Consider the following 72,089-nt stretch of genomic DNA (forward strand, 5'->3'; position numbering starts at 1 on the left):
TCTGTGCTAATGATACCGCTCCATACGCTTCTGAACAGTAACCCATGTTTTCTTTCCACTTCACTTCAGTGACGCTCGCTATATCTAGGGTGAGTCCTACAGTTTCCATTTCACATTACTAGCTTCTGTACCATGTTCTGACATTCCACGCCCCGACTCGTAGAACGTTATCCTTTCATTGTCTATTTAGTCTTTTTCTAATGGTTACTTCCCCCTTGGCAGACCCCACCCGGAGATATAGATGGGGGACTGGTCACGAATTTTTATAGAGAGGACATTACGAAACTTCTTCAGTCATAGGTCACTTGTCTTTGATGCAGTGGTTTCCATTACCGTCTGCATCCTCATGCCGTTGATTATTGTTGATTCTTCCGCCTTTTAGGAGCAGTTTCCCGCTCCAAGAGAAGGCGAGTGCCCTTAAGACCAGTCCATCTCTGCACCATCTTTCATATGGCAGTATCAGAATGAGGTGAATTATTATCCTGGAAGTTTTCGGCCGTCAATGCTATAAATTTTTATTCAGAATTTAAGTAGTAGCAGGAGTCGAACCAAGGACCGATGACGTTTTGGTTACTAAGAGAAGATACTAAACATAGACCAAGGGTGCAATCGCTTGCCGCGCGGCACTAGCCGAGCGGTCTGGGACGCGGCAGTCATGGACTGTGCGGCTGGTCCCTGCGGAGGTTCGAGTCCTCCCTCGGGCATGGGTGTGTGTGTTTGTCCTTGGGATAATTAAGGTTAAGTAGTGTGTAAGCTTAGGGACTGATGACCTTAGCAGTTAAGTCCCACAAGAATTCACACACATTTGAACAATTCTTTGCAATCGCTCTCTGTGTTCAACTGCATACATTCCTGTTCTCCAGTTCAGGTGTCTTTAAATAATTTATTGGAGCCAGTTAATATTTCCTAAAAGGTAATGAAGTTTATCGACATGGTGTTCGTTGTGCCACAGTAAATGATCCACTTCCATCGTGCCATTCGGGTTGTTAGATTACTAGCGAGTTGCTGATACTGTAAGACTTGAAAATGATGTTATTAGTACTTAACGAAGAAGTTAAATGATTAAAAAGTTTCTGCGTTTTCGATTAATACTGAACGCATGTTTGTAAGGCGAATAAAGAAGTAGGGAGGTACTTTCTTGTTGAACGTCGTGTTCACGATATTCGTTGCAGGAAGCGGAATATTGGACAATAATAGTTATTGGAAGCACCTGCAGCCTTCCAAGTATGTCTTGATCGAATGAATCATTTTGCCAGTTCTGTTAAGCTATACAGTCACACTGTGTAACACAAACAAGATAGGCTGCACAGAAATTTGAAACTTATTCATTGGTATTCCACTTATTTAGGGCCCATAACTAGGATTTCTAGGTCTGATCGTATGTTTTAACAGTATTTTTCGCAGACAGCATGTAACAGTAACGTGATTTCATTGCCACTAATGGACTCTTAATGTGGCGTTGCACAGTGAATTTCAGCCGATTATGTTAAAGTACTTCCTCGTTTTTGGAAACACCACTTAGTATTACGAAATTTTATTTGGCAACACCGATTTCTAGAAGACTACATGGTTAGATTTGTAGGTGTTTTAGTGGGGATATCGGGGGGACTGGATAATTAATCAATTTGCGAAATGTGTATCTTATCTGGCTCCCATAATGGCTCTACCCCACTTAACATTGACTTGCACATAGCTTGGATGACAGACACGACTGTGTCGTTCAATGCTACTTCCAGGCTGCGCCAGAGCTCATCGAATGTGTCTCTGACGAGTTGTGTGCAAGCCACTCGAAAACGCATTGACAGTTGTTTTGCTGAATGCCTGCTGAAACAGACATTTATCAAATGTTTCAGTGTAAACCACTTCCCAGTCAGATGATTTACGTTAAAAGGTATCCGATGTGATTATAACTCCACGACAGGAATTAACGGACATTGAACGTACAGTGGTAGCTGGAGCTATACGCATGGAACATTCTATTTTGGAAATAGTTACGGATTTCAGTATTCTGGGATCTACCAGCGTCAGTCAAATATGCTATCTCATCACGGACAACCGAAGTGACCGGCCGCTTGTCATAACGGCCGAGAACAGCAGCGTTTGCTTGGAGTCGTCAATGCTCACAAACAAGCAACACTGTTTGAAACTATGGGAGAAATCAGTGTGGGATGTACAACGAACGTATCGGTTAGGACAGTACGGCGAAATTTGATTTAATGGGCTACGGGAAGAAACGACCGACGCGAGGGCCTTTGCTAGAAGAACATCGCCTGCAGCGCCTCTCCTGGGTTCTTGACCGAGTCAGCTGGACCCTAGATGACAAGAAAACCGTGAATTGGTCAGATGAGTCCCGATTCCACTCGATAAGCGCTGATGGTAGATTTAGAGTGCGATGCAGAACGTACGAAGCGGTCGGTCAAGCTGTTAACAAGGCACTGTGCTAGCAAGTGGGGGCTCTACAACGGAATATACCAAGTCCTAAAGTCCAACTTGAACGGTAATTGAGTGGATATGGTTATGTTCTGCTACTCGGAAACCATCTTCCGCCATCATGGACGTTATGTTCGCTAAAGACGATGAAATTTTTACTGCGTCATGACAATGGGCCATGTCGCCGAGCCACAAACGTTCGTGATTGCCCTGAGGCACGTTCTGTAGAAATCGAGCGAATTATATGGCCACCTATATAGGCTGAAATGGGACATAATCGAGACTTCAGTCTTCCTGCATTGTGCTTCCGTCTTGTGGAGTCGATGCTGCATCGAGTTCTTCCACTTCGCTCGGCAAAAGAAGTAGACACGATATTGCGAGATATCGCATGGCTTTAGTCACTCAAGCGTATGGTTATTGGTGGTATCACACGGAATAGTGACCCGCCCTTCTGAAGCACCTGGTGTACACCATTGTGGTTTACGTGGCAGGTAGCTAAGTGACTTTCTATGGGAAGGAGGACCAGGAGCGACGCTTGCTAACAGGGACTACGCCCGGTCCACCGCTCTCGCCGCTGTACCAGCGCCCTCCCTACGCCACTAGCGTCTCGCCGTCCAGCGCAATGACGCCAGCAGATGCTGCCATCGCCGACGCCGTCTCCGACGCCGCCTCCGACGCCTGGCTGCCGGCAATAATTTAGCGACCGGCGGCGTGCGGCGCGGCGCCTGGACCCGAATTATTGATTTCCCAGGGGCAGCGCTGCCCGTCGTTATTGTTGTGAACTGTCCCTCAGGAGCATCCACTTCCGCGCCGTTCACCGCTCCGGGTGGGCGTGATCGAAGCGCTTATACTTACTTACACGCACTAGCGGAGCGTCTGGACAGGCGGCAATTTCGACCTCAATGAGAACATACGAAATGTATATCAGTTTGCTGTTGAACCTCTGCTTGATCCGCACGTAAAACCTGAAACTTGTAGCAGTTGAAATTCCCAATCTCAGCATCCAGTTACTTCCATTACTACAATTATTACTTTTGTATTATTTCATCAGGTCAAGTGTGAACTCAATGAAAATCCAGTTATTCCTCATTTACCCTCATTTAATTGCATAGTCACAATCTATCTTTCGTTATCAGAACCTGTGCAGTACAAGTCGGTTTTATGGTATACCGAGTGTTCCATATTGCCTGAAACGCCATTGTATCTTCAGTCAAAAATCTAGCCATACATAACGTTCTGCTACTCTCTTACTTCGTAAGTTGCTTAGTCTACATTTTCAGTTATTATTGCATATTTTTGGAAACTTATATGCAAAAATTTTGTCAAATTCAGGGAAGCAGCTACCCGGCACCGTGACTTACCCAATGTCTTGAGACGATGTGCTACCAAATCTTCGAATGAAGCAATTCTGCCGGCCGGAGTGGCCGTGCGGTTCTAGGCGCTACAGTCTGGAGCCGAGCGACCGCTACGGTTGCAGATTCGAATCCTGCCTCGGGCATGGATGTGTGTGATGTCCTTAGGTTAGTTAGGTTTAATTAGCTGTAAGTTCTAGGCGACTGATGACCTTAGAAGTTAAGTCGCATAGTGCTCAGAGCCATTTTGAAGCAATTCTGAAACGGTTTAAGTTCATAAAACCCTGAGATACACGGCACTGTATGGAATTATCGTTTACTTTGAGGAATGCATATGGAGCCCGATGATGGCATAGTGGAATGCCGAGACTGGTTGTCGTCAAAATAAAATAAAATAACATCTTAGTTACACGGATGTTCGACAATTTAACTGATTTTGTCCGTAACACACAAATGTATTCAAACAAGATACTGTGTGAAATTAAAAATGAATTTACGACTCTGTGCACTAATTCACAGCTCATTTAAGTCAACAACCATTCTCCAACTATCCGTACAGCCCCAAGTGTGCAATATAACCCTGTCAATGAAAACATGGCTGAAACGATAGATGCTTGAACCTGTTCTGGTATGCCATCAAAGAATGTCAGATTGGCGCACTTTCCTTCGTTCTTTTTTACATTACCCAAACACCTGGTGTGCTCTGATGTTAACAAGGGGACCGTGCCTACTCATCACCTATTTCGTTCAAATGTAGGGCAAAAACAGGCCTTCGACAGAAGTAAAAGTGACAGAAGTCTGAGCTCCAGACGGCCATTCGTTTAGGGGAAAAAAAGCATTTCCTGTGGCGGACGAGCAAGACATGACCCAATTAAAATAGTGTAGTACGTAGAAGGTGGTTGGCGCAGCGTAATCGGCATCGGTAATCACAGGGCCGTCGGAACGAGTTCCTATGTGAACACTTTTTCCTTTTCTCTTGTCGTTACTTATATTGCAGATAAACCGGAGAAATGCTAAGTACAGACTGTATTTAGTAATTTGTTCTTAAAAAGAGATTAAAAGGGAAGGTCAAGGAAAATTTTGGCCTGCGAATTAATTTCCAGTAAGGAATTGTAAGACGTACACGAGAGCTTCGTATGTAAAATTAGATACCTTTGTTGCTTTACTTTTGATGATTTACTCGTAATGGTGTGACATTTATCGTAAAGACATAGGAAGTAGTAATTCTCTCGGCATTTTCTAAGTACCACACTTTTACAATTGCATGGTTCTTGTGTTCCATGGAAAAGAAAACTTTTCTCACATTAACAAAATGTTCTCTCTTATCGAACAGTTTGGCAGCAAAGAACGCGTAACGAATCGTTTAGACTAATATAGGCTAGGATGGCTGGTGATATACTGTGGAATGTATTTTGATGCAGCCTTCTAGAGGTGATTTCTTTGTCCACCACTATGAGATCAGAGTAGTTTTGAAACTTTTTTGGTCAAATTCTTCACTTGGTGTTAAAAGCAGAAATTGCAGCGTTGCAGTAATGGAATTCATTTGGGCGGTGGAGGGGGGGGGGGGGGGGTCATAAGGTGTCACGATCTGTTTCATGCCGCACGATGACAATGAAAAATCTCGTCTTATAATTGTGGAGGATTGTTTTTTGAGTTATCAGTCTTGTGACTGGCCTGATGCGACCCGCCACGAATTCCTCTCCTGTGCCATCTCAGCCTAGCAATTGCAGCCGACATTCTCAATTATTTGTTGGATATATTACAATTTCTGTCCTTTTCTACAGTCTTGTCACTCTACAGCTTCCTCAAGTATGATGGAAGTCATACCCTCACGTCTTAACAGATGTCCTATCATCCCGTCCCTTCTCCTTATCAGTGTTTTCCTAATATCCCTTTCTTCTCCGATCCTGTGCACAACCTTCTCATTCCTTACCTTATCACTCTACCTTATTTTCAAGATTAGTCTGTAGCATCACTTATCAAATTCCTCGATTCTCTTCTTTTACGGTTTACCCACAGTCCGTGTTCCACTACCATACAATGCTGTGCTCCAAACGTACATTGTCAGGAATTTACCGAACGAGGTGGCGCAGTGGTTAGCACACTGGACTCGCATTCGGGAGGACGACGGTTCAAACCAACATTCGATCATCCTGATTTAGGTTTTCCATGATTTATCTAAACCGTTTCAGGCAGATGCCGCGAAGGTTCCTTTCAAAGGGCGCCGCAGGTTTCCTTCCCCAACCTTTCCTCATCCGAGCTTGTGCTCCGTCTCTAATGACCTCGATGTAGATGGAACGTTAAACACAAATCTCCTCTTCCTCCTCAGAAATTTGTTCCTCAAACTATGGCCTATGATTGAAAGTAGTAAACTTCTCTTCTCTAGGAATGCCCTTTCCGCCAGTGCTAGTCTGTTTTTGCTGTCCTCCTTGCTCTTTCCGTCTCTAGTTATTCTATTGCCTAGGTAGCTGAATTGCTTAGCTTCATCCACTTCAAATTCATCAATCCTTGTTGGGGCGTTGTTCTCCTTTTTGATGCTTCTCATTACTTTCGTCTTTCTTCGATTTTTTCTCAGCCTATATTACGTACTCATTAGGCTGTTCATTCCATAAAGGAGATCTTGTAATTCTTCTTCACTTTCACTCGGGATGGCAATGTCACCGGCGAATCGTATCATTCATATTCTTTCAATATGAACTTCAATTCCACTTCCGAAACTTTTTCTTATTTTCATCATCGCATCTTCGATGTACAGGTTGAAATCTATAGGCGAAAAACGGCATGTCCGTCTTACACTGTTTTAATCCGTGCCATTGGTTCTTGGTCGTCATTTCTTATTATTCCCTCTTGGCTCTAGTACATGTTATGTATTAACCCGTCTCTCCCTATAGCCTAAGCCTGTTTTTCTCAGAATTTCGAACATCTTCCACCATTTTACATTGTCGAACGCTTTTTCCAATCTTCGGTATATTATGAGCAACTGGGATGCATCAGCTGGTAAGCTGATTTTGCCGTAATTCTCGCACTCTCCGGCCCTTTCTGCTTTCGGAGTTGTGTGGTCAATATTTATCGGAAAGTCAGATGGTATGTTCCCAGGGTCAAACATTCTACACACCAACTTGAACAGTCGTTTTGTTGCCATTTGTCTAATGATTCGTGAAATTCTGTGTTACTTGATCTGACGTGCTCCGAAGTTCCCTTGAATTCTGATTCTAATAGTGGATCCCCTGTCTCTTCTAAATCGTGTACTGTTTCTTCTTCAGTCACATCAGACGAATCTTCCCCCACATACAGGCCTTCAATGTACTGTTTCCACCTAGCCGATCTGTCCTCCGCACTTCTTAGTGGAGTTTCCTTTGCACTCTTAATGTTACCACCTTTGCTTTTAATGTCACCGAAGGGTTTTTTTACTTTCCTGTCTACTTAGTCAGTCCATCCGACAATCTTTCTTTCGATTTTTTCACATTTTTCAAGCACCCATATCGTCTTAGCTTCCCTGCGCTTCACACTTATCCCATTACTCAGTGACTTGTATTTCTTTATTTCTGAATTTCCCTGAACATATTTGAGCTTCTTTCGTCGATCAACTGAAGTATATCATCCGTAACCCATGCTTTCTTCGCTGTTAGCCCCTTTTTACTTAAGTCTTTCTTTCGAACTTCGGTGACTGCCCTTTTTAGAGATTTCTTTTAATCTTCAACTCTACTGCCTACTGAGCTTTTCCTCATTGCAGTATGTATGCCTCAGAAAACCCCAAGCCTGTCTCGTCATGGCCATTCCTTAGTACTTCGGCACCCCACATCATTCCCCATTAATTCTTTCTGACTAGCATCTTAAACTTCAGCCTATTCTGCATCACTACTGCATTGTGATATGAGTCTGTGTCTTCTCCTGGGTACGCATTACTATCCAATATATGATTTCGGAATCTATGCCAGACCGTGATGTATTCTCACAACTTACTGTACCACCCGGCCTTATAAAAGTACACCTTCTCCTATTGTGATTCTTGTACAGAGTACTACCAGCTGAAATTTATTACAGAACTCAGTTATTCCTTCTCCTCTATCATTTCTTGTCTCAAGCCCACATTCTCCTGCAGCCTTTTCTCGCACTCCTTCACCTAAAACTGCATTTCAGTCACCCATGACTATTATATTATCACTTCCTTTTACGTATTGCATTACCCTTTCAATATCCTCATATACTTCCTCTATCTATTCATCTTCGGCTTGCGACGTCGACTTGTGTACCTATACTATCGTTGTCGTTTGCTGTCGTCTCTGATAAAAAGAAGCCTGTCGCTGAAATATTCACAGTAACGCACTCTCTGCCCTACCCTGCTATTCATGACCTGTCTTACTCATTTTATACCATTTTCTGCTGCTATTGATATTACCCCATACTCATCTGATTAGAAATCCTTGCTTTCTTTCCATTTCACTTCACTAACCCCTACTATATCTAGGTTGAGCCTTTGCATTTCCTGTTCAGGTTTTTCTAGCTTCCCTACAGCGTTCAAGCTTCTGGCATACCATGCCCCAATTTGTAGAACGTTATGCTTTCGTTGATTATTCAAATTTTTCTGATGGTCACCTCCCATTGGCAATCCCCTCCTGGAGATCCGGATGGCGAACTGTTCCGGAATTTTTTGCCGATGGAGAGATCATCATGACACTTTTTCAAATACAGGCCACATGTCCTATGGATACACGTTATGTGACTTTAATGTAGTGGTTTCTGCATCGTCATTCCGTTGCACACCGCTGATTCTGCCGCTTTTAGGGGCAGTATCCCACCACTAGGACAAGAGACGGCCCTGAACCTCTGTCCGCTCCTCCGCCTTCTTAAAGCTTGACAGAATGAGGGTGACTTCTTATGCCGGAATTCTCAGACCGCCATTGCTGTTTTAGTCAACATTTAAGCGGTGGCAGGTTTCGAACCAGGGACAGAGGATCTGTTGATATAGTGATCAAAGACGCTATCCCCTTTCGATCAACTGACATTTTATTTTTGTTTTTTCTTACACCTCTTGCACTTCAGGCATTGGCCCCTATCACACACACTACCCCCCAAAACCTAACTAACCTAGAAGCAAAAACAAATCTAACCTAGAAGCAAAAACAAAGCTAGTGCCGCAGCCAATGTCACACTAAAAGCTAAAAAGGTAATTAACACGCTTGTTTGCACCATTTCACGCTCCGCCTACGAACAAAAATTAAATTCGCCTCCTAACGTTTTGTTAAAAAAGAAAATGAATAAGGAGAGCGTACAATACTTGTATTACATTTAATTTTTTATTGTTGCCTTTCTACCTGTAATTTATTTATCTTTACATTTTCTTAACTTTATCCAGAGGTGTCCACAGCAGTCAGAAGACGTGATGTAGAGGCCGTCTTCTCATTCGATGAGGGTGAAACGGCTATCATCATTAGATCATATGCAGCATCTCAATCTCTTCTCACAACCGGTATACCCTAATGGTCTGGAGGGCGCGTGAACAACAACCCCAAGTAATTCGCAAAGAGCGAACCATACGATGCCTTGCGCCGTAAAACCGTGTGCATAGTGCCAAAAATCTGACAATCCTCCAACGCTCCCCATTAAAAAGTATGACGATGCCTTACCCTTAACCCACACCGTGGCGTTACGACGAGTAACAGGGTAGTAAGTGACGTCGGGATGGATCAGTTCGGTGTGCTCTACGGACTGAGGCGTCCATGGCAGCAACAATGTCAACATGCGCCCTGTGAGGTTCCAGCAGTCGGCAGCCGTATCACAAACGAAACGTTGCATCTCGGTGTGTACAACGTCGCATCTGGGACAGAGACGATCTTCGGCAAGATGTATAACGTATAAACGTTTTCGGGTGGGGAATTTTTCAGTCGTTACCACATACCATAGCGCCCTCACCGCGGTGGGAGGGAAAGACGAGTGTATGTTACTCCACACCCGCCTCCAGCCAACCGCCGGATTCGGTGTCCAGTCGCATTAGCAGGCAGTGTACGTAGAAGGTAGCAGTAGAAGTCCGTGATACTAGGAGCCTACGTGGTCGGTAGGACAACCAACAGATAACTCATGTCGACCTATAAGGCGCAATTGTGACACAGTGGTATGCCCAGTCGGCTGACGTAGGGCGCAATTGTGACACAGTGGTATGCCCAGTCGGCTGACGTAGGGACTGAGACGCCACCTCCTCAAAATGTGTACCACGGAGTTCTAGCCCGAAGTACATGGGCTATGCATCGTCCGCAGAAAGAGAGCGCGCGCCCTACTGTGCATGCCGCCTGCATGCGTGGATAACATTAGTTTATCGTAATGGTTATTGAACACCCTACCGTTACTGACGAAATGACCTAAGGCAATTGGGAACTTGGTAGCTACCGTAGCAGCCATTGGGAGAATGTGTGTGTAATGATTAAGTTTTGGAACGAGGTAGACTTTAACAAAATGTATCAACACGATCAAGTCAAGTGTTCGAAAGGTATGGAGACCAACTTGTGTGCGATACGTATCTGCTGCTGTATACTGCACGTACCCACGGAACCGTGGTAATGGGCACTGGCATACTCAGATTCAATCCTTTGCCCACATCCATGTAGTGCGCCTTCGCAGGTTGATACGGCTACCGGTCACCTCGCCGTATTGCTGATGCCACGCGATCGCCGTACATATTTCTTTTGCCGACCGCGCAACGAAAACTGCATAGTCCACGTAGCAACAACATTTCAGATCGACACAGCGTAGGCCTGTCTTACACCACAAAGGGCAGGCTCGAGGACGACGGCAAAGAGGAAGGTAGACAATGGGCTGTCCTGTCGCACTGGCCACTCAATTGTGAACAATGGAGAACAGTAGCCGTTGACCAGGACTGTGGAAGGCACCTCATGGAAGAGACGGCGAATCACACCTGTCGATAGTTGGGACAGTCCCATCTTCTCTAATGGTGCTCAACTCGGTCAGCTACCAAGAGGGCGCATTCTAAGCATCATGACGACATGAGCGCCACCACATCTGAATAAGAACATAACACGGTGTTAACATTACTGCCACCTGCCACGCGTGTTGGGTCTTTATACATGGCATCTTTGAGAATAGCGAGGACGCGAGAACGGAGTATGTGGGCGAAGAGCTTGTAATCCTAATTCACTGAAGTCAACGGCCGGAATTCTTGCGCTCTGCACAACGCGTTTGGTTTTGGAACAGGGATCATCATGCCCTCCAAATTTCGGTGGACAAGCGAAAGTCTGGATGCGGGAGTTCGCACTACATCTGCCGCCATATTTCCCCCTCAGGTTATAAAATTCAAACGGAAGAGCGTCAGGTCCAGGAGATTGGTTTTGCGCCCTGGCCATGCGCATTTCTTCCCACATGACGGCCTCCAAGAATGTGGCGTCGCCTTGTGACCTAGCCGAAAGGCGCAGGTCGTGAGGACGTCCTCAACGTTATTGTAAGGTCTTTGACCCGCAGGATAGAGAGTTGGGTTATAATCTGTGAGGACACGGGAGATGGCATTGTGTGTCTCTACACGTTGCCCGGCCGCCGAAATAACTGCCGTGATGAGTCGCCTCTTACGATATCTCCGTTGTCTGACGATGTGATAAAGAGAAGGACGTTTCTCTTGAATGGAATCTTGCAGTCTCTCTCGAACCCACGTGTCGTCCAATCTATCAGACATGATCTGCAAAAGGCGTCCTGTGTCAGATGGACGGCCGTTTGGCACTCTGGCTAAGGCTATTACGAGGCTAGTTCTCGCAAGACCGTGTAGCAAAACTCTGAGGTCGATCGGAAGCAAAGTGCCATGTCTCGTCCATCCGCCAAGAGCGTGCAGCGAAGAGTTGGTTTGGTGTAGTGTGTTCACCATCTAATCGTGGGACCATGGGTATGACGCGTCCCTCACTATTGTGTCAGGTATCAGTGACGGCTGCAAGGCGAGCCTCTTCGCGGAGAATGTTTACGTTCAGAGACCAAGGTCCTCTACTACGTGTTGTCTGTTATCGTGGCAGAGTCACGGTGCAAATGAAAGCTTGGTGATCGGTGAATGCAGTGGGCCACAGCTCGCCACAGTCACTACCTGAAGACTTCGAAAGACGTAAATCCAGTCCAACCTGCTGGCCTAGTGGCTGGTCAAATGTGTATATTCGCATCGTCACCGTGGATTTATTAATGTCCATGTATCATGCAAAGCGAGGCCCTTGACCATAGCTGGACATGGTAAGCGACCTGACCCTCATGTTGTAAGACGCTGTTAAAGTCGCCGCCCACCACGGAGTGCTCTGTAGCGCTTTGAAAAAATGGAGCTACCTCAGTAGAGCCATATAGCGTACGCTATCGACGCATCGCAGTACTAGACGGCCCATACAGCTTCACAATGTTGACTGCGCGGACGTTGCCTCTCGCAAATACTCAATATACGTTTCTTCTACGCCATCGCGTAGTAGTACGGTCGTACCATCGAAAGTTGGGTTGACGTAACAAGGGTATCAATAAAAATCCAGGCGCAGGTCATGCCTATCTCTCGACGAAACACGATATCAGTGTTCACCCCCGAATCATGTCCTCTAACAGCTGGGTTTTGATCTGGAACTAATGCCGTTTACATCTGACGCACCTGGGTCATTGGATAGTACGATGAGATATTGTGCAGTTGTTTCAACCAGTAAGCGCCATGTCACCCATCTGTCCGTCCCCGTCACCCGCACCGTACAAATTACCGATCGGCAGAGACAACATATCCTTCCGGCGATCCGCTCGCCGCGGGCATCAGGTTTTCGCTTGTGTCTGACGTAATTCTTTCCATCTCCATCTCGGACGCCCTACCAGCAAGCTGGAGGTGTGGTAAGTCAGGCGACGCATAACGTTCATTTAGCGTATTGCCGCAGTCGCCAGAGGACTCTTTGGCAGGCTGAGCATTGTCAACATTTCTTTGTCCTTCGGCGGACGCTGCCAGCAGTGAACCAGGAACCTTTGGACTCGTGTCCACAGGAGTGAGGTCCACGGCCCAGGACGCAACGAGTCACAATCTCGCGATCCGTTCCCTGCCGACAGCCTCCTCTTCGTTCGTCATTTTGCGCGATTTCTGTTTGCCGAAACGTGCGTCTGCGTGTTGTGGATCTCGACGAACAGTAGGCACCTCTCACATCTCCGCCTCAGAGCTTGATTCGAACTTCAGGTGCTCCACTTCCTCACACGGCTGGAAAGCAGACGTTGTCGCTGCTGTCGAGAGAGTCAACGTTTCCGATGCTGGCTGTGCCAGCGTGGGCGCGGGAACAGTTTTCACTGGGTCGGTAACTGGAACGAAACAACGTCCACGTCCGTCATGTTCCTCGTTTCCACAATATATGCTATGGGCAGCGTCGTTGGTTGCCATGTAGACGTTGTTCCGGCACGTGGTATCTGGACGAGGCGTCTCAGCTGTCATTCAGAGCGTACATGCCCTTCCTGCACCCCGAACAAATACCTGGTTGACCGTTATAAATGACGCTCGACAGCTACCAGCGGTCACGTTCGATGGGATGTGTTCGCGCAGTTCGCTCCGTACTCGACGAACTCCGTTTGGAACAGGATAGGTCTCGAACGTGTGGCACTTTCCTTCCACGTGACCTGGACTTCCCCGTAAGGCCGCAGAGCGTTCACGACAAGCGTGGCCAGAACTTCAAATGGCAGCTTCGTAAGGTACGAACGCCGAGTCCTGCATGGTCGACAGTCACAACATCGACGTTGCCGTCCGAGTGGTGGAAACGATATCCATCGGGGGAACGGCGAATAAACCGTTCGCACGGTGCTTCATCGACAAATTTCGGGTAAACAGTGCTGACGAAAATCGATAGATGTGTACCGAGAAGTTCCTGTCGATCGACGTGCATCACTTCACGAGGGAAACACTCTGCATCGTTTGCCTTACGTCGTGGATACTGAGCATGGAACTTTAATGTAATCGTGGATTTTCTTTACTCATGCTCATAAATTAAGGGTAATTGCAGAATGTGTTGCCATACAACGTGGCACTACAGAAAACTGGCGCTAATAGCATAGCCACACAGGGAACACACGACACAGATCTGTAAGTCCACGGTATTGGTGAAAAGTTGAGAAAACCGTCCCGAAACATGTGTGCTACAAAACGCCACTGTTTCCTGGGCATGTACCCCGACATCAGTATGGGATATGATCACCATGCACACGTACACACGCCGCACAACGGGTTGGCATACTCTGAATCTGGTCATCGAGCAGCTGCTGGGGTACAACCTCCCATTCTTGCACCAATGCCTGTCGGAGCTACGGAAATGTCCTAGAGTTGTGAACACGTGCAGCGATACGTCGGCCGAGATCATCTCAGATGTGCTCGATGGGGCTTAGGTCTGGAGAATAGGCAGGCCACTCCATTCGCCTGATTTATTCTGTTTCAATGTACTCCTCGACGATGACAGCTTGGTAGGACCGTGAGTTATCATCCATCAGGAGGAAAGTGGTACCCACTGCACGCCTGCGGACATACTGATGCAAAATGACGTCCGATATACCTGACCAGTTACAGTTCCTCTGTCAAAGACATGCAGAGGGGTGTGCGTGCACCAATCATAATCCCACCCCACACAATCAAACCACGACCTGCATGCAAGTCCCTTTCAAGGACATTATAGGGTTGATATCTGGTTCCTGGTTCACGCCAGATGAAAACCCGGCGAGAATCACTGTTCATACTATGCCTCGACTCGTCCGTGAACATAACCTGGGACCACTGTTCCAATGACCATGTACTGTGTTCTTGACACCAGCCGTTACGGGCTCTCCGGTGACCAGAGGCAGTGGAATGCACCTTGCAGGTCTCTGGGCGAATAAACCATGTCTGATAAGTCGTCTGTAGACTGTGTGTGTGTAGCGATAACTGTTCCAATGGCTACGGTAAGATCCCGAGCAAGGCTTCCTGCAGTACTCCGTGGCCGACTGCGGACACTGATGGTGAGCTATCGGTCTTCTTGTGGTGTTGTACACTGTGGACGAGCCGTACTGTAGTGCCTGGACACGTTTCCTGTCTGCTGGAATCGTTGCAATAATCTTGAGATCACACTTCGTAGCACACGGAGGGCCCTTCCTACGATCTGCTGTGTTTGCCCAGCCTCCAGTCGCCCTAGTATTCTACCCCTCATCAACATGTGTTCTTTGAGTCATTTTCAACACAGAGTCACCATTACCACGTCTGAAAACGTCTGCACACTTACTCGCAGCACCGTACTCTGACATGCACCAACACATCTCTGCGTATGTGGACTGCTGCCAGCACCACCGTGCGACGACCGCTGGTCATATGCACCCCAAGGACATTTAAAACCGAAAACCGCCCACCATTGCTTTGTTTCACCATGTATCAGCATTATCCTTAATTTATAAGCATTAGTGTATAAGAAAGCGGCATCGTCGTTCGAGGTGATCTGTTTACACTACAGTATCACTACACGCGCTGGGAAACAACGGCCCGCTCGGGGAGTGCTGCACGGAGCCCCGCCGCTCGTCCGCTTCGCAACACCGCAGAGAGCCGACAGTACCACGGACCGACGACCTTGTGATTAGTAAGCAAAGACACTACTACTAGAACACGGGTGCATCGGTTAAGAGAAGAAATTATTTCTCATGCACGTAGGGATTCATCACATCACTCATACATTTTTGTGTAAAACTGTTGTAAATTTCCTACATTTTGGATGAAATAATGAAAGTACTGCTGTATTCAGTGGCGTATACACCCACAGTTCCTGGTATTTAGCATTAGTTCCTTTTAGTTGAAACGTAAGTAACGTAAATATTGAAAATAAAAAAGGAAAAATGTTTCCGCAGATGAAGTGGAACCCATTTACTGGCCCGTACGCTATTCGCCACGCCAACCGTTGCGTGGATAATACATTACCATAAGCGGCTGAGACGACGACCGAGCAACGCTGTAAAGGCTATTTTTTTGTAAATGCAGAGCCTTCTGAGGCTCCCAATTCTGTCGCCTTCATTTCTATCCAAGCCCGGCCTTTACCATAAATTCGGACGAAATCAGTGAAAACGAGTGAGCGCGATACATTTGTAAGTTTTATTTGTAAGTCTTCGGCGCCATTGATCGTATCGGGAACCACATGTCTGGCCGCTATGCGTGGGATCCAGGTTCCATTTCTGAAACTGAAAAGGAGTTTTCCTTGGTGAAAGGATTGCCAGAGGGCGTACTCAGCCACGTGAGGCCATATGAGAAGCTATTTTAATTTGAAGCAGCGGCTTCAATGGAAAGTAAGCCGACAACGGTGTAGCGACTACAGATCTCTCCATACTTCTCAGGATGGTTTCTATGAAAGGGTAGGACCAATTTCCTTCTTAACCCTGAAATTTTCCAAGCTTGTGCCTCCTCTCTAATCACCTCGATGTCGACGGGACGTTAAACCCTAATCTTCCTTCCTGACATCCTTTACCCCCATGGCGCATTGAATGACGCCACTGGCGGGGGGGAAGACACAGTGGTTCTTCGGTCCTGACTGGCCCATCAGGGTGGAGCTTTGTTTTGCAATGAACGGTAACAAAATCATTGTACGTAAGCAAAAATAGCAGGAAGCACGCCAACATGAATAACTTCCAACCTTATTGTAGCTTCTCTTGACTACACACTTTTTTTACATTCTAAAGATCAAAGCCAAGTGCTGAGAACACCATCAGAGAGTATACAAACGACGTAATATTTCACACGAGACACCAGCGTTTATCTTTCCGAATCGAAAGAAAAAATAAACGAACAAGTTAATGTACAGTGTCTTAAAATATACATGTTACATTTTAATGGTATGCCGTCAACGACGTCTACATATGGAAGTTTGGGCAGCAGTTAAATTGGTTACGTTATTAGATGAGGCGAATAAACCTCGAAAAATTTTAATCTGAAACTATATTCCACGTTTGTTGATAACTCAGAGTTATACAGAGTGTTTGCAAACTTCCGTGACACGGTATACAAACACTGCAGAAAGGGTATCCATTTCCTTCATGAACTACACGCAAGATGCCCTCCTCCCTCACACGGATCTGGTACTTGGGAAAGCAAATTGTCTGCAGCTCGTGGTCTGGTGACTAGCGTTACTGCCTCTGGATCAAGGAGTCTGTGTTCGATTCCCGGCCGTGTTGGGGACTTTCTCTGCTCGGGGACTGGGTGTTTGTGTTGTCCTCATCATTTCCTCCTCATCATTCGTGATAGTGATTAGATTGTATTGCGGAAAAATTGGACTGTGGAAGAATTTTGACCGCACAGTTGAACGTCCCACAAGCCAATCACCATCACCGGAATGCAAGTTCGGAATTTCAGCCACTGAATTTTTTTAAAAAGTTATGCACGGGTTATGATGTTGTACCGTTTTCCTACCACTGAAATGTTTTTGGGTGGGGTAGGGTATTTCTGTCGTGCGTACGGATGAACAATCATTTGTTTTGGATTGAGTAACTTATGCGAGTAATTACAGTAATCCCGATTTTACGAGGTGTTCGTAAATTCCCGTAACACACTTCTAGGACACTTAGAGGGGGTGAGCATGTGATGTCTTGAACAGGACCCCAATTCCGGAAACATACAATTTCCGTGCTACATTCATTTGAAAACAAGTTGGTGACGCGATCTTTTATACGACTAATTTATTAGGTGTTACTCAGCATATCACATGTTTTACAGTTCCTCTCATTAATAACCAAAGAAACACAAAGAAAACTTAGTTAATTTTGACAAACAATTTCAGTTCGCACGTGTGGCGTCTCCTTGGAGCACCACTGTCACGCATGCTGACGCTGAAGGAACCCTTCGTGAAGCCGTAGCATAATTGTGGGGAAAGATTATTCGATGGAGTCAGACGCTGTGGATAACGATCTTGAAAAAGGAGATGAGCAGTTCTTCCATTATAAAGAGCTCCGTCATACAGAAAGATCATGCTGGTGGATTCTGCAAACGTATATTCAACCAAGGGGCTCTAACACTAAGAGACAATTGAATGACACCCGAACCAAGTCAGAGCGGTAAAACAGACGTCAAATGACATCAGACGATCCGATATAGGCACTCCCCAATATACAAAATATGACCTAGAAGTTCGTAACGCGAATATCTGAACACCTTGTAAAACCGATATTATTTAAATTACTCATATAATTTACGTAATCCAAAACAAATGAGTTTCCTTGTACTCACGATAAAAGTACCTAACTCCGCATAATTTTTTTCCGTAGAAGTAAATCGGTGAAACATAATAATTTTTGCATATCTTCTTTTAAAAAACTTCTTTTTCAGTATCTAAAAATTACGAAATTTCTTCCGAAGTATAGCGTCCCTGTTAGGGAGCAGGCTGTCTTACGCGTAGATCATGAAGACAGAGTACACCCTTTCAACGGTGTTTGTAAACCGTGTCTGCAGTTTACGAGGTGCTTTCTCCGGGCTCTGAGACGGAGTTATAAGAATTTTTATCTCTCCTCGCGTCTGGCGCACCTAATAACGACTAAATGTGCCATTTTCCGCCATAGGAGGAATAGCGAACCTTTTTTTATAGCTTGGAAGAGCCGTCCGAGGCTAAGTACACATTCAGTGCAGCAGCGACATGTATAGAGGACACTTACTTCTTCATTGGTAGCATCGATGGTGGATGCTGTTCGCCTTTAAACACGACACTATTTGGTACAAATGTCTCTGTTTCCATTTGTGAGCCGTATGTTCATAATTTCCTCTGGTATAAATGTCGCATTCGGAGAATGATGGATTCAGGAGTGGAGTATTTATGGATAGTAAAATGGACTGCCAAACTTAAAACGGTTGTTAAATAACGACCAGAAAGTACGTGTTTTAGGGGTACTTCTCAGTTATCTTCTTATTTATGTCACAACCGGAGAAATTATAGTTTATCTCCTTCTTGAGTAAAATTGCTGGTGTTAGTACCCATATACATACACGTTTTCGCTCCATACTTAGAGTTACAACAGGGGATACACTATACTACAGCAACCTCCACTAACATTGATTCTCCTGTACCTCAGTAGCTGCAGTTATAACAAGAGGTCACATATGAGTACATTTACTTTTGCAGTGTTACTTACGCTGTAAAAGAAAAGGGAAACAGTATAGTACCAATCCTACTACAACATACAACCAATTAGCTTCTTCGTTTTAGAGGTATCCTTCGACACAAACAAATAAAATTAATAGTCGGCAAAACCATTAAGAGAGATTTTCGAATGCATACAGATAACGCACTTGTATGTAATTTCGAGCCGGCTGCGGTGACCGAGCGGTTCTAGGCCCTAAAGCTAGGAAGCGTGCGACTGCCACGGTCGCAGGTTCGAATCCTGCCTCGGGCATGGATGTGTGTGATGTCCTTAGGTTAGTTAGGTTTAAGTAGTTCTAAGTTCTAGGGGACTGATGACCTCAGATGTTGAGTTCCATAGTTTTCAGAGCCATTTGAACAATTTTTGTAATTTCGACGACTTCTCTGATGATTATGAGTGGCTATACCAGTATCCTGTATCATCTGTCTTCGTTCACAATCCCTTCTGAGAGAGAAAAAGAAATGTAATTTAATGTTGTGAATATTCCTTGATTACAAGCGCAAATAAAGTAAATCGCAGTTGTTTCTAAAGTCGTCAGTTTCCATCTGGTTTGCGTTGTCCGTCCGCCATCTCCTAGTGACAGTCTCTCGAGCTTATGTAACCTGCACTCCTGTCATCCTCTGAAACCTTTACTACATAGTCTATTCATTCCTGCACTTTCCACTCTCCACTCACATTAATACCTTCCAGCGCAAAGATAACCAATCATGGATGCCGTTTCCTTTGTCCCGGTAACCTGTCCATTCTTCTCGTGAGGGTCAACAATAGAATAAAAGTTTTCCATCGAACACATTTCACTTTCTCAGAGTGTTTCGATTCAGACGTATCCTTCCTGAACTACTTCTTCAGCTCTGTATTACTTTATATTTTCAGCAGATCTGGTTTTTCATGCCAGATTGCTTCTGAAGTGTCAACCAACCTCTGACAGCTTCAGTGCTTTGGCGACCTCAAATGATTTTGTTTACTACATAGGGAAATACGTTCTCTTCTTCCTCTATCGTTGAAACTTTTAGTGTTAAGGATACGGGGTACTTCTCTGGCTCAATGTTATGTAAAAAGCAACACCTACTTCTTTCAGGCACTGTTTACTATGTATATGTTTTACAGATTTGTTGTTAATATCACGTAACGCAGCAAACTTTCTAAACAAATTAGAAGTATTTTGAATATTTTTGAATATGCTAAGTGTTGTTAAAAAAAATAACAAAGAAATCGATGCAATTTTTTTCCAAAATGCTTCCTAAAATTGAGGTACCATTTAATCCAATGTTATACATTTGAAGGAGACCAAATTTTTACTAGATATGTATGACATAATGTCTGAGGTACTACGTATTATTTATATCACAAAGATAAAAAGGTATCACATCTTACATTTTAATTTCTATAATTTTTTGCCTAATAAAATGTTATGTTTCCTATAATTTAGTTGATTTTGTAATAAAGTTTAGGTCTACTACATGAGTAGGGACTAATGCATGCTACAGAAAAAAATTTGAGCAATGCTTTATAAATTTTAGGAAACATTTGTACCTGAAATCAGAAAAATACTACTTGTAGGAATTCAGAGTGAAGATATGAGTCCAGTTAAACTGTGCCTCAGAACATTCGTGAAGCATAGTCTTCAGCCTGCAGCATTTCTTCATCTTCAAGCTTCCTCTTGGCATTTCTTTTCGAACTTCTTGCTTTTTTGGTAACTCCAAGACCAAATCTTTCAGCTTCATGCACCTATTGTCTGTCACAAAAGCAATTGCTCTTCCATATTGGAGCCACACTTTATGCCTAAATTTCTCAGGACTTCCAGCATTCCTAAGATTTCATCAGTGAAACATATTACTGCATCTAGTACATCAACTTTTAATGCATTTAGTCCTACAAAAACATTCTTGGGTAATCTTTTCCATATGCAATGGCTGAAAATTTTATTTGCATTCTGAGTGCCCCCATGTAGACATTTACTAAGCAAAACAGGGTCACTCAGGTCTCTAAAATTTGGTTTTATTTCATTCATAACAGGCTCAGAAAGAGAATGCTTATGATCGAATATTTCACTACTTTCTTTTGCTTTTTGGTAACCAGACGAAGGATGTACTACTTTAGGGCAATGCCCGTGAACAGGGTGGTCAACTGTGAGCAACTTACGAAAGTAGGTGGCCCATACAGCATTTTAGATTGCTGTAACATCATTCACAAGCGCAGATCGTCCAATGGCCAGTCCATAATAAATTTGGAGGTGGTCTATCTCAGTTTCTGCCATAATGTCTCGGCCAGACAGATATTTTCCATCAGATAACAACTTTCCGTTCATTTCTCTTCGTAGCTTCCTCAATCTAGCACCCAACCTCTTTTGCACATGTCCACAACACTCCAGTTTTGATTCCAGGGTATCACGACAAATATTGAACTCATTAATTGTACTGAAAGCTTTAGAGTCCCCATCGCATAGGTACTTTGTATATCAAACGTAATAAACGAGCACCGACCTCTGAAACATTTTTAGAGCTCCATACCTCCACTGTAGCCATCATAATTCTTAGAACACTGATGTTCAACATGTCTTTCAGTCTACCATGGTAGGTGTAGCAGTACTTAGATAAGCACTTAACATCAACAACTTTTCCATTCTACAGAGACGTAGCACTTACAACACCATTCCAGAAACGATTTCCTCGACGTTGCCATGTCCCATCAACTGCATTAGCAATGTTCCTCTTTCCACTAATATTTACAGTTTCTTCTACTGCACCCTTCATAGATGCTTTAGACACAACCATCAACGCACCGACAAGTATTTTTATATCTTGCTGAAACTACGGGGAGGAGGAGAAAGGTCCATCAAACCACAAAACGTTTGAGCAGCCTTTTTTTCCTTTTCCCATTGCACGCAATGCAAACACTAACTTTAAATTCAAATTATACGAATTATGCACAATGTTCGAAGTCATTTTCAAGGAAGATTTATTGCAAGATCTGCACAGAACAACTAATTTTAACGCTAAACCGTTCCAGCTATTTTGTGTTCAGTTATTTCCAAACAACCTACACCATTACATTGTTTACATTTCGCCACTTCCTTTATCAAAGAAGATAAGATACCCACATCAACATCTGCAAATCCACTACACACAGTGTCACTGTTAACACAAAAATTTGAATAACCAGCAGGTGCGCCACATGGGAGTTTCTTCCGTGATACATAGGTTACTTTCAACATTGTGGCTTGCTTTGTTTGTGAACTGGTTACCATGGAATTTCCTTTTATACAATTTCTTGATGCGTGCCGTAGTTCTTATTTATTGCACAGTAAAGGATATGTACTTCCACAAATATATGTAGCACTTTGGCAACAAACATTGAGCAACACATGAACACACTGCTTCAGCGAAACAGAAGTAAATACTAGAAAAGACAATCATTTACACACACTAGAAAACTGCACTGTTACCAATATATACAATGTATCATACGTATAATCTCTGGATATAGGAAGTTCACAGTTCTTTTCGAAATAATACTAGTTTCTGTAACAAAAATAAAGGGGGCGTTCCTCAATCTTAATCAATTACATTACATTACATCATCACAATTCTTTATGTTTAGTGGAGAAGAAGCGAAATAGACAGCGGATATTTATTTGGAGTTCACTCATCAGAAACATGCGATCACCATTTCTTCTCCCACAGCTGTCTCATTACCGGCGGCTATTTATCTAACCACCGAGATACAAATAACCTACCTCTCCGTCGAGATACACCGAATTTAGTTGCTTAAACGATACACGCTAAAATTCCGCTTCGATAACCGTATCTAGCAGAAAGACGTAGCACTCCAAATTTATTAGTTCGATACCTTGAAACAACAGTTGGGTAGTATATCGGTACTCTAAGGTGCTCAATTCAGTTACGTAAGCATTTGATGGAGAGTCTCCACTTGAAAAACACATTCCTCAATGAAAACTTTAACGCAGTGGAGGAGGCAAACTCGTCTTTAAATTTATTCGCTCTAGAATGCTATTGTCACAGTATCACTGCAGTTTACAAGGTGGAAATAAATTAGAAAGGCCAGTGTGTGACGTGCGTGCGAAGAAATCTCCACACAGTCGGGCGAATACGTGTACAGCGTAATGATTTCATCTAAAACGTAGATGTTAAATCTTCTAGAAAATAGATTTTTTCATCCGAAGTTACATTGCACCCTTTTGCCTGATTCTTCAATTGTTTTCTTATTTTCCCGTTCTCTAACCAAATTTCATGCTGTCCGAAGTAGTTTCATGGGTTGTTTCCTGACACACTATTATAGTTTTATATTGTAATAAAAGGGAATCTTGGCATAGAACAACTGAATAGCTACCACTGCTGTTATCAGTAATATTGTACGATAGGTCGGCGGTTCAGATTTTACTACAGTAAGAAAAAGATATAAATCCGGGCAGTCCAGAACAATTAAATGATTACTGATACTACTCTATGTACTATTCTAGGCTGGAGCGCTTACTGAACGTCTACTGTTCATCTGAACTGTACGAACCTGAAAAGAGTAGACGCTTGACAGGTTACTATTCACTGATAATTTTAGAAAGAGTCATGATGTGCAATGCATCTACTTTCTATTCTCGTTGTAAAACAATAAATAACGTTAATTTCATTATATTCTGTCAATTACTCTTTTGGTTTACGGGTACACTTATGACTGAGGTCTGATAATGGCTCTTTAAACCATTTTAACAGTTAACTTACTCCCCTCGATTCACCCAACCATGGGATTAGTTTACCACAACTAATCTTACTCCTACGAAATTACTTAACGAATACAGTGAGAGTGGGAGGAGATTATAATACACCAGTGCCTTTGTTCAATGCCGTAGACTTTGTGCAAGCACCTATGGGTATCTGCGACTCTCTGGTTTCCTCCAAAAACAAACACAATGATGGCTATTTACTTGGAATTGCATCTCTGTTACAGACACAATTTTGAAGACTAGTATAGCACTGCCACCTATCGTAACTTCATGAAGATATAGAAATTGAAGCTGGAATATTCCACAATATCCAACAACAAATTCCGCATTTTTTCAGCAGAGAATAAAAAATGTTGCACTGTGTACTGAATGCCGCTCGTATATAAGGCGTGACTCTCTTTTACACGTTTGTTAATCACTCACTCATTTGCATCAACACCTAGAAATATTAGTACTTCTAACTACCAATAGCCACTACGAAGCCAGCAGCATGATAGGCCGAGAAATCTTAACGCTGCCAACTGCCAAACCACGAAAAGTCTATTCAATTTCACAATTCAAAAATATAAATAAAAATTGTTCTCGCACGCAGATATTCATTATATTTTACGAATTTAGACCCGTCCGTTGATTAGAAAAGAACTGAATTTCGATGTACTCCGAGTGACACGTGGTTGAAAGCACCGTAGTTCACACGAAGGAGATCGGTGCTAAAATTCTTCTTAAATTTAGAAAACCTCACACAAATCATTCAGGTGCTACCGTTTAATGAGAGCCAAGAAGGAATGTACTTAAATTCTACCACTGCCCATGTGGCATTTCAACTGAACTAAGCCATCCACTTTGAAGCCCTATAAATTCATAAATATTGTGTATTCATCTCCACATTTTTCCACGTAAGATCGACGACTTTGCCTTAGACATTAGGAAAATATATCGCTGTACTTACTGTCTGGGTGAAAAGTGCTACTTCGCACTACGACATAAACGGTACACAACTCACACACCAAAGAATTAAAACCGCAAAAATAATGGTAAATCAACATCAGAAATTCCTCAAGCCATAACTAACATAACTTTATTCTAATATCAAAAAAACTGCAACAAAGGTGGCGAAGTATTACACCAAGTACATTTAACTACCAATGTCTCCAGGATGTCCAAATAACACGTCACTTCAACGGAGCACCCAAAGCGGATACTCGCCTACCGATCTTTCTTATTGAAGGGAGAGAGAGTAGCAAGTGATGGCCACAGTCTTCCTGCCAATTCAACTGTGGACCTGCTCCTGTCGCGCTAACCTCGCTGGGTTTCCGGCTAAGCTACAACTGTTGATACAACTGCACTAGCAGACAACAGATACCAGCCACACATTACGGGAACTCACGTTCACTCATTTCTGTCACGCACAGGGGATTAAATAATTGGACATAAGGGAAATCCACAAGGGCACAGATACCAAAGGACATATTAAGAAGAAAACGTTGAACTTACTATCTTCTCAAACATTAGCAAGCGATAATACAAAAAGGAAATAACTTACATTAGCAGAAAAATACACTATATGAGTCATAAAAAGACAAAACCAGAAAAATTTTATTGAATGTGACAGTGGCCGCGGACTACTACGTCTATGTCAGGAATAATTTCAGTTATTTTTCAACAACCCTCAGGAATAATTTGGAAAGAAAGCAAATGAACGACAAATTTTGTAAGAGGAAGCCACCTGGTAGACTTTTACACAGAGAATAATTTAATCATCACTAATACGTGGTCTTTAGAATGACGAAAGAAGGCTCTACAGGTGGAAGAGGCCTAGAGACATCGGACGGTTTCAAACAGATTGCGTGATGGCGAGGTAAAGCTTTCGGAAATAGATATTACAATGAAAGATATTTCCAGGGCAGATGTGTAAACTAGATACAATTTATTGCTTACAAACTTGTGGTAAAAACTGAAGTAATTACAAAACGGTGGGAAGATAAGGAGATGGATTCTAGATAAGTTAGAAGAACAAGGGGTTGTGGAGACTTTCGGAGGAACAAGCCTGGCGTTACTGACTCTAGGATTTATCCAAGAAGATAGGTTAAGGAAAGGCAATCAATCCTACGTTTATAATATTTGTAGAATTAGAGAAAGGTTTTTACGATGTTGACTGGATAATTCTCCTTAAAATTTCGAAGGAAACAGGGGTAAAATACAGGGAGCGAATGCTATTCAGAACGTGTACGGAAACCAGACGACAAATATAAGAGTCAAGGGGATGATCTCATTATGATGATTGGTTTATGGGGCGCTCAGGGGATGAAATGGGACCGTAGTTGAAAAGGAGTGAGACAAGGCTGTAGCCTATCGCCGACGACGTTCAATCTGTACATTCAGCGAGCAGTAAAGGAATTCAAAGAAAATTCTGTAGCAGGAATTAGAGTTCACGGAAAGAAATAAAAACGTTGAGGTTGCCCGATGGCACGGTAATTTCTTCAGATACAGCAAATGCCTTGGAAGAGAAGTTGAACAGAAAGGACAGCGTCATGAAAGGAGGATAGAAGATTACCATCAACAAAAGAAAAATAAAGATACCTGAATGTAGTCGAATTAAGTGAAGTCATGCTGAGGCAGTTAGATTAGGAAACGAGACCTTCACAGTGGTAGATGATTTTCGCTATTTGGATGGCAAAAGTAGAGAAGATATAAAATGTAGATTGGAAATGGAAAGAAACCGATTTCTGAAGAAGAAACACTTATTAACATCGAATTTAGAATTACGCGTTAGGAAGTCTTTTCTGAAAGTATTTATATTGAGTGAAGCCATGTATAGAAGTGAAAGATGGACGATAAACAGTCGAGACAGGACGAGAACAGAAACATTTCAAATGTGATATTGCAGAAGAATATTGAAGATTAGATGGATGGGAAACGTGTCGGCGGGGGATGAGGGTGGGTGGTTGCACGTATAAAAAATCGTAGTGGGAGATCAAGAGATGAACACAATTAACAGATTCAGAAGGATGTAAGTTACAGAAGTAGTCCTGCATAGGATAGAACAGCATGAAGAGCCGCTTCAAACCAACTTCGGACTCTGGTTAATAAGGCGCTTCACAACGACGCTAAAAAGTACTAATCATACAAGAGATCTTGTCTGTATATCTGTCATTTGATTCTGAGAATGATTGTTGGCAAAATGTATGAATGTATGAAATATTTACGACTAAGTACTAGCAACGTACTGACTTTAAGCATGAATTTCATAACACACAAAGAGGTGCTTGCTTTCTGATACAATACCACATATTTGATGTTCATTCGATAGTTCTTGATGACACGAGCGTAAGGATAGATAACGAGCAATAATGGTTAAACACTTTTCAAAAAGAAGAGTGAGGCGAGGCACGATTCTTTTCGTGTAACAAAGACTCAGACCTATAAATCTTCAGTTTATGTCTACGCTCCGGAAACTACTTTATGGTGTGTGTTAGAGTTTTCTCAGTACAGTATTTGTATGAAGCACTTTAGACCGTTTCTCACCAACTCGAATGCAAGTTTCTCGATCCTTATACATATCTACACTGAAATATCTTCGTTTCATTGCCTCTTCCACTTGATTTTTTTCGTTGTGCACAGGATCTTCCTAATTTTCTCTTGTTTAGAGGTTACCAACACAGCACATTTTCCGTCTATTGCTGATCCTCTAATCTCGTCACTTGGTTTTGATTGGCATATGATGCACAGGAAGATATGTAGTCCTTATTGTGCCAAAGGGGATCCAATGTCTAAATTTCACCGTTTTGGGTATTTCGCTCGATATAAAAGAGAGGAAGTAATATGTTACTTTGTTATTCCCGGAACATGCGCTCTAGACCTTTCACACAGTAAATCTCACCCTGGCGTAAACTATCTCTCCTGCAGCGTTAATGTTGTATGCTGTTTAGAGTAAAGGAAAGTACTGAACGATATGTGAAACTACACTTTTAAAATTCATCTCCTAGTGGGTGAATTGGCGTCGATCCTCTTCAGAAAGTTATCAAATAAATATCCGCTCTGCGGGTTCCCAATATGGAGTTGCATCGGCCATGCGCTTCAGATGACATCCACTTGAATATTTATCAACAGGGTGAGCCTGAACTTTACCGGAAAACTTCCAGTGGTCGTAGTATAGGTCAAAATGAGAAAAAAAGCGTCCAGAAAATATGGGTTTTAAAGTTCATACATTACTAGCGATAAGAACTTGTTCATCTTCGCTACTGCGATAAGTGTCACTTCTGCTGAGCAAGGGCTCACAGCCCTACAGGTGTGCACTTTAGATCCCATTTACTGATCCATACTCTTTCCAACAAAAATATGGAAAGCAAAGAGCCTGCAGTGAGAGAGATGTGTTTCACAGTATCGAAGATAAACAATTGTGCATAGCTCTTTAGGCATGCGTTTTACAGTACAAGTTTACCGGATATTTTTTCCTTGTTTTGGTATGTACTACTAACAACGAGTTTTTCGTCGGAGTTCCGGTTCCCTTTTTATATCACAATCAGTATGAAAACTAATTAAGATTCCCTCGAAACCTCTTCATTTGAATATTATTTTCAGGAGCGAAAATCCCAATACCCATTTCAACATTTAGATTTTCCATTGTTTCTTTGAATTGCAAAAATTCTTTTCGCAAGGACATGACCAATTCCGATGTCCCCCTCTCCTCTTCTTCCAGATTCCTGAATGATCCTGGTGATATGTTGCCTAACGTAAGATTCGGGCTAAGAATAAATTAAATAAATATACGACTTCGTAGATAACATCCACATTAGTTGTTTGTCTTTTTCGTTAAATGAGTTTCAATGTTCGTTTGTGCTTCTGATTTTTCTGTTATCTCTCGTATGAAGCTGGAAATTCCCCTATAGTTCGTCGAGTAAGTGAGTTTAAAGGTTAGAGAAAGAGAAGGTCAGAGGAAGAGGAGACCGGAGGAAGAGAAGCACATCACATCCAATACGATAATGGGTATTAATGTAGTGTGCCAGTTCTCAGTGCAGCCAGCCAGAAGATGATCACGCAGCCCCATTCAGTCTTGGTGCTTAAATTTGTAGATTGAAAGTCTTGCTTACCGGAGGCGCTTCCAAAAGTTTGTGTGTCTCGAGAAATCTTTTCCTTGATTTCAGAGGAGGTTGATACTGTTGATGGCCAAACAGTGGACGAGCTTCGATGACATCCGCGTTCAGCCGCTCTATATCAGTAGTAACGTTTCAATGAATACTCAGAAGTGTGATGTCATGATGCCATCAAGACAGTATTTCGTCTCGACTGGGGTGAGTTTTACGCTTCTGGTGATTAAGCTGCAAGCTTCATTCCAGGCAGGGCTCTCTGTCTTCATATGGGTTTGTAACGTAGCAAACTATTACGAGCTGTCACCTTGCATTGATAACGAAGCCTGCCGTAGACCCGGGAGGAGAGATGATGTTAGTTCTCACGCTCGCACAGGTGAGGTTGGCTATAGGGCAGGACAACGTGTACTTGACTAGTGCGGCGTGCAGTACGTAACATATATTCACTATGAATGAAAAGAAGTACTACTAAATATTAATCGACCATTTTTCATACTTAGTGTACCGAATTCTTTGGATAACAGAACCATACTGCTAAAATATCAAACCAACAACCTCAACACTTCCGGAGGTATAAATGTTTACCTAAAACACGTAACAAGCTGGTATTGTGAAACCGAGTTACGGACTGTAATGTAGTATCAATTGATACTTCAACCAAGATTGTAAGGGAATGTAATTTAATTTTCTGGGATTTTCTTTAGTTTCATTGCCAAAAATGTATGACGTAATTAACAGTACATTTTAAAGTTATTATTTCATTATGTTTTCGTTCTGTGAGTGTTTTGGAGAGATTAAGAGCGAATGGAGGACATACGTAAAGTGAGAAACTGAAATTTTATTAAAACTATGAAAATGTAGGCGTGAGAAAGTTGTTGTGTAATATTGGAATTTACGAAGAATGTCCGAGTGAGATTGATTTGGAAAGGAAGCCAGAAGGGGAGGGGGGGGGGTGCTAATTACTAAATTTATTAGTAATTTTTTTGAAAAGGAATCGTATTTATTTAACATTAAATTTTATTTAGTTTCGGAAGTTCGAAATTTGTAGCATTATTACTTGCGGTAATATGCTTGGCTGACATTTGAAATACCGCGAGTGTAGAAGTGCTCCAGATCATCTCATTGGCTGCTTAACGTACTAGCCAATAGGAGTTCAGTATTTCACGCATGATTTAGTAAAGCTTTGTGCGTCAGATCTATGGGTCGATTTAGTCGCTCGGGAGCCGTGTTCTGGTAAACACATCTGTTAAATTGCACTGATTAAATCCGTATTAAAATGAAGAAAACCGCGCGTTTGATGGGTTCTCGTGTAGTTGATGTAAAGCGGCTACAGTGATGAGATTTTGAGGAAGTTCGAGCTTTGTGAGCGATTTATTTCAGGAAATTTTGAGTGTGAACGTTTAAAGTCGTACATGGACTCCGCGTACCATGTTTTGTGTGGAATAACAGACATTATGTCGGTCACTTCTGTACATGAAGAATACTGGACGACTGACTGTGTCAACTCGCAAGCAGTCGTGGGTCATGTTTAAAATATCAAGTCGGATTAAATATGTTCTGGCTGCTTATTGGTATGTTCGTATTACAGAGACAGACAGGATATTAAATAAGGGCTTGATAACCATTTTCTGTGTTTTAAAGGCAATAAACCAACTTACAGGAAATTTTAGACATTTTTCAAGCGAGTGATGCAGGAACGTCGAACACCCGATAGTTAAGCTAACTTTCAGATGCTTCCCATGGACTGGAGTTATGTAGTCTTTGCTTGGTAGGTATTTAACTGATTTTCGTCGTTGGTGCTTTTATCGGCTAAACCAATACCTACCATCGCAGAGTGAAGGGGCAGACAACTTGAAGCCTATCCAGGTAGGTGGGCAGCTTGTTTAAGGGAAGTAAAGACCAACTCACCTCGCTGCAGTTTGATGTATATCACACAGTATCGCTAATTTGTAGCATAGTAATACAAAGCGAGTGCTGTAGTTCTGAGAACTCGTGATTTTCCACCAAACCTTATTGCTCTTAGTTTTCGGTAATGTTCTGTCACTGACTTAATTCTCGTTGTTGGATCAGTATGATCTAAAAATGAAGAATCGATCCAGCATTACCTTATGGGTGAATGAATGTTCCAAGACGGTTCTCTTTCAGAAAACATGTAATTTCCTTGAAGTCTCTCTGTTACAGAACTTGAAAGCACAATGTTAAGATTCTGGTTGTGTTGGCTTTAGGTGGTTACCTCTGTAATATGCCTTCAGTTCCTTCGCTATCAAGGGAGAGTCCTATCTCTTTGAAGGTTGCACCCTGAGAAGCTGGTGCAAGGTCGTCTGTGTAGGTAAAGCTTCCTGAATCTTTGGGCAGTGATTGGCCATTAGTATACACACTGAATAGTAACGAGGCCAACACAATTCCTTGAAGCAATCAGTTTTTTTTTTCACATCTTTCTCTTCCTTTGTTGACTCTTAAAGTCAACAAAAATTTGTGAAGCTTCAGCAAGTTTGACAATATGTTATGTTTTGAGCCCTCCCTCTGCGCAAAAATGTGCTGTAACAGTTAACGGAGATTCATTGTGTTATGCGTAGTAGAGAGGTCAATGAAAGCTAGTGCTGCGATTTGTCGTTTTTCAAATCCATGCTTAGTGTGCTGAATGAGTTCGACTACTTTTGCGACAGAACTTTGGTGTAAAGCCTGCCTTCGAATCGAAGAAGCTTCAGTTTTATTTATGTCGTGAAAACAACTGGAAAGTCAGTAACAAAACAAGTGTGCTGTTCAGCAAGGGTAATGTCGGTGTTAGACATTGTGCCGTCCTTCGCAACGAGTGTTGATAGCTAATACTTTTGATATTATTGACTCGTGTGTTTCTCCAAGTGTAGCTGTTTTCAATAAATGTTAGATTTTTTAGTCTAGATGGCGAGACACTCATCTCTCTATGAGATACGTAAATATTCCTGTCCATAGTATCTAATGCATTACTTGGAACCATATTTCGTGTTTTTTCCTATCTGAACTTTCGCTTTTCATCTTTCTTTCCTTTTAACTCACAATACCTTATTCTACTGAACAAATACGGGGGATAGGCAAAATAATGTGGACACCTGGACTTACTTGGGAAAGGTTTACTAATAAGGGGTTGGATCCCCATTTGCCACTCTTCTATCAGAACGCCTTCTAACTCTTGTAGTGACGAGAGAGGTGGAAATCTGCTCTGGAGCCTGCGCTCGAATACCGCCCATAAGGGTTCGATAATGTTCAATTCCTGGGACTGTGATGGCCAGGGAAGACGCTGCAGTTCAGTCGCATAGTTGCATGCTCCTCATACCTCTAGCGTCCTGTCCTGGCTGTGTGAATGGGTGCACTGTTGGGGAACAACATTTACTTTGAGAGTAATGATGGGACAAGCAGACTACCACGATACGGCTGCCCACACCATAACATTTCCACTTCCCTGCTTAGCCGTTGGAACTAAGCAGTCAGAATTGTAGGCTTCTTTTGGCGTTCTCCAGACGTAAACCAGGCCCGATGTTGGAAATAACGAAAACCATGGCGCGTCGGACCGTATGACGTGTTTCCACCTATCAGCAGTCCGGGATTTATGCTCCTGACACCATGTTTTACCCGTTTTAGCGTTAGGTTGTCATCACTAATGGTTCCGGCATAGAACCTCCGCCACTGCTTTTTCTTGCTTTGACATAATTCGTGTTAGCGTACGACGATCTCTGTCATTTAGTTTTGATTTGCGCCCACTATTACGTTTACACGATGATGTCTTTCCAATCAGATGCCCTTCAAACATTCAATAAGCTGACTGTCTTAAGTTGCCTATTTTGGTTACTGATGCTCCACCTAATCGGGCCATCAAAACCTGCCCTTTACTCAACTCTGTCTTTCATTGCATGTCAACCTCGGCCTCTAAATGAAAATACGAGGTGTGCACTACTCGTAAACAACCTGCACTGATGCCTAGTCCGTACTGAATACGCACAGTCCGGTGCGACGCGTGCCTTACCTGCGTTGTTGACCGACAAACATAACCATCCGATTACTACCACTATTCAAATTATTTTGTATATCTCCTGTACGAGGTACGACGAATTGCTGGAAAGTGTCGCGCCAAAATTTACTATGTGCAAACTCTTGCAATATTCTTTAATAAAGGAATCGTTAAAATTTTACATGTGTATTCTTGTCCATCTACATCTACATCTACATTTATACTCCGCAAGCCACCCAACGGTGTGTGGCGGAAGGAACTTTATGTGCCACTGTCATTACCTCCCTTTTCTGTTCCAGTCGCGTATGGTTCGGGGGAAGAACGACTGCCGGAAAGCCTCCGTGCGCGCTCGAATGTCTCTAATTTTACATTCGTGATCTCCTCGGGAGGTGTAAGTAGGGGGTAGCAATATATTCGATACCTCATCCAGAAACGAACCCTCTCTAAACCTGGACAGGAAGCTACACCGCGATGCAGTGCGCCTCTCTTGCAGTCTGCCACTTGAGTTCGCTAAACATCTCCGTAAAGCTATCACGGTTACCTAAAAACACTGTGACGAAGCGCGCCGGTCTTCTTTGGATCTTCTGTATCTCCTCTGTCAACCCGACCAGGTACGGATCCCACACTGATGAGCAATACTGAAGTATAGGTCGAACGAGTGTTTTGTGAGCCACCTCCTTTGTTGATGGACTACATTTTCTAAGGACTCTCCCAATGAATCTCATCCTGGCACCCGCCTTACCAACAATTAATTTCATATTATCATTCCACTTCAAATCGTTCCGCACGCATACTCCCAGATATTTTACAGAAGAAACTGCTACCAGTGTTGGTTCCGCTATCATGTGATCATACAATAAAGGATCCTTCTTTCTATACATTCGCAATACATTACATATGTCTGTGTTAAGGGTCAATTGCCACTCCCTGCATGAAGAGCATATCCGCTGCAGATGTTCCTGCATTTTGCTGCAATTTTCTAATGCTGCAACGTCTCTGTATACTACAGCATCATCCGCGAAAAGCCGCATGGAACGTCCGACACTATCTACTGGTTCATTTATATATATTATGAAACGCAATGGTCCCATAACACTCCCCTGTGGCACGCCAGAGGTTACTTTAACGTCTGTAGACGTCGTACACTGGACTCGCATTCAATACCGTCTCCAGCCATCCTGATTTAGGTTTTCCGTGATTTCCCTAAATCGTTTCAGGCAAATGCCGGGATGGTTCCTTTGAAAGGGCACGGCCGATTTCCTTCCTCATCCTCCCCTAACCCGAGCTTGCGCTCCGTTTCTAATGACCTCGTTGTCGACGGGACGTTAAACACTAACCACCACCACCACCTGTAGACGTCTCTCCATTGAGAACAACATGCTGTGTTGTGTTTGCTGAAAACTCCTCAATCCAGCCACGCACCTGGTCCGATATTCTGCATGCTCTTACTTTGTTCATCAGACGACAGTGCGGAACTGTATCGAACGCCTTCCGGCAGTCTAGGAAAATGGCATCTACCTGGGAGCCTGTATCTAATATTTTCTGGGTCTCGTGAACGAATAAAGTGAGTTGGGTCCTAAACGATCGCTGTTTCCGGAGTCCATGTAGATTCCTACAGAGTAGATTCTGAGTTTCCAGAAATGACATGATACGCGAGGAAAAAAACATGTTCTAAAATTCTACAACAGATCGAAGTCAGAGATGTAGTCCTACAGTTTTGAGCTTCTGCTCGACGACATTTCTTGAAAACTGGGACTACCTGTGCTCTTTCCTTTTTCGAGTCCTCCTTCCGGCATGGGTGGGTGTGTTTTCCATAGCGTATGTTACTTCAAGTTAGTTTAAGTTAGATTGAGTAGTGTGTAGGCTTTGGGAACGATGACCTCCGCAGTTAGATACCATAAGACCTTACCACAAATTTCCAATATATTCAGCAACATAGTCACTCTGGCGACGAGCACATCTCTGTCAACGAGAGATCTGTTTGTTGACACCGTCTCTGTAGTATGTTTGACTTTGTTTACGGAACCATAACCTCACCTCTGAGTGGGCCGCTTCATCGGTATCAAAGTGAAGCCCTCGAAACTCTTCTCTAAGTTTAAAAAACAAATAAAAATCGGCTGAGGTGAAGTCGGAAGTTTTTCTGAGGATAATTTATTACAGTGAATCTACTGCGTCGGACTGTCGCAAATAACCCAGCGCTCGTGTATGGCCCGGCATTGTCATTCTGAGGAAAAGGGTGCTCAGTGGGTGGATGAACTTTTCGAATTCGAATCTCGACAGCAGCATGCTGTATCTCAGTCACTGACAGAGGTATTTTATATACCACCATGTTACACAGTGCAATTTGGAACACATTAGTTGCAGAGAGCTGCAAATATGTTGAAGAAGAATGGAGCAGAACGTTAATAATGTATGTTCTATTTAAAAGGCTTTAAGTGATTACACAGTGGATCCACTGCGTCGGACTGTTGCAAATGACATCTGTAAAGTATCTGGGTGCAACTATTCGAAATGATCTAAAATGGAATGATCAGATTACAGAAGCAACGGGCAAGGCGAACTCTAGATTGCGGTTTATTGGTAAAATCCTGAATAAATACAGTCCTTCTACAAAGGAAATTGCTTACAGTAGGTTAGTTCGTCCAGTCTTATTGTTCGTCTGTTTGAGACCCTTACCAGTTAGGTCTCATTCAAGAGATTGAAAAGGTCCAAAGAAGAGCGGCTAGATTCGTACATTTAGCCATCGCGAGAGCGCTATAAATCTCACATAAACTTTGAAGTGGGATAAACTTGCAGATAGACGACGAGCTAAACGGAAGGGGCTGCTCACTAAATTCCGAAATCCGATGTTTGGCGAGGATGTAGAGCAACTTTCAAATCAAGCAATGATCATCATTCAAAGATAAGGGTAATTACAGCTCGTAATGAGGCTTTCAGACAGTCATCTTTTCGTCGTGCGATCCCAGAGTGTAACAGAGTGGGGGGGGGGGGGGGGGGGTGAATATGACTTTGTCCCGAATTCTGCCCTCATCCACACACACCGCTTGGTGGCTAGTGGAGTATATATGTAGACGTTGACATAAAAATTGGGAGCGATAACTTTTCAGCAAGCCGTCGCATGTCTCACTCTGTATAACTATAATTATGCCGTTAGAAAATGATTCATGTGCTGATGACGGCGTAGCTCTTGTTAAATTTTGAACAGTACATTGCGAAACCGTAGGTGTTAAATACATATATCATTTTTCGTGAAGGCAAAATATTCAACACAATGGTATAGTAGCACCAATGAGCTCGTAGAATTTTAGCGGCTCTCCCTGTACCTTTACCGCTGAGAGAAGTACCTACTGCTGAGGCAGGAGGAAGAAACCCTTGACGCAGAATGGAGGATGCATCCAGAAACGCCGGCTAGGCACACCGGGTGCCCCCTTTTCCTGCTCTTCCAGCCGGAAGCAGGGCGGCCCTGCAGGAATATAGGCTGCGCGAGGAAGAGGGTAGAGGATTGTTGTTGGAAGGGGGTGGCTGCATTGTCGCGGAAACACTGTGCTCCGTGAAAGGCAGCGGCTCCCATAAACAGATACCGCGCCGCGCTGAATGGAGGAGGATGAATGCTGCTGCTTGCGGACGTTGCCGCCGCTATGCCGTCGTCCGCACTGCGCCGCCGTTTGGCCGACTCGTCGTCCATCCAGAACTCCAGCACACATTGTCGACATGACACAGAGCGACGAAGCTGCTGTCTTGTGACACCCTTGTGGGGCTAATTTTCTGCATATCAAGAATTGTTCAAATGTGTGAATTCCTAAGGGACCAAACTGCTGAGGTCATCGGTCCCTAGACTTACTCACTACTTAAACTAACTTAGGTTAAGAACAACACACACGCCAATGCCCGAGGGATGACTAGAACCTCCGGCAGGGGAGGCCGCGCAATCCGTGACATGATGCCACTATCCGCGCGGCTTTTGCGTATCAATTGAAAATGCAACTACTGCAGGCAGTCACATTTATTATACACTCCTGGAAATGGAAAAAAGAACACATTGACACCGGTGTGTCAGACCCACCATACTTGCTCCGGACACTGCGAGAGGGCTGTACAAGCAATGATCACACGCACGGCACAGCGGACACACCAGGAACCGCGGTGTTGGCCGTCGAATGGCGCTAGCTGCGCAGCATTTGTGCACCGCCGCCGTCAGTGTCAGCCAGTTTGCCGTGGCATACGGAGCTCCATCGCAGTCTTTAACACTGGTAGCATGCCGCGACAGCGTGGACGTGAACCGTATGTGCAGTTGACGGACTTTGAGCGAGGGCATATAGTGGGCATGCGGGAGGCCGGGTGGACGTACCGCCGAATTGCTCAACACGTGGGGCGTGAGGTCTCCACAGTACATCGATGTTGTCGCCAGTGGTCGGCGGAAGGTGCACGTGCCCGTCGACCTGGGACCGGACCGCAGCGACGCACGGATGCACGCCAAGACCGTAGGATCCTACGCAGTGCCGTAGGGGACCGCACCGCCACTTCCCAGCAAATTATGGACACTGTTGCTCCTGGGGTATCGGCGAGGACCATTCGGAACCGTCCCATGAAGCTGGGCTACGGTCCCGCACACCGTTAGGCCGTCTTCCGCTCACGCCCCAACATCGTGCAGCCCGCCTCCAGTGGTGTCGCGACAGGCGTGAATGGAGGGACGAATGGAGACGTGTTGTCTTCAGCGATGAGAGTCGCTTCTGCCTTGGTGCCAATGATGGTCGTATGCGTGTTTGGCGCCGTGCAGGTGAGCGCCACAATCAGGACTGCATACGACCGAGGCACACAGGGCCAACACCCGGCATCATGGTGTGGGGAGCGATCTCCTACACTGGCCGTACGCCACTGGTGATCGTCGAGGGGACACTGAATAGTGCACGGTACATCCAAACCGTCATCGAACCCATCGTTCTACCATTCCTAGACCGGCAAGGGAACTTGCTGTTCCAACAGGACAATGCACGTCCGCATGTATCCCGTGCCACCCAACGTGCTCTAGAAGGTGTAAGTCAACTACCCTGGCCAGCAAGATCTCCGGATCTGTCCCCCATTGAGCAGGTTTGGGACTGGATGAAGCGTCGTCTCACGCTGTCTGCACGTCCAGCACGAACGCTGGTCCAACTGAGGCGCCAGGTGGAAATGGCATGGCAAGCCGTTCCACAGGACTACATCCAGCATCTCTACGATCGTCTCCATGGGAGAATAGCAGCCTGCATTGCTGCGAAAGGTGGATATACACTGTACTAGTGCCGACATTGTGCATGCTCTGTTGCCTGTGTCTATGTGCCTGTGGTTCTGTCAGTGTGATCATGTGATGTATCTGACCCCAGGAATGTGTCAATAAAGTTTCCCCTTCCTGGGACAATGAATTCACGGTGTTCTTATTTCAATTTCCAGGAGTGTAGATCATATTTCCTACTATACGTTTCGGAGTATTTATATCCCCATCATTTCGAGAACGGAAGCAAGTCAGTAACGCACTATGTATAGTATATTGCACTTTACAGCAAACTCAAGCACGCTCGTTCTGTGCTCAAAGGCTCCAGAATTTCTTTACGACTGTTGACTCATAATACACTTCGTTTCCTTACTTGTGTTTGTAGTACGTGATCTAGGCGTGAGGGGAATGATACCTTGTGACCACTGAAATACTGGTATACGTATTACGAAAACGTTGTAAGTACAGTAAGTACATGCATTATTAAGTGACAAATCCACCAGAAAAGAAATCATGGACAGTTTTTATTTTAGAGGATTTGTCTTTTGAAATTAGAATATGTTAGTCATTTCCATTCGCACGTTCACAGTGGCGTTTTCTCCTAAAACGTCAATTGCCTGTAAGAAGTAAATGCACAAACGTTTATTTATAGCAAACTTGTGTACTCCCCTTTCCCCTTTACATTATTAGCTAATTAAATACTATAAATGAATCTGCTAGCACATAGTTTAAAACAGTACATGGGGCATTTTTCCTATATCCTCAGGTGTTCGTACTGTATAAGTGTATTGAGATTTGAGATGTTGGTATTATCGACTCCCATGGCAATGCAAATAAACGTTGTGTGAGGAGCCACAGTTCCCCGTTGTTTGCTTTTCTGTCGCGCTCCATCATGTGTGGTAGGGGCGACCAAGAATTCATATTGTTCTTAGCCTGGCTGCACACTTCCCGCATCAGTGTGCCATGCTGTCTGAGCGGGAGGAGCAGGAAAGTGGAGAAACTGCAAGTCGCTGTAATTAGATGGCAATCCAGTCGCATAGTATATGACTTCGTTACATATTTCTTAGTAGCATGGATCACGCGTGTGAAGTATTTTTGGTATTATTTAATTATATTCTGGCGCACTGAGGACATAAAATACTTTTTATCTGTTACAAACTGTCGGAATACGGAGAGACGCATTCAGTTTCACAGATTTTCTCTTTCATATGTCATGTAACCGTGATTTATTTAAGTTGATAACCGAAAAATTTTCTTTCAAACGTATTTTTTGATCGAAATATCTTACCATGTTCTAAAATTTAATATGTAGACGTGGAAAATCTTCCTGAGCAAAATAGTGTAGGTATCCTTGTCAGCTTCTATACAACAAGCTGTCTTTAAAATGGCAATTTAAAACGAGAAATATTTATTGCGGATCAGTCACTTCCATCTTCACATGCACAGAAGCCCTTTCACCGAAAGCACAAACAGTCCGGAAGACAGCTCAAGGATGGATGTAAGACTGGCATTATTCTCAAAATGTTCAGAAAGCTGTTTTCGTAATTCTTTCAAGACAACTTTGTTCAGGCTTCGAATTCTTTTTAATGCTACTCCGCTCAGGGAACTGGGCTTTGTCTTCTTCCCAGAATTTTTCCCTTATGTACCGAGGATTTCCTTGTAAATGAATACTCAACAAATTAGAAACGAGTTGTTTCTCACCATTCACTGTCCAGTTGCGAGCAGTGTGCAATTCAGTCCATTTAAAACGCTTGATATGTAATCCATTCTGGATGGTCTAGTTTCCTTTCCTGCACTCCTTTCAACAGTAGCAGATCTCAAATCGAAAAATCGATTGATGGGTGCACCTTGACTTAACCAATGTACTCGTAGTTTGCAATAGTATATAGACCCCAACTATTCGTTCAAGTCAGTCGAAAACAACTGAATTTAACAGTGTTATAATGTGTTTAAGATATATTACTATTCGTACCACCAGTCTCTTTACGTGTATTGAGCTTAAGAAATCAGCACAAAGTGCTTCTTCAAGTACAGAGTAATGAATCCTGTCTTTCGAACGTTGTAAATTTTGCTCTTTCATTGCCAAGTAAACTTTTAAATTCTCTCTACATGGTTTTGTAATGTAATTTGATGTCATATTTGCTATACAGGTCGATTATGCGACTGCATAATACATATTGAGAATTCTTATCCTTCTCTTCTGTCAATGTCATTCCTTTATGAATGCTTGTGACAACAGATCGCTAGAGTGCCTCATTTTGTGCAAAGGCCACGTCTGTCCTACCATGAACAAATAGCAAAAGATAAACAGCGCTGACACCACAGTTACGCCAAATTGGAGAAGTCGTGCCATCGGAAAATTTTCGTACCGCAATGCTAAATAAAACGTCACATTGTACCGCGTAATTGCATGGAGAAAGTAAAGCCGGGACAGGCCTATTCTCGTGTGACCAAAGTCCCATACATGTAGCACTCATGGTGTTTGGCACGACATGCGCGGCATGGATGTATGACATGTGTAGGTGTCGGCGTTGATGTATTGTGGAAGTAACTGTGTCACCCCCGGTCTGTATTTATTGTTTCTGCCACACGCGTGTGTCACTTTTCTATCTATGTTAACCAGACCTGACTGGATCAGAATATTACGCCATGACATTAAGAATACTGTTTCGGGAATACGAGTTGTCTGTTTCGGAAAGGTTATGTTTAAATATTGAAAAAGAATTTTATAATATAGTGAGATGACAGTATGATCATGAATTTGTGTGTGCGGAGCGCCAGGCGGTATAATCAACATGTTCGCCTTCCTCAATATGATGCCATCAGACTAAATGGCTCAAAGAGCCTATGTTAGCTTTTAAACAACATTCTATTGAGAGATTTCCCCATGTTGTTGTGGTCTTCAGTCCTGAGACTGGTTTGATGCAGCTCTCCATGCTACTCTATCCTGTGCAAGCTTTTTCATCTCCCAGTACCTACTGCAACCTACATCCTTCTGAATCTGCTTAGTGTATTCATCTCTTGGTCTCCCTCTACGATTTTTACCCTCCACACTGCCCTCCAATACTAAATTGGTGATCCCTTGATGCCTCAGAACATGTCCTACCAACCGATCCCTTCTTCTGGTCAAGTTGTGCCACAAACTTCTCTTCTCCCCAATCCTATTCAATACTTCCTCATTAGTTATGTGATCTACCCATCTAATCTTCAGCATTCTTCTGTAGCACCACATTTCGAAAGCTTCTATTCTCTTCTTGTCCAAACTATTTATCGTCCATGTTTCACTTCCATACATGGCTACACTCCATACGAATACTTTCAGAAATGACTTCCTGATACTTAAATCAATACTGGATGTTAACAAATTTCTCTTCTTCAGAAACGCTTTCCTTGCCATTGCCAGCCTACATTTTATATCCTCTCTACTTCGACCATCATCAGTTATTTTGCTCCCCAAATAGCAAAACTCCTTTACTACTTTAAGTGCCTCATTTCCTAATCTAATTCCCTCAGCATCACCCGACTGAATTAGACTACATTCCATTATCCTTGTTTTGCTTTTGTTGATGTTCATCTTATATCCTCCTTTCAAGACACTGTCCATTCCATTCAACTGCTCTTCCAAGTCGTTTGCTGTCTCTGACAGAATTACAATGTCATCGGCGAACCTCAAAGTCTTTATTTCTTCTCCCTGAATTTTAATACCTACTCCGAATTTTTCTTTTGTTTCCTTTACTGCTTGCTCAATATACAGATTGAACAACATTGGGGAGAGGCTACAACCCTGTCTTACTCCCTTCCCAACCACTGCTTCCCTTTCATGTCCCTCGACTCTTATAACTACCATCTGGTTTCTGTACATATTGTAAATAGCCTTTCGCTCCCTGTATTTTACCCCTGCCACCTTTAGAATTTGAAAGAGAGTATTCCAGTCAACATTGTCAAAAGCTTTCTCTAAGTCTACAAATGCTAGAAACGTAGGTTTGCCTTTCCTTAATCTTTCTTCTAAGATAAGTCGTAAGGTCAGTATTGCCTCACGTGTTCCAGTGTTTCTACGGAATCCAAACTGATCTTCCCCGAGGTTGGCTTCTACTAGTTTTTCCATTCGTCTGTAAAGAATTCGTGTTAGTATTTTGCAGCTGTGACTTATTAAGCTGATAGTTCGGTAATTTTCACATCTGTCAACACCTGCTTTCTTTGGGATTGGAATTATTATATTCCTCTTGAAGTCTGAGGGTATTTCGCCTGTTTCATACATCTTGCTCACCAGATGGTAGAGTTTTGTCAGGACTGGCTCTCCCACGGCCGTCAGTAGTTCCAATGGAATATTGTCTACTCCGGGGGCCTTGTTTCGACTCAGGTCTTTCAGTGCTCTGTCAAACTCTTCACGCAGTATCATATCTCCTATTTCATCTTCATCTACATCCTCTTCCATTTCCATAATATTGTCCTCAAGTACATCGCCCTTGTATAGACCCTCTATATACTCCTTCCACCTTTCTGCTTTCCCTTCTTTGCTTAGAACTGGGTTTCCATCTGAGCTCTTGATATTCATACAAGTCGTTCTCTTACCTCCAAAGGTCTCTCTAATTTTCCTGTAGGCGGTATCTATCTTACCCCTAGTGAGATAGGCCTCTACATCCTTACATTTGTCCTCTAGCCATTCCTGCTTAGCCATTTTGCACTTCCTGTCGATCTCATTTTTGATACGTTTGTATTCCTTTTTGCCTGTTTCACTTACTGCATTTTTATATTTTCTCCTTTCATCAATTAAATTCAATATTTCTTCTGTTACCCAACGATTTCTACTACCCCTCGTCGTTTTACCTACTTGATCCTCTGCTGCCTTCACTACTTCATCCCTCAAAGCTACCCATTCTTCTTCTACTGTATTTATTTCCCCCATTCCTGTCAATTGCTCCCTTATGCTCTCCCTGAATCTCTGTACAATCTCTGGTTCTTTCAGTTTATCCAGGTCCCATCTCCTTAAATTCCCACCTTTTTGCAGTTTCTTCAGTTTTAATCTACATGTCATAACCAATAGATTGTGGTCAGAGTCCATATCTGCCCCTGGAAATGTCTTACAATTTAAAACCTGGTTCCTAAATCTCTGTCTTACCATTATATAATCTATCTGATGCCTTTTAGTATCTCCAGGGTTCTTCCATGTATACAACCTTCTTTCATGATTCTTAAACCAAGTGTTAGTTATGATTATGTTGTGCTCTGTGCAAAATTCTACCAGGCGGCTTCCTCTTTCATTTCTGTCCCCCAATCCATATTCACCTACTATGTTTCCTTCTCTCCCTTTTCCTACACTCGAATTCCAGTCACCCATGACTATTAAATTTTCGTCTCCCTTCACAATCTGAATAATTTCTTTTATTTCATCATACATTTCTTCAATTTCTTCGTCATCTGCAGAGCTAGTTGGCATATAAACTTGTACTACTGTAGTAGGTGTGGGCTTCGTATCTATCTTGGCCACAATAATGCGTTCACTATGCTGTTTGTAGTAGCTTACCCGCATTCCTATTTTCCTATTTCCCCATACGGAGCAAATAAACGAAGGGGTAACACTTTCCGGTGCTGGTAAACATATGCATTAGGTTTGGTATCCGTACTGAAGCCTTGCATTCGGTAAATGACATGAATTGTACCAGGGTGCCTCTTGCCAATGGGACAAAAAGAAAATTATTGGACATGAACGGAGCAAATGGACGATCCTGATATACAATAGTTCGTAGTCGTCTTCGGGGCCGGCTGCGCCCACTTATACACGCTTTCTAGTGCATTTCTAACTCCAAAATTCAAATCGTTTCACTTCAGCGAGTTGTTACACATAATTCAGATCAGGCAGTTGTACAAACTACGCAATAATTTGAAGACTGGTCCAAAAGATTCAATGAGAGTGGCCTGAGAGTATTTCAAATATTGATTCAAATGTAGCGCTATACTACCCTGTGGAATTTTACAAGTGCTGTGAAGCATACATGTACGTGACAGCACATTCTCGTTAACAATTATTTTGCACTCCAATAGTGAAACACTGAAGTATCACCAAAAGGACCACTTATCATTCCATGTCTCGATAGCTGCTCAGAGTCTAGCTCACACATTCTGGTCAGGTATTGAGTGGCGACCATATTGCATAATCACCAAGTGACAGCAAATCATCCAGCCTGCTCTTATGTCCACAGACTCGTAAATAGTTGTTGTATTAGGCTCAGGTGCCGTGACACCCACTTAAACGTTACATAAAGCCACAGAGACCCTACATTACCGGGCAAATCGATAGAGCCGTACAACAAGCGTTCAGGCTCTCGAACTTGTATTATTGTGACATACCGTACTTCGTCACAACGCAAGCAACGACATTTAAGAAAATGCCTCACTTCTCATAATTTAATGGAATTAAAGTGTAGACCAGGGTGACGTTCGATTTTGGAATCGATATTCACGAAATTTTATCAACAAAATAATTTACAATGTTGATTATAAACCTTATCTTACACTGATTTGATTGTGTTAAGAATTTGTTTTGTAAGGACTTGCACTCAGAAGACAGTACCACAAAATCGGCGAAAGGACTTCGTAGAGTGCAAGGACGGTTGGTTGGCAGTCTGAACGCTAGTATTTTCAGGCTACAACAAAATTTCAGAAACTGATTTGAAATGATGATAGTGTATAACACAGTACGTAGGAATATTTTTTTGAAAAAAATTTCTCGTAGCTAAGTGGGGACGCAGAAATAAAAGTCAGTTTTTTTGGCGAAATGTCGTTATAAACATCTATCAAATGTAAAAATTAAAATATATTACAAAATCCTACATACTAAAGTAGAAAAAATCCGTCTAACAAGTTGCAAAATATAAAACGTAATTGCATGTAATTTCATGTGATACAGCTCCCGTGAACTTTAAAAACGTCGTTTTGAAAAACAAAGCGTTTAAAGTTTCAAGGTGTATGTTTTAATAGTGAAACAGAACAAACACCGTACTGTTGCCCTTTTTAGAGTTCCGTATCTCAATCGTTAAAAGTGGAACCTTTATAGGATCACTTTGCTCTCCGTCCTTCTGTCTGACTGTTAAGAACTCTTTTCCTCACGAACGGGTAGTTGAATAATGATGAAATTTACACCCCATAGAGTCTGCGGCCCATTGGTAGTGCAATAAATTGCAAATTTTAAGCCAAAGTAATGAAATTTACGACCATTTAGGTCACATATTTGGATACACAAAAACCCCCTCATTATAAGCATAGTGCAATTTCCGTTGACCTAGAACAATGAAATAGTTTTTCCTTTATCATCCGACTACCGAACGAGGCGACGCAGTGGTTAACACACTGGACTCGAACTCGGGAGGACGACAGTTCAAACCCGCCTCCGGCCATTCAGATTTAGGTTTTGTGTGAATTCCCTAAACCGCTCCAGGCAAATGCCGGGATCATTTCTCTGAAACGGCACTGCCGATTTTCTTACGCATCCTTGATAAAATCCGAGCTGGTGCTTCGTCTCTTCTGACCTCCATCTCGACGGGTCGTCAAACCCAATCGTCCTTCCCTCCTTCTGTTAACCGACTGTCTGTCTGTCCGCCTGTTAAGACCCCTTTCCTCAGTAACGTTTAGTCTAATCAAGTTGAAATTCACGTCTTATGCTAACGCGTATAGCTCGTCTGCGGTGTAATTAACGTGAACTTGTACGTCAATGCAGTCAAAAGAAACGGCTATTTATGTCACATGGTTTAATACACGAAAATCCACACATCAAAACATATAGCGTACTTCCTGTTGACCTAGAATCACGCAATTTGGCAACAAGCAAGGTTTAACGGCTAAAGTAAAGGAAGAATCTGGATAGTGTTAAATATAATTATATTACACTATAAAAATATTTATTTTGTCGTGTTCCGTGTGTTACGATGACTTTTTGTCGGGAACGGGTAGAGGTATGTCACTTACCAACGTCCAATGTCCCATGTTTGCCGACCCCGGTGGTCGTGCGGTTCAAGGCGCTCCAGTCCGGAGCCGCGCTGCTGCTACGGTCGCAGGTTCGAATCCTGCCTCGGGCATGGATGTGTATGATGTCCTTAGGATAGTTAGGTTTAAGTAGTTTTAAGTTCTATGGGACTGATGACCACAGCAGTTGAGTCCCATAGTGCTCAGAGCCATTTGAACCATTTTTTTGGCCCATGTTTGTGTAAGCAATTTAAGCTTCTAAGTGAATTCAATCAGTAGATATTATGTCATATTTTGATACTGGCAAGCTCACTCATTGAGTCTGCCTGCTTAACTGAGTGGTAACATGTTTGCGTACCATGACTGAATTGTGTCCGCGGCCGGGTTGGAGATTTTCTCCGCTCGTGGACTGGGTGTTGTGTGGTCATCACCATCATCATCTCCTCCTCATCGACGCGTAAATCGACCTATGTGGCATCACCTGAAATAAGATTTCTAACTCGGCGGCCGGACTTCACCGAATGGGGCCTTCTGGCCATCAATGTCACGCGATCATTTCATTTCACTCATTGAAACCTATAGGGTATTCCTCGTTGATCTAGGATCATGAAATTTGGCACGAAGGAAGATTCCACACTATCGATGTCTTCCAAGTATCAGTACCGATAACTGGAAAAAGTAACATTGGAACTGTCGATTTACAGTCTGGATGAAGTGTCTGTACACATAGTTAAGTCGGTACGGAACCATCAAAGCACGAGTCCCACTAGTACCTGACCGGTTTCTTTCGCCTATGTAAAAACACTCTCACTCTGACGAAATTATTTCGATTAACTGGCTTCCCCTTTCCAATCAAAGCATTTTTTGCGCAACTGGGATTTCTTTTTAAACTTTTATTAACTGTATAAATACTTTTTTTTTTAATTTCGAAGCATTTGTCCGTTTCCTTCGTTTAGAAAACAAGCGAAATGACAAGTTAAGCAGAAACGAGACAAGCACGTGCCGTCGGACGGTTTACCAAAAACGAATATTGCTACGAAGAGAAATTTTGCTGGCAATAGCATTTTAGTTAATGTTAATGCCCTCTGTAATACTATCTGAAACTAATGTGATCCCTACTCCGTCGGTGGGAACTATACTAATATACTGTATTACTACGTCGGTTTCATTCGAGTGTTCGTATGCACCAGATCCCCTTGCAGTAAATAGCTGTTGTGAAATATTTTAACATTTAAGCCACGCTTTATGTCAATGAATATAAAAAGGAACGTTTTAGAACAATAAAAAATGAGGTTAAGAAAATTTCAACTCATTCTCCGAACTCCTACAAGATTCTAAGAACACTCGTTCTTTAAGAAACAGTAAAGACACATTTTTTTATCATACATACTCACCAATATAACTACAAAAGTATTTTTAAATCTTTCTTCTTTCCGGGGTTTCATCAATCTGTTCACTGGTTTGATGCGGTCCACCTCAAAATCAGTTCCTCTTCTGCACTAACATTTTCATCCAAGAGGCGAACTTGCACGAAAGACCCTAAATTATTTGTTGAATATATCTTAGTATCAGTCTTCCCCTACAGGTCTTACTCAGTAAACCTTCCTCATGTACCACGAAAACTAGTCAGTGATGTATTACTTCAAATTTCTTCTCAGAATTAAGACCGATGTTTGATACCAGCAGACTTACTTTGCACTGGAATGCCCGTGCTTATCTGCTTTTACAAAATATCATACGTTATTTTGTTTCAAGAATACCTTCACTTCATCTACCTCGTTGTCACCATTTTAATGTTATCTTTGATTTCATTTCTGATATTCTTTTTACGTTTTTATTTCTTTGGTTTACGTTCAGTCAACATTCTATACTCTTTACACTTCTTAATACAGTCAGCATCTCTCGTAATTCTTCTTCATATTCAGTGAGGACTGCAATGTTATCAGTGAATCTGATCATTGATATCGTTTCAATCTGAATTTTAATCCTCCTCCTGAAATTTCTTTTCATTCCGCCGTTGTTTCTTCCCTTTACAGACTCAACAATAGAGAGACATCCGTGTCATACACCGTTTTAAATGAGAGTACTTCGATCTTGGTCGTCTAATCTTATTTTTCCCTAGTTGTTTTTGAATATATCGTGTACATCCTTATTTACCTATAACTTCATTCCTTTTCCTGTGAATTTCCAACATATTGCTAGATTTTGTGTTATCGTATGTCACTTTATAGTCCTAATAATGATGAACTATGAATTTTCAACTGAAAATACTGAGTCTATAATTTCCACTTGAGGAAGTACCAGGAATATTTGTAAAGTTGTTTAAGAGATGGTTAATCGTTTCTTAATAAAGTATTACTTCAAACACACACAGTCAGTGTTAAGATTTCCTGTAACATAGTAATAGGATGTCTCCATCAACACATGTATCACTACTCACTAATTCACACTAACTACCTGGCAGAGCCGGCTTGGGTGGCCGAGCGGTTCTAGGCGCTACAGTCTGGAACCGCGCGACCGTTACGTTGGCAGGTTCGAATCCTGCCTCAGGCATGGATGTGTGTAATGTCTTTAGGTTAGTTAGGTTTAAGTAGTTCTAAGTTCTAGTGGACTGATGACCTCAGCAGTTAAGTCCCTTAGTGCTCAGAGCCATTTGAACCATTTGCGTGGTAGAGAAATAGTCTAACCACCTGCAGATTATTTCTCCACCGGCCTACTATCAAACAACGCTTGGGTAAAATGAACACTTAAATGTTGTGGAATAACGGTTTGATGTTTTGAACTAAGGCTCGAGTAGCGTAAAATCGTTTTCCAATCTGTAACTTCGTATGCATATCTGTGTTGCAAGTGGTACACTTACGGGAACGCTGTCTGACGAAATGAATCACCACACTATCCGAATTCTATCACAGTATTCAAATAATCTATTACCAAACTAATCAGTCGACCTAAAACTGTACGTTAAACAAACAGTCCTGTCGTTTGAAATTCTGTGCAGTGCAGTGCAATGAACCGTGCTACAACGTTGGCATCACGAAACACACGACACTTACACAGTACAAATGCTTCATAAAACTGAAGAAACTCTCTTCGAAAAATAAATAACGGAAAATATTTCTCAAAACTGTTCTGTGGTTTTACGTAAGCAGCTGACTAAATAACTTTCAAAACTCTAAGAGATATAGATCTGGATATTCTTCTCTGTAAGAATGAGACTGTCTGAGAGGAAACCTAAGCTCTAATTTCCCTTATCTTTGAATGGTGATCATTGCGCGATCTGAAAGTTGGTGGTAGTAATATATGCTCTGAATCCTCGCCGAAGATCGAATTTCGGAATTTCTTGAGCAGCCCCTTCAGTTTAGCGCGGCGTCTATCTGAAAGTGTATCCCACTTCAAACTTTCTATGAGATTAGTATCGCTCTCGCGATGGCTGAAGGTACCAGTCACGAATCTCGCCGCTCTTCTGTGGACCTTTTTAATCTCTTGAATGAGACCCAACTGGTAACGGTCCCATGCAGACATACAATACTATAAGACTGGACGAATGAATAATATGTGACGAGACGGTGAGAGGTATAGCATTACTGAATGATGTAAAAGATACTATCATTATCTAAGCAGATATAATCATTTTTCTCATAAAAAATTGGTACAAATATATGAGTTTAACACTGTAATCTTTCATAACTTGCTGATATAATGCTGGTCATACAATGTAATCGTGGCAGTAGGCATAAGCAAAAAATGATATTCCCAGCAGTAGTAAATGTAAAACATTTCAAAAATTACGAAAGAAGTGACAAAAGATATTATGGACAGCATAAACATCAAAATAGCTACACGTTATGAACTAATAGTAAAAATTTGGAAGAATTATTGTTTGTGTGAACGGCCCTAACATATTTCACTTTTTTTCCTAACTGCACATAGAAAACACAAACCAGTAAACACTACAAACATATACACGGACAGGGAGTACAGTAACTACAATCACATGTGAGAACTGGAATCAAATGAATTAAACACAAATAAAGTAAAAGAACAACCATGGTAAGGCTAACTAAAGAAAAGTTCATTGTTTGCATTCAAAGAGTTAGCTGCAACAAAACTCCAGTTAGAGAGTCATTAGTCATAAGTCAGTAACAAGGAAAAACTTGAATTATTACTCTTTGCTAACAATGAAAACGACGAAAAGATAAATATGGTAATCAATAGTAAACCTAACGTACTGATGAAATAATGTTATAAATGGTCTGTTTTGTTGCCTCACCTTCAGCATTTTAGTTGCAAGAGACTCAGAATGCAAACCAATAATGACATACATAAAGTTTGTAGTGAAAAAGACAGACACAAGTGAAGCAAATAAAATACCCCTTCAGTGCACCGAACTAATAAGAATTCTCATTGCTTCTTTACTTCTTATCATATTTTCCCATGGTAAACATATTACTTCTTGCTAACGTTACCTCTTATACTTTCACTTCCACTAATTCTTATCATAGTTCACCTCATGTTACATCTTATTACTTTTCATTTTTATACCTTAAGTTTCATATTCATTCATCAGCTATAAAATAATATTTTCACTTCATTCTCATTTATCTTCTGTCAACGTCCCACATCTTATATCTACAGTCCAGGCCTTTACTTCGTTAGTATGTTCCCTTTGACAATACCCTAAAGTACCATATTATTCATTTGCCTATCTACATTTCATCCCTCTTATTTCTTAAAATTCGCCAAGAGCACAAACAGTTAGAAAACGTAAATATATACAAAATACGTACTATCATCATCTACTGATTTCGCCTTCCAGGTTCCAATTATCTAACATCACACTTCAGCAGAAAAATCCTAAATACGTACCATCCATTAAATTTAAAAGTTCTCATGCACACTTTAGAATGAAGTTAAGTTCTTCGTGTCGGCTCTTTCTCCAGACTTGGAGCTTCATATTGGCGCATACTGTAGCTTATTTTACATCTTTCCGTATAGCATCCCATAAAATACATCCCTTACTTGATCTTTCTTGGGAATTATACATCTTTTTAACATACAAAAAGACATTTCAAACCATAGGAAAATACCATCTACAGAACACCATATCCTCTGTATCACAATAGTGTACATGTGGATAAGAATACATACAGCTATGCACATTCCATCAGTTAAAAAAAGTAAACAATTGCATGCAAAAATGTAGCTATGTATAAATATACAAACTGAGAAATTTTCATAATTTATTTAGCAATTTTTTTTGCTAAAATTTTGGTACATGTTGACTCTTCTAACCACCAGAAAACGCTTGTTTTGAAACTGTCGCCCTTCGGTGTACTCTGTGTAAAGCCGCCAGCGGAAATCATTTAATTTGCCCGCGAGAGAAATTTTGTTTCTGTGAAAGTCGGTCTACACGCGTAAGTTTCAATGTTCGTTTAAGTTCTCTGCAAGGGAAAGACAAAGATCATTGGCATCACCACCTCGATTTACTTTCGATTTCTGTCAGTTGTACAAGAATCTTATTTACTTCTGTTCTGGTGTTGGTTGACCTTCATTCGACAATCTGTAAATTGTATTAAAACTTGATATTCGCCGGTTTCAGAAAATGAACCGGTGAAGTATTGTTAGCATCTTTATTCGTGTTCGTTGACAAGTTTGTCGCTTTCGTAATCAGTTCGTCGAATCTTTCAGAAACCGCACCTAGTTGTTCTTTCTGTAACTCTGATGGTAATTTCAACGCTATTTTATTATTAGTCTACCTATTTTACAAGTAGTAGCATCAAACTGCTCATTTAGTGTGGTCACGTCACCACTTGTTACTACATTATCTGTTTTAGTTTGGTGTCCTTCTTTGATCTCTCGTTTAGTTGTTTCAATATTCGAATCCATTTCGGTACGTGTTACATTCTGCAGACGCTGATCCGTTTCGTTATTGCAGGGTGTGGTCTCAGTGGGATTCCTTATTGACTAAAAGTTATTATGGTCCCCTTTCCTAATTCGAGGTCGCAAATTCTGTAGATGTGATTTTGTAACTTTCTATGACCCTTTAATCTCTTCCTATGCCTTAGTACTTTCTTCTGGTTTCTGTTGTTTTGCCCAGAGACTTTAGAATCTCCCCCAATTTCTTATCCTTTTTCTTGCGTTTTACTTAATATATTCGTTCATCGTTAGGAACATTGCTACAGCTTCAATACTAACGCCAGCAGAAGACGACGCAGGTACTGTTCACACAAAAGAAGTTTATGCAAAAGCGGAATGTACAGTTGCTCTCTGACTCGTTTCTGAAATTTCACTGTATTGTGGTGTCTCATCTTCCACAGATAATTCTTCAAAACCTAAGCTTCCACTGACAATGTCCTGTTCAGCAGTTTGAATCGGTACTAGATTAATGTAAGCTTACATGACCAAGAGGTTTAATAGATTTTGGGTCACGTTTCTAATGTGTGAGAAATGTTCGGCAAAATTTATTTCTCGGGGTGTAGAATTGTCTTTCTGAATTTTCCTCATTTCTCCTGGATGTAGTATTGTTAGCTATAGTGCCGATTCCTGACAAAAGTGAAGTATAACACAACGATTCTGTTACACACAAAAAATGGAACATTCAGTCACAGCCTGATCACAAAATAAAAATTATCCCGGCTAGTGAATAACTAAAACTTCTAGTATGTGTAAAATAGAAACACGTAAAATCAGTACTACAATGACTTCAGAATGTACAATTGCTTTTCACCAAAAGCGCGAAAATATAACGCAAATAGCACGAAGAAATATCTGAAACAACACAAATCTTGAAAATACAAGTGATAGTAATAGAGAAAAATGTACAAACTTCTTACACAAATATTAGCCAGCAAAGCAGCGCGTGCGCAAACTAATATACAAGGTAGTTGCTGACAACGAAAATAGCCAAAACTTACTAAAATCTCACCTCCTAGCCAAAGGGTTTGCCAAGTATAGCTTTTACTTAAATATAATTTAAAGAAGATTGAATGTTGTGAAATGTAACTGATACGGAATCGGTTTCCTGTTATTAACTTTGGGGTGTGTCGGTGCTGTAATCCTGAATAATGCAAGTGATGTACTTACGGAAATGCTCGCTGGTAAAATGGGTCCCCAGACTTCCTGAAATTCTGTAACTATATTTGAATAAACCTTTAGCAAAACATTCAAAAAACCTAAAACTTTATGCTAAAGACACTGTCCTATGAAGCTGTGTATTGTGGAGTGCAGTCAACACTGTTACGATGCGTGACGTCAGAGTACGTGGTTTTCAGTTTCAATACACAGAACTAACACAGTAAAAACGCTTCATGAAATTGCATAACGAATTTTGACTGAATCCTTAAAGAGAAACAGGAAAGTTCGGTGATTCTAAGTAAGCAGCTAACTAAATATAATTCCAAATACTAAGTGTTAAACATACGGATGTATTACTGCTCTGTAAGAATGAGACTTTCTGACAAGAAATGTAATTTAACCTCATTCTGAACCTGATATTCATCGTAAAATGCAATACCTACCTGTGAATGATTTATGTGTGTCCTGAATGTAATTTTAAACTGTCCCTACCAAATTTATGTGACTTATCTGTGGCCGGCCAGAGTGGTCGAGCGGTTCTAGGCGCTACAGTCTGGAACCGCGCGATGCTACGGTCGCAGGTTCGAATCCTGCCTCGGGCATGGATGTGTGTGATGTCCTTAGGTTTGTTAGGTTTAAGTAGTTATAAGTTTTAGGTGACTGATGACCTCAGAGGTTTAATCCCATAGAGCTCAGAGCCATTTGAACCATTTTGAACTTATCTGTGGCAACGAAAACTCGGTATTGCCAGAAATTGATGAACATTTAAAGTACAGCTCAGCACTAAAACAACTAAATTGAAGAAAATCTTTGCGCAATGCAAGGGCACACAGCTGTGCTAAGCAGATGGTGCTTCACTTTTAAGCAACCATGCTGCGCTGAGAGTGCAGTGCGGCGACGAACATAATGAAAACCTGGAATTTGTGAGAAGACGATGGAATATGTTGCATTTACTGAATGAGGTAAACGAGGCTAGTATACTACCGTATTGAAACATTTTAACAGATGCAGTCATCTTTACCAGAATCACTTATACAAAAGTACACATCAAAAATGTTTTGCAATACCCTGGATCCCAGACCATGGACGTTGACTGTGGACATTGTATCACATACGCAGTCCTTTTGACTGTCCAGAGATGTCACTAAAACCGCCAAAACATGTAAACAGCCATGCAGGAGCAGCGCCAATTAGACGGAGAGCGTCCCGACAACTGCCCAGTTTCAGGCATTTTACCAGGAAGTAGGTACATGTCCAATATTGTCTGTAGTCCAACAATGCCTAGACTGATTATAACGCCGCTCGATCGCGTCCGCATTGTTACTTTGTGCCAGGAAGGGCTCTCAACAAGGGAAGAGTCCAAGTCGTCTCGGAGTGAAAGCGATGTTGTTCGGACATGGAGGAGGTACAGAGTGACAGGAACTGTTGATGACATGCCTCTCTCAGGCCACCCAAGGGCTACTACTGCGGTAGATGACCGCTACCTACGGATTATGCCTCCGAGCAATCCTGGCACCAACGCCACAATGCTCAATAATGCTTTTCGTGCAGCCACAGTACGTCGTGTTACGACTCAAACCGTGCACAATTGACTGCATGATGCGCAACTTCACTCCTGACGTCCATAGTGAGGGCCATCTTCGAAACGACGACACAAAGCAGCGCGGTACAGATGCGCCCAACAACGTGCCGAATGGATTGTTCAGAATGGGCATCACGTTCTCGTCACCGATGAGCGTCTCATATGCCTTCAACCAGACAATCGTCGGAGACGTATTTATGTCCGGTATACAAATAGGAAGTATGACACTTAGAATGAAAGTATAGAGCTCACTTCACATTCCTTGACCACCAAAACTGTTGTAGAAAGAATATACAATAAATATTTCCACACGAGACATCCTTACTTTTATTTTGTTGGGATGCTGATTCCTCTCAATGCGGGTGGACGACAGCAAAATATTTTCGCATTCTGAGGACAAAGCTGGTGATAGTAATTTGGTGGAAAAATCCCGCCGAAACAAAATACATCTTTGTTTTAGTGATTGCTACCCCAACTCATTTACCACATCTGCGGCATTCTGTCCCCTATTTCGCGATAAGCCAAAACACGCTGCCCCTTTAGAATTTTTCTACGTCCTACGAAAAACCCATCTGGTAAGGATTCGATTCCATAACTAATAGGAGGACTCATTTTGAGGACAGACAAACTTACTGTAGACACACTTCTTCAGTAGACCTATTCAGTCTTATGAATGTTCTGCCAATAAAACTCAGTGTTTGGTTTGTCTTCCCCTCAGTGTTACAATGTGATTCAAGCACGTTAATTTTTTTGTAATTGTAATTTATAGGTAATAGTATTTAGCTGAACTGGCAGCATTTATATATGTGTGATGCTACCCCTTATCGTGTAGCTTAAATTTAACCGATTCAGTTCACCACACAGCAGAGGACCAAAACACTTCCTTGGGAAGTGCTACATACTGATCCTGTTTTACACCATGATTATCTGTCCTTTATTGTCTACTGTAAGCCTCCTGACACGAAATCACGGATATAGACGCATAACTGAAACGGTCACCCACATAGACGCAGGTTTATTGGAAGTCTCTTGTGAAGAACCGTGTATAAATCCTTCAGGAAATCGACAAATATGGAATACATTAAGGGCTCCTGTCGAAAGTACTTTTTACATCGTACGAACAAAGAGCTAGTTGTGTTTAACAAGAACGATATTTGCTAAATGAAGGTGTGCCAATAGACCGTTACATTCCAGGTAATCCGTAATGTCCGAACACAGTATATGTTCTGTTGTGGATTGGTAGGAGCCAACCCACTATGAGAGGAAGCCGAAAGGCACGCGTTTTGGCTCACGCAGGCTGGCGTGAGGGCTGGAACAGGAAAGGGAAATTAGAATGCAGAAAAACGGACGTAGCTGGAGGAATACGTAACTTTAATCCATTAATGGTGAACGTCGGTCTGACGGTACGTGATTAACAAGATCAATAGCAACTTATAATGGCGCCTTGCTAGGTCGTAGCAAATGACGTAGCTGAAGGCTATGTTAACTATCGTCTTGGCTAATGAGAGCGTATTTTGTCAGTGAACCATCGCTAGCACAGTCGGTTGTACAACTGGGGTCGAGTGCTAGGAAGTCTCTCTAGACCTGCCGTGTGGCGGCGCTCGGTCTGCAATCACTGATAGTGGCGACACGCGGGTCCGACGTATACTAACGGACCGCGGCCGATTTAATGGCTACCACCTAGCAAGTGTGCTGTCTGGCGGTGACACCAATGTTCCAAAATCCTATTGCTAATCAAAGTAAGTAATGTGGGCCTGTAATTCAGCGGATTACTCCTATTTCCTTTCTTCAGTACTGATTCGACCAATGCAAGTTTCCAGTCTTTATGTACTGATACTCCGTCGAGTGAGTTGTAGTATATGATTGATTAGAATGGGGCTTTTGAAACGGCATACTCTGAAAGGAACCTAATTGGTATACTGTGTGGACTGTAAGATTTGCCTTATCTGCATCTAAGTCTCTCATCTTGACAGTTGTTCTTCATTCGAATTCTGGAATACGTACTTCGTCCACTTTGACGAAGGAATGTCCTGAAACAGTGCTTAGTAACCCAGCTTTAACCGCGCTGTCATTCGCGCCAATGGAATCGCGCAGTGAAGGTACTGATTGTGTCTAGCCGATGGCTTACTTTACATACGAGCGGAATTTTTTTGTCTTCTTTTAAATTTTCGCATGCCTGTTTCGTTGCATCTGCAACTGTGTTCCGACCTGCTTCGGATACGATGGGGAATCAGTACCATCTTTTATTAATTTATTCGGTATAAATGTCTCAGTTGACGCAGATACTATTTGTTTGAAATAAATTTTAATCTGGAAGAAATGGTGAATCCCTCGTAGAAAGGAGTAAGACGAATTTTTATCTATTTCTTAGAACAGCTATATTTTCCGTTTATTTTTGGTATATCTGGATGTTACCCCCACTACAACGACTTTGTACTCACTAGTAACTGTATCCCTCATGATGCTCTCTGTTTAATCACTGTTGCTAGTGTGTCAAACGTGTTTTCACTACCATTTACACTATCAGTGGGCTTCTGGGCTAACTGCTCAAAATAATTCTCAGAGAAAGCATTGAGAACAATTACAGGCGATATTTTATACGTACCACCGGCTTGTATTTCCACAACATTCCTAGGGTTGATTTAAGTCACTAACAAGTATAGTTTTATGACTGGGGTTCCTATCAGAAATACTCACGTTTTCTTTGAACTGTTCAGCAAATGAATTGTTTGAGTCGGGGGAACGTAAAGGGAACCAATATAATTAATTCTGAATTTGATCTCCATTTCATATTGTAACTGGCTTATGTAATAATGACAGCAAAATGATTGCGAAGTAAGTTTATTTGCGCTCAGGCTAAATTCCACATGATACACCCAAATCAGAGCCTAAGTTTCCCCAATCAGTTGTTTAGAATATGTACTGCCCGGTTAGTAAATCTCTCAGAGCTGCAGTCAGATATTCAGGTGCAATAAAGTGCTGTTGAACCAATAGCTTGGTACAGGAACGCTCCTCACCTTCAGGAGAATATCCTGCTTGCAGCTTCAGTATGTGGACTCTGCGGCTGTACGTCGTTGGTTAGTAGCAATTAATACAGCGTGTCCCAAAAGAAATATTGAATATTCAGTGTTATGAAGGGAACGCTCATTTGAAGCAAAATAGATCTAATAGTCATATTGCCTATTGCGAATCGTTACGTAGATAGAGCACATTTCATGTATATCCACTTGTTTTTTGGTTAGTGGCGCTAAAAATGTCTTACCCACCCAATGAGTTGGCTGTTTCCTTCCTAGCCCAAGCTACCTCTATGCTTTCAACATCTTTCCTCGGGGTGTCCTTCTGCCGTTAAAGTTGCCTATAGTTGGCTATGCTGTGTTGTGAGTGAATTAGTGCGAAACAATAAGAGTTTATTGTACACGCGCTGGATAAAATGCCACACTAATGAGAATGTGTAGATGTGGTGTATGTTTACAACTTCTGCGACGATAGTGCTCCTGTTGCTGTCAGATAATACCCTCGGCGCTTCTCGACACTTCTTATTCCTGATCGTTGTGTGTTTACCAGACTTTCGAGCACCTGCGTGAAACATGTGTTCTTCTAAGTTTTAATTTTTCTTTTGAATGTGTAGTTCATCAATTTGTTGAAAACACTGACACATTGTTGAAATAGTGCAGCGTAATCCTGCCACCGGCACACTGCAACTATCTGCACGTATCAGTTTCCCTCTACCACGAGTCTGGAAAAGATTACATGCGGAGACCTTGTATCCATTTCAGACACAATGTGTCCACAATCTTCAAATTGGCGAAAATATCGTACGACTTTTATTCTGTCACTGATTTAAGGGGAATTGTCATTTGCTTCCATTAATGCTATTTAGCAATGAAATTTGAAATTTGTGGTAAGTTCAGTGCGACCAAACTGCTGAGTTCGTTGGTCCCTAGGCTTACACACTACTTAATGTAACTTAACTTAGGCTAAAGACATCACACACAACCCATGCACGAGGGAAGACTCGAACCTCCGCCAGGGGGAGCCGCGCGAACCGTAATAAGACGCCTCAGATCGCATGGCTACCCCGAGCGGCTGTTTAGTAATGAAACCACAGTTCATACGGAATTGAATCTACAACACACTTCATACACGTAATCGTCGGTGGTGGCAGGAAAATATACACAGTATAGTGCAAACCAATTTCCAAGTACTTTTCTTTGATCAACATTTGGTGCTCACGATCGGTAAAATATTGAGGACTAGAAATGCTTGAAGTTTTTTTTTTTATCGTCTTTTGAGTACCTTTAGGATGTTAGTCTGGCCACGTGGACCGGGATGTAGTTCCACCATGACGTGAACCCTCCACATTTTACTAGATTTATTAGCAACATCTGAACTGCACTTAGCTTAATCGCTGGATTGATCTGATAGCATAATTAACTGGGCACCAAGGTCGCCAGACCTTACGCCGTTACATTTTTCTTGATGGTGCTGGATGAATTCTTAGGTGTACAAACGTAATGTAAACACGCAAGATGAACTGCGTGGTTGCACCATGCACGATGCTGCCATCAGTAGCGAACGTATCCCGTCACTCACACAAGCAACACATCATCGTCTCACAAGACTGTAGAAATGCTCTGAAGTTGCCGGTTGGACATTTGAACATTTATTGTGAACTGTGCAACAGTTGTAATACGACGTGAATGATAATTCTTCGACGTAAATATGTTACAAATACGTATCTTTCAAGTGATGGTTTGTTGAACGCTTATTGCGGTGTTTGCTAACTGCTGTTCACATGTAAACGCGACAACACATTGAATAATACAAAAAAAAACAGAAATGTACAAAAAATTTGTCCTATTCAGTATATGGCATATGCCCGTGCGAAGTTTTTTTTCTTAAAATGATCGTTCCTGCCATATTCTTCTTGAGACTCCATGTCCGTGATATGGATTCAGTCCGAAATTGTATGTAAATTATACTCTCATTTCGTAGCATTGAAGGAAATATGCACTGGTCTTGGCACGTTCAACGATTTACACTGGCCATCTTACATTTACGACAGTATAAGGCATTTATTTCAGCGCTAATATATGACTTTCAACACGACGTTGATACGAGGGCGGTTCAGAAAGTAACCTCCGATTGGTCACATTGCGGGTTGTGGGGGGAGTAGCGACGCCATCTGTGCGTTCACGCACTCAACAGGTCAGTCGGCATCAAGCCGTGGTCGAGTGAACGTCGTACCTGCGCTAGTTTAGTTTTTGTGGCAGTCTGAAATGTGTGCTGCAATAGAAAACCCCGCCAAATGTGATGTGCGTGCTGTCATAAGGTTTTTTACAGCCAAAGGATATTCTGCAGCAGCTATTCATCGTGAGCTTTGTGCCGTGTACGGACCAAGAGTTATGAGTGAAGGAGTTGTCCGTGAATGGGTACGTTTATTTAAAAGTGGACGAGAAAACGTTCATGATGAAGAGAGGAGTGGTAGACCATCATTGGTGACTGACGAACTCGTTCAGACAGTTGATGCAAAAGTTCGTGAAAATCGACGTTTCTCAATGTCGGAGTTGTCTACTGGTTTTCCACAGATTTCTAAGACTCTCTTGTACGAGATAGTGACAGCAAGATTGGGTTACCGTAAGTTCTGTGCACGATGGGTGCCCAAAATTCTTACCGACCACCACAAAACTCAAAGAATGGCCTCTGCATTAGACTTTCTGTCACGTTATGAGGACGAAGGAGAACCATTGTTAAACAGAATCGTGACCGGAGACGAAACCTGGATTAAGTACGTGAACCCTGAGACAAAAGAACAATCAAAGATGTGGGCACATTCAAATTCGCCTACCAAACCAAGAAAAGCCTCGCAAGATTTTTCTGCCAGAAAACTGATGGCAACGGTGTTTTGGGATGCCAAAGGGGTGTTGTTGGTTGAATTCATGGAACGTGGTACGACCATTAATCAAGACGTGTACTGTGAAACAATAAAAAAGTTGCGACGGGCTATACAGAACAAACGCCGTGGTATGCTGACTTCCGGTATCGTTTTTTTGCACGATAACGCCCATCCTCACTCTGCTCGCAGAACAACGGCCCTTCTTGAGTCCTTCAAGTGGGACGTTATCAACCATCCACCTTACAGCCCAGACCTGGCGCCAAGTGATTATCACCTCTTCATGCATTTGAAGAAATGGCTCGGGTCACAGCGGTTTGATGACGACGAAGAGCTCAAAGATGCGGTCACAGGCTGGCTCCAGGCACAAGCGGGTGATTTTTATGCAGAAGGAATTTCAAAGCTTGTGAAGAGATACGATAAGTGCCTCAATCGCTATGGAGACTATGTAGAAAAATAGTGCAAAGATGTAGTTGTAAGATGTATATATTAAAATATTTTTATTTAACTTGGAGTATTTTTTTAAATCAACCGGAGGTTACTTTCTGAACGGCCCTCGTATAAGCAACATACAACGTCACATAAAAGCAAAGAATTTCCGGCGCTTACTAAATCTACCATCGTTTGATTAATAATTGGATAACTGTAAGAGCTGTCTTATATATTTATAAATATTAAATACGAAAGCAAATTTCTAAGAAAATAAGGAAAGAACTGTTACATAAGCGAACTCAGTAAAAGTTATAACGTTACAGAACAACACTTTCCGTGACACTGTCTTTAGGCATAGAAGAAAATGAAGGTCGTAAGATTTTTATTTCTGATTTGCTTATTTGAAACCAATTTTTTATTCTGAAAGGTTTATAAATATTTTACCGTACTATGTTGGAGATTGCCTAAAAGCTGGGATTTAAGGACGTATTGTTGTTCATTCAAATCTTTTTTTCTGTTGATTTCACTTGATCAAAATATGCAGCCTATACTTGATGATTCATAGAAATAGTCAAAGCAAAATGATAGAGACGGACACAACGGAAGTTATACTGACGAATAAATGTGGAGGTATATCAAGCTTAATGAAGAACAAACCGCGATTCTAGGCGCTACAGTCTGGAACCGCGCTACCGCTACGGCCGCACGCTCGAATCCTGCCGCGGGCATGGATGTGTGTGATGTTCTTAGGTTAGTTAGGTTTAAGTAGTTCTACGTTCTAGGGGTCTGATGACCTCAGAAGTTAAGTTCCATAGTGCTCAGAGCCATTTGAACCATTTTTTTGAAAAACAAACCACCACTGCTGTTAATTACTTATGCTTAACGCATATCTGTTTCACTATTTATCCAAGATGTATTTCTTCTACTTTGTTTTACGCTTAAGCATTCATACATCCTCACAGTATGCTGAATCCCGAAATCATCTGACAGAGTGGTTGCCCGCTACCGTAGTAACTAGTGTTCGTATGCTTTCCATAGTTACAGAATTACCGAGTACATTGAGGATACCGTTTCAGCCGTCAATGAACTGTTGGTGAAAAACCACAATTTTTACTGACAAACAAATTAAAGATCATGATTTATGTGAGGTCGTTTATTTGTTAGTGAAGTAGAGAGTGTAAATAAGACTCCAGTAGTCCTTGTTGGCACACGCGTTTACAGGGGAGGAAATATAGTGACAGGCCGTTATCTCGTACTATCCCAAATTCAGATATAGGAAGGATATAGACACCAGGAGATAAAACACGCATTCTTCGACCCTCAACCCCCCCCCCCCCCCCCCACACACACACACACGCACGTAAGCGCACGCACAGGCACACGCAAGCGCGAGTTTTAAACCACATTTATTACTAGATGATTCACGATTTATACCTGGCAGACTGACTCAATAATTTAATAATTTTAATACTAAGGTATTTATTAATAAGGAATGGGAAATTGTTGTTGTTCTGGTCTTCAGTCCTGAGACTGGTTTGATGCAGCTCTCCATGCTACTCTATCTTGAGCAAACTGCTTCATCTCTCAGTGCGTACTGCAGCCTACATCCTTCTAAATGTGCTTAGTGTATTCATCTCTTGGTCTCCCTCTACGATTTTTTACCCTCCACGCTGCCTTCCAATACTAAATTTGTGATCCCTTATTGCCTCAGAACATGCCCTACCAATCGATCCCTTCTTCTATTCAAGTGGTGCCACCCCCCCTGCGGGTCCGGGGATTAGAATAGGCCCGCGGTATTCCTGCCTGTCGTACGAGGCGACTAAAAGGAGTTTCAACCGTTTCGGCCTTCCATGTGATGGTCCCCCTTGGGGTTTGACCTCCATTTTTCAAAATTCTACCGAAGTACGAGCCTTTTGGGGAAGGACACCTTACATGGTGTACCACTGGTCCTAAGTGCACTAAGACCTTGGCACTCAGCATTGCACTGGCGTTGTAACCGTACCCACTATTCCTCAAATTGGGCCTCAACGCGTGATGGGTTGTCCAAGTTACGCCCATAATGCATCTCCATCTGCACCGGCGATATTGATGGACTTTCCATGGCACCAGAAATCCAGCACGGTAGCCAGCCCGTTGTGGTGGGGTCGTCATGTACCCTCTAGGTTGTAGCCCCCTGACAACACAGGGATCGTACTGCCGATACCTGAGCTACACCCTCCCCACGTCGGCCAAGGAGTAGATGCCCGTCTCCTTGGGGCATCAGGACTCCCGGCAATGGTCATCCTGCCAGGTGGCCCTTGCTGCGGCTGGGTGGCGCCCGTGGGGAGAGCCCCTGGTCGGAGTGGGTGGTATCGGGGCGGACGTTTCGCAGATGAAACGTCAACATGTATCAGGTCGCTCTGCGGCCGAGTCTTTCAAAAGAAAAGGTACCGTTTCTAGTTCTGGTTCTCCTGCACTTTCCCCCTTGGCCACTCCATGGGTGGAGGGACAGGCCCGCCGGCTTGGGGCGAAGTACTTCCCCCGCTATTTGGTCTGTTCTCGAACCGATGGGGGGACGTTCGCCACCTCCAAGCCCATGTTCTTTGTTCAGCACATTGAGGACGTCTTCGGGGACATCGAGGCTCTCAGCAAGATGCGTTCAGGGTCCGTTCTTCTCAAGACCACCTCCGCCACACAGTCGGCGGCGCTCCAGGCGTGCGACCACTTATGGGACATCCCAGTATCCATTGTCCCACATCTGGCACTAAATAGGACGCAGGGGGTTACTTTTCATCGTGACCTCCTGCTATAATCTGATGAGGAGCTCAGGGCCAACCTGGAGCGCCGAGGCGTGCATTTCGTCCGGCGAGTCCAGCGCGGCCCCAAAGACCGTCGCATCGACACCGGGGCCTTTATCCTCGCCTTCGAGGGGGACGTTCTCCCAGAGAAGGTAAAGGTGATGTGCTACCGGTGTGACGTGCGACCTTACGTTCCACCTCCTATGCGCTGTTTTAGGTGTTTGCGCTTTGGGCACATGTCATCACGGTGTGAGGCTGAGCCCCTTTGTGGCGACTGTGGACGTCCTCTTCGTGAGGAACATCAATGCACCCCACCACCTCAGTGCGTTAATTGTCCTGGCGTCCACTCGCCTATATCCTCAGACTGCCCCGCATATCAGAAGGAAAAGAAGATACAAGAAATCAAAACTTTGGATCGGCTCTCTTATTCTGAGGCCCGAAAGAAGTACGACCGCCTCTGTCCCATGTCATTGACCACTTCGTTCACCTCAGTTGTGTCCACTCCTTCCGCGGTATCCTCACCCCTATCCTGTCCCCCCTCCACCTCCTCCACCCATCAGGGGGCTCTGCCTCCGCCTCCCAAATCCCTCCCTTCCAAATCCTCCTCCCCCGTGGCCCCCACCCCCCTCTGCCCCAGGGGCCACCCTTCCTCCTCCTCCTCCTCCCCCACGCCACCTGAGAAGCGATCCTCTTCTCAGGCGTCCTTCAGGGCAACGTTCCGGACCCCAGCTTCCGAGGTCCGGCGTTCCAAAACGGACCCCGCGCGTGAGGACCTTCTTCGGGTCCTGCCCACCATCCCTGTGCCCCCTCGGCCTTCCAAGAAGGCCTCCAAGAAGAAGTCTCTATCCCCCTCTCCACCCCGGCGCGTTTCGTCTGACGCTCCATCCATGAGTCGCTGCTCCCGGCCGTCCTCAGTTTCGCCGGGACGCTCTGCTGCCAGGCGCTCCGCCGGCCTTTCGTCGGCAAATGATGCGGCCCCTCCTACACAACCAGGGACAGCGGCCGCGGCTGGCGACGAGTCTATGGAACCGGATCCGCCTCCCGTCGGTTGTAGCGTTGCTCCCTCGCAACCTGGCCCTCCGCGGCCGTCGAGGTGACCAAGTCTTCCCCCGTCTCGTTCCTCCAACCTTTTGACTAGCGATGGCGTTGTTTCATTGGAACATAAGAGGTATTCGATATAATCGGGAGGAATTACAGCTGCTCCTCCGCCTGCACTGTCCGCTCGTCCTTGGTCTCCAGGAAACAAAGTTGCGCCCGACTGACCGTATTGCCTTTACCCACTATACCTCGGAGCGGTATGACCTCACCCCTGTGGACGGTATCCCAGCGCATGGTGGGGTCATGTTGCTCGTTCGGGACGATGTTTATTACCATCCCATCCCATTGACCACCCCACTCCAAGCAATAGCTGTCTGCATTACTCTTTCTGCTTTTACTTTTTCAGTTTGTACCATCTACACTCCACCGTCATCTGCTGTTAGTCGGGCTGACATGATGCACATGATCGTTCAGCTTCCCCCGCCGTTCTTATTGTTTGGCGACTTCAATGCCCATCATCCCCTTTGGGGCTCTCCTACATCCTGTCAAAGAGGCTCACTCTTGGCGGATGTCTTCAACCATCTCAATCTTGTCTGCCTCAACACTGGCGCCCCGACTTTCCTCTCGGACTCTACTCATACCTACTCCCACTTGGATCTCTCGATCTGTTCTACCACTCTTGCCCATCGGTTCGAGTGGTATGTCCTTTCTGACACCTATTCGAGCGACCACATCCCCTGTGTCGTTCGTCTCCTGCACCACACCCCATCCCCACGTCCTTCGAGCTGGAAGATACTGAAAGCTGACTGGGGACTTTACTCCTCCCTGGCGACCTTTCCAGACCACGATTTTCCCAGTTGTGACAGTCAGGTCGAATACCTCACGGCTGTTATCATCAATGCTGCCGAACGTTCCATTTCTCGTACTACTTCTTCTTCACGTCGCGTTTCCGTCCCCTGGTGGAACGAGGCTTGTAGGGACGCTATCCGTGCTCGACGACGTGCTTTACGCACCTTTCGCCGCCATCCTACGTTGGCGAATTGTATTGAATACAAACTACTCCGAGCGCAAAGCCGTAGAGTCATCAAAGACAGCAAAAAAGCTTGTTGGGCCTCTTTCACCAGCTCCTTTAACAGTTTTACTCCCTCTTCCGTCGTTTGGGGTAGCCTGCGCCGGCTGTCGGGCATTAAGGCCCACTCCTCAGTACCTGGCCTGACGTCAGGTAATGAGGTCCTTGTTGATCCTGTGGCTGTCTCCAACGCCTTTGGCCGCTTTTTCGCGGAGGTTTCAAGCTCCGCCCATTACCATCCTGCCTTCCTTCCCAGGAAAGAGGCAGAAGAGGCTCGGCGACCTTCCTTCCACTCGCTGAATCTGGAAACTTATAATGCCCCGTTTACTATGCGGGAACTCGAACGTGCGCTTGCACTGTCCCAGTCCTCTGCTCCGGGGCCAGATGCCATTCACGTTCAGATGCTGGCACACCTTTCTCCGGCGGGCAAAAGCTTCCTTCTTCGTACCTACAATCGCGTCTGGACCGAAGGTCAAGTCCCCATGCGATGGCGTGACGCCGTTGTTGTTCCTATACCCAAACCTGGGAAGGATAGACACCTTCCTTCTAGTTACCGCCCCATTTCTCTTACCAGCTGTGTCTGTAAGGTGATGGAGCGCATGGTTAATGCTCGGTTAGTCTGGATTCTGGAATCTCGACGACTACTTACTAATGTCCAATGCAGCTTTCGTCGCCGCCGCTCCGCTGTTGACCACCTTGTGACCTTGTCGACATTCACCATGAACAACTTTTTGCGAAGGCGCCAAACGGTAGCCGTGTTCTTCGACTTGGAGAAGGCTTATGATACCTGTTGGAGAGGAGGTATCCTCCGCACTATGCACAGGTGGGGCCTACGCGGTCGCCTGCCCCTTTTTATTGATTCCTTTTTAACGGAACGAAAGTTTAGGGTACGTGTGGGTTCCGTATTGTCCGACGTCTTCCTCCAGGAGAACGGAGTGCCTCAGGGCTCCGTCTTGAGTGTAGCCCTTTTTGCCATCGCGATCAATCCAATTATGGATTGCATTCCACCTAATGTCTCAGGCTCTCTCTTTGTCGATGACTTCGCGATCTACTGCAGTGCCCAGAGAACATGCCTCCTCGAGCGCTGCCTTCAGCGTTGTCTAGACAGCCTCTACTCTTGGAGCGTGGCAAATGGCTTCCGGTTCTCTGAAGAGAAGACGGTTTGTATCAACTTTTGGCGATATAAAGCGTTCCTTCCGCCATCCTTACATCTCGGTCCCGTTGTTCTCCCATTCGTGGACACAACTAAGTTTCTAAGGCTCACGTTGGACAGGAAACTGTGTTGGTCTCCACATGTCTCTAATTTGGCGGCCCGTTGTACACGTTCCCTTAATGTCCTCAGTGTTCTTACCGGTTCATCTTGGGGAGCGGATCGCACTGTCCTGCTTCGCTTGTAGCGGTCCATAGTCCGATCGAAGCTGGATTATGGGAGCTTCGTCTACTCGTCCGCTCGGCCATCCCTCTTACGCCGGCTCAACTCCATCCACCATCAGGGGATACGTCTTGCGACCGGAGCCTTCTACACTAGTCCTTTCGAGAGTCTTTATGCTGAAGCTGCCGAGTTACCATTGACCTACCAGCGCGACGTACTGCTGTGTCGGTATGCCTGCCGGCTGTTGTCTATGCCCGACCACCCCTCTTACGAGTCCTTCTTCGCCGATTCTCTCGACTGTCAGTACGGGTTGTATGTGTCTGCCCTGCTGCCCCCCGGAGTCCGCTTCCGTCGCCTGCTTCGACAATTGGATTTTGCCCTCCCTACCACCTTCAGAGAGGGTGAGAGCCCGACACCACCTTGGCTCCAGGCTCCGGTTCCTATTTATCTCGACCTCAGCTCACTCCAGAAGGAGGGTACTCCGGCTGCAGTGTATTGCTCACGGTTTGTCGAACTTCGTGCTCGACTTGCCGGTCACACCTTTATTTACACCGATGGCTCCAAAACTGACGACGGTGTCGGCTGTGCCTTTGTCGTCGGGGCCGCCACCTTTTAATACCGGCTCCTCGACCAATGTTCCAGCTTTACGGCCGAGATTTTTGCTCTCCATCAGGCCGTTCAGTATGCCCGCCGCCACCGCCATTCATCGTATGTACTCTCCTCTGACTCACTCAGTGCTCTTCAGAGCCTTGGAGCTCCCAATCCGGTCCATCCCTTGATTCAACGGATACAGCAGTCCCTCCATTCTTTCGCTGATAATGGTGGTTCTGTCAGCTTTCTGTGGGTTCCCAGACATGTAGGAGTGCCTGGGAATGAGGCTGCGGATGCTGCAACCAAGGCTGCAGTCCTCCTGCCTCGGCCAGCCTCCCATTGTGTCCCGTCATCTGACGTTCGTGGGGATGTATGTAAGAGGCTTGTGTCGTGGTGGTGGGATGCTTGGTCATCCCTCCAGGGAAACAAGCTCCGGGCAGTAAAACCGCTCCCAACTGCTTGGACAACATCCTCCCGACCATCTCGGCGCGAGGAGGTCCTTCTCACCAGGTTGCGGATTGGGCATTGCCGGTTTAGCCACCTCTACCTGCTCTCCGGTGACCCAGCCCCTCAGTGCCCTTGTGGTCAGGCATTAACAGTGCGCCATGTTTTATTGTCGTGTCCCCGTTTTAGTCAATTTCGTGTTATCCTGTCCCTGCCATCTACTTTACCGGATGTTTTAGCTGATGACGCTCGAGCAGCTGCTCGTATTCTGCGTTTTATAACTTTAACTGGCTTGTCCAAAGACATTTAACCTTTTTACTTATTGTATCTGCATCTTTGTCCGGTCCTTCTGATGTCCCCCCATCCCCATGAGTTTTAGCAGATTCCATGTGCTCTAACACTAGTGACTGGGCGCTAATGACCTCAGCAGTTGAGCGCCCTTAAACCCTACCCAAAAAAAAAAAAAAAAAAGTTGTGCCACAAACGCCCCTTCTCCCCAATTCTATTGAATACCTCCTCATTAGTTACGTGATCTACCTATCTGATCTTCAGCATTCTTCTGTAGCACCACATTCCGAAAGGTTCTATTCTCTTCTTGTCCGAACTACTTATCGTCCACGTTTCACTTCCATACATGGCTACACTCCATACAAATACTTTCAGAAACGGCTTCCTGACACTTAAATCTATACTCGATGTTAACAAATTTCTCTTCTTTCGAAACCCTTTCCTTGCCATTGCCAGTCTACATTTTATATCCTATCTACTTCGCCCACCATCAGTTATTTGGCTCCCGAAATAGCAAAACGCCTTTACTATTTGAATTGTCTCATATCCTAATCTTGTTCCCTCAGCATCACCCGACTGAATTCGACTACATTCCATTCTCCTCGTTTTCCTTTTATTGATGTTCGTCTTTTATCCTCCTTTCAAGACACTGTCCATTCCGTTCAACTGCTCATCCAATTCCTTCACCGCCTCTGACAGAATTACAATGTCGTCCGCGAACTTTAAAATTTTTATTTCTTTTCAATGGATTTTAATAACTACTCCGAATTTGTCTTTTGTTTCCTTAATTGCTTGCTCAGTATACAGATTGAATAACATCAGGGAGAGGCTACAACTCTGTCTTACTCCCTTCCCAACCACTGCTTCCCTTTCATGTCCCTGTGAAACTATCCGAGGTGCAATTACAAAACCAGACTAAGAAAGGCTAGATACCAAAGCATTATGCGACAGGTCTTTAGACGGTAAAAAGTTATTAATTTTCAGAATAAAACATAGTAAATCATGCCATTACACAAGGAATATATCAAAATATGTCGTTGACGTAGCACACATGCAATTACGACTACACGATCATAAGTAGAAGAGAACAGGATATGTACTGAAATCAAGAAATGGAATTAATGAAACGCCTTAACAGAGAGAGATATAACAAAACAAAAGGTAAAAACCTTGTGAACACCATACTCCACTATCACCTGGAGTATGAACAAATTGCACAAGAGAAGTTGGAGCTAGCAAGACTAGGAGGAACCACTGGGAGTGGAAAATTGATGTCAAATACCAGGTCACCCAGTGAGGCTAAATGTGTTACGTGGAGGTAGATTTGAAATACCTGCTGAATAAGCGAGTTGAATAACAGCTCTCTTACTTAAGAAAATAAAAAGAAATCACCCTAGTAATTACGATCGTACTGCTCTTTTAAATAACTCTTAAAACATGTATGGAAATGAAATAAATGACAAGCGTCAAAATATCTCTGAAGGAGCTGAAGAATGAAAATATGACAGTTTTCACAATAATTAAAAACAAAGACATAAACAGAACTTGAATACACTAATAACTTAAGTGTACTCCGGAATAATGTTACATCGTGTTGACAGGGAGACGTTATATTACACAACGCGGGAAACTGGACAGCCAAAAACCTGTCTGATGTATCATATAGTCTTTCTACAGTCTCACATTATTTTAGACACTAGAAGACATTTATTATCAGAGATTGACATGCATTCCTCGGATTAAGGCAGGGATACTGAAAATCACCTTCGTATATTTTTAACGTGTTGGTATGTAGAGCAATAAGAGTTTGGAAAGATAACCATGGCACATGGAGCATGAAATAATGATATAGAAAGTATGTGAATGTATTTCCTTACGCTGGAGATAGATTAACTTTCCAAAAATCGGAGAATACATGTGACAGTTTAAAGAACACTCAAGGCGGCAGTGTGGTAATTTACGAAAATTAAACCTCACAAAGCAATGGCCGTTCACAACGAGGTAGTATGGAAAAGAATTTCGGGCTTCGAGGCAGAAAAGCAGTTAAAATAATGAAAAATGAAGCTAGTCCTGTCTGCAAAACATAGCACATAGGAGATCAGGAACAGCTGCAAAGGGAGACATTGAGATGTGGAATCTGTAATAGAGGAAGATCTATAGAAGAAAGCCAAATTAGTGGAGTAGGACAGTATACAAGAATATGCAAGCCGATTCAAACGTTTGAACCCTACATTAGTTGGCAGATTGGATATTGCAATTTTTTCTCTTTTTGAGACCCCGGGGGTTGGGTGGGTCGGGTGTGAGATTTAACTTTCTTATGACTGATCTGATGAGATGCTTCCTGTCTGGTGTCACCATGTCCATCTGACAGTAGGAGGTGCAATCAAGATGCACAATAATTTGTTGGATGTATTGCAGTTTCTGTCCTCGTCTATAATTTTTCCTCTAGTACCATAGTACTTTGAGTTAGTCCCTGATGCCTTAACCAAATCTCCGCTCCTGTACTTCGAAGTCATTAATCAACCTTTGCTATGAACTCATGAAATGATAGACCTTATACAAAGCAACATTTTAAAAATCTGTGTGCTAACACCGCTCAGATTTACGAAGGTACTTGAGTGGTGTTGATATTTCCACCGTAATGGTTAACACGTTAAGTAGCTTTGAAAAGTATGTAAAAGTGAATGAAAATTCGGGAAGCGCGAAAGTGATGTGAAATTGTAATGTCCCACTTAATACAAGAGCGTGCATATGTTTGTTCATGTTTAGTGATATGTGACGCCAGAATGATGGAGGACTTCCCCAATATGCACGGGGAAACAGTATTTCAATCTCGCAAATGAGTGAGAACAATGCCAGTTTGCATACAAACAAGCCACTGTGCAACTGCTACGTCTGTTTACAACGAAGCGTACCGAATGTAAACACTACTCGTATTGTCACATTAAATGCTGAGCTGGCCAGAGCTTTATGAATGTGTAATCAGTATCGATTTTCATATCAACATTGTTGCGCAGGGAAATATGATTTGTCATTCCTGTAGGAATGCGGAAGTCACATCACCATACTACATCGCATGTGAGGGCAGTTAATGTCCGATTAAACACTGGATGAAAGATTCTAGAATTTCCGTGATAGAAATGAGTCTAGATTGAACAGTTGCTGATTATCCGTTACAATTTACAATCTATAAGCCTTTCGTTTTGACAGGCTATTGTGGTGCCCGACATAGTTGTAAAAAATGACGAACATGTATTATGGTGTTTCACTACCATCTATTAAGTCAACGATGAGAATATCATTTTTGTTACTTTTCCGTTTCCTCTGATGAACTACGCTTGTGTACATCCCCGATACCGAGGTTAGAAGAAGTACTTATCACAAGAGTCGCAGAGCTGTGTATTGGTGTGTATATCGTATTGAATCGTATCACAGGAAATAGATGGATTGCATTTATTCAGTCTGCACAATTTCAGTCTCGAAAATGTTGTCAGTGCGTGTTCAATCAGATGCGTGTTTGTGCTATAATAAAACAGACACCTAATTACAATTGGACAAATTCGTTTGGTCTGTTAGTAGGCCACTTGCCACTACTGAGAAGTGGAAACAAACAAAAATTATTGCT

The sequence above is a fragment of the Schistocerca piceifrons genome, chromosome 3 (genome assembly GCF_021461385.2).
Source record: "Schistocerca piceifrons isolate TAMUIC-IGC-003096 chromosome 3, iqSchPice1.1, whole genome shotgun sequence".
Lineage (NCBI taxonomy): Eukaryota > Metazoa > Arthropoda > Insecta > Orthoptera > Acrididae > Schistocerca > Schistocerca piceifrons.